Below are 72,089 nucleotides of genomic sequence, written 5' to 3' on the forward strand. Positions count from 1 at the left end.
TTTGCAAAATCATTTTTAATGGATAACAATGCTAATTATTTAAATGGGCCTTTTAATTTTTTAATGGGTCAATTTATTTTAAGTTAGTTTGGGTCTTATTTAATTTTTTTTTGGATTTAAAACATACCTAATATATTACAATAAACTATAATAGGAAGGGACTTTTTTTTTGGTCTATTTTCAATGGATAACAATGTTAATTTTTTGAATGGGCCTTTAAATTTTTTAATGGATCAATTTATTTTAAGTTAGTTTGGACCTTATTTAATTTTTTTTTAAACTTAAAACATACCTAATATATTATACTAAACCACAATAGAATGGGCTTCTTTTTTAAGTCTATTTTGAGGGGCTCTATGCCATGGCCTTGTTGGCCATGGCCAGGGCCGGCACTGAGTACTCCATATCTTCTTTCTTCTTTTTATCTTTTTTGTAATAATTTTTGTACACCAGTTGGCTAGCTTAAAGAAAGAAATATAGCAATCAAGATACCCTCCTTATGCCTGTTTAACTCCAAGAGATGCATGGTAAGTGTTAAACTCATAAAATCTTAGTTACATGAAATTCTTAAAACTAGTGACTTAAATCAATTGGCAGCACAATCTCAGTTACATAAATGGTTTTCGGTTACGACTCATAATAACACCTCAACCAAATAATTAGGAAAATGGTTTTCAAGGTATTACTTGTAAGTTCATTGTGAACCCACTGAACCAATAAAAATTTGGGAAAAAAAGAAAAGAAAAAATAAAAAAAGGAAATAGTCGTGCAAGTCAAGTGTGACAGTATATATTACATTATTATCTATACATCATGAAAAATTAAGTAAACAATATACAATTTATCATCAATATCAATCATCATTTCACTCGTGTTGTTAACATTCCTACACATAATTTTTGTACTAGAGCATTAACCCAACAGCCCATCTCACAAGAAGCGCCTGCCCGGGGCTCTTGCTCAATTTCTTTGCTATTCTCTCAACCGTTAAGACCATGACCACTCTCTCGTGAGCCCAACAGCAAGTATGCTCAAATATTCAAACCAGAATTACTATGGAAACAAAAATACAATTAATTTGTTAAATGGAAAACAGTAAAACAAATTTATCAAATAAACAAGCTAATTGAACAAAGCAGATTAAGATGCAAAGCATATGAAAGATGAGTACTACCTTATAGTTTTCCTTGTGAACATTGAAACCCATAAGTTTTGCAAATTCCTGCATTATTAATTAACAGATAGCTTCAAACATAACTCACTAACATTGTTTCATTTTTCGCACCTGATGAAAACAATGATGGACATGAGAAACCAGCATTGTGGATCTGGAAAATAGTTAGGCCATTCATAATGTTCTTAAAAAATTTCAAAGCATCAGAAACAGGAAGCAGCGTTCCTGAAAACTACCCTCCTATGCAAGCTATGAACTTCAGCACATCAAAATGGAGTTGCAATGTACAAACAAATATCCTCGTTATACAGCGGCAAATGAATTGGAAACTGTTCTATATTTCAATACAGATTGACAATGAAGTAGCATCCCTTCTAGGTGATAGAAGTACATCAAAAGCTAGAGGAGGCCATTCAAGTAGCATTGTACAAACGAAAAATCTTAAAATATTATAGTTAAGGCTCTTCAAATTCAGATGTTAAAATCAATTACTTGAACAAGTACAGAGAGAGCCTGATCGTTTGTCATGATCTCAACGAGAGAGTTCTGCTTGTTAGCGCATGACTATTCAATATAGGGTATACACACCAATTCATTCAATGGCAATAAGAAGCTACAGTTCTACATTCTAGATATTTCTTGTGAACGCAATCAATTTTTAGGAGGAACAATAGAAACAATTCAAGGTCAGAAATGAACTATATGAAAATTCTAGATGTGTGCCAAGATTTGTTTGTAGCCTTGCACCTTTTTCGCATACAACTATGTAAGAGGAGCTAATTTCAGTCCGCTAAATTAATTAGGCCCAATAGCCCAAGATTAGTGGGCCCGAATTTATCGCAAGTCTAATATTAGTGGGCCCGGATTTATCGCCATCAAACGGGCTGAATCGCTCTAGGCCTTGAAAGGGTTCGAATCCACGAACTCAGAGACTTACTCGGACCCGGACTCGAAAGGGTATTGAGCTATCCTAGAGATCCGAGGCACTCGGACTCGAAAGGATTCGGATCCACAAATCTAGAGATCTGCAGCACTTGGCTTCGAATAGATTCAAACGCAATCTAGAAGCCGCTCCGTTAATGAGTCCCAGAACACTTGCGGGCTCGGAGCTTTCCGGGGTCTACGCATCAGAACCATGGGCGTAATGGAGTTCGAACAAAGGACCTGATCCCGAGGACGGTGAGTGGAGATAAATTCACTCTTCGGTTAAACTAGCCTATACCTGGGTCGAGGTGGCACGACCCCGGGGGGTCCATGAGACTCGGCAATATTTTGCGGCAGGACGTCCTCTGGGACTACCCCTGACCCTTTTGGGATGATTGGGGATCATTGGTTAGGTGTGGCTAAGAAGAAGGGTTCGCCGAGACGTTGATATCTTCTTCGGGGTTTTCCTCATCCTCGGAGAGTTCACCTCCTCGGACAAAGTGGTTAGAGAGAATATTCCCCATGTGCCGTGCACATGGGCTTCATCCTACATCATGAGGTGCCTATAAATAGCACCCACCCATAGCTTTACAAGGGATGGATTTTGGAGAGTTAACTCTTGGGAAAGAACTAATTTCCCATCTCCATTATCAACCTTGAGAGTGAAAGTGGGAGATCCATGGGAGAGCCTTGCCATTATTCTCTCTCTAGCCATTTTGCCTTCTTCTTCACCCAATCTCTTATCTCCATCATCTCCTTTACTTTTGTGTTCTTGAGTTGAGACCATTGAAGAATCTAAGCCTCTCACATTTCTTCTAGAGAATTCGAAGTTGTTCTTCAAGGATCTTCGAATTTTCCAACTCCTTTCTTGAACCCTTTCCGACATTTTGGCGACTCCGCTGGGGAGGCGGATTGGTTAATGGTCTCAACGAGATCTGGAATCCGCACAACTCCAACAAGGATGGCGGGAGAAGATGAAGTTCACCAACAAGGATCCTCTAATGGTGGTGATGACAGGACCATGGCTCCAGATCAACCACTTTTGCTTGAAGCCATTCAAGGACTTCAAAACACTCAGCAGGAGATTCTTACCACTCTTCAAAATCTTACTCACACCATGTTGGTGATGAGTTCTAATCTTGCATCGGCGCCAAACGGAAATCAAACTGGTGGTGGAGTTATTCCCGCTGGAGCGCAAAATCAAATCCAAGGAGAATAGGCCCTAATCAACCTATGGCTCATGGCAACACGGCCACAGTAACACATGCTCAAACCGCAGTAGGCGGCAGCAGTTTGCCCATGCCCGGGCTCCATGGCGTGCCAAGCCAAGATCCAGTGGTGACTAGGGGAGTTTCTGGTGTAATGAATGGCGCTCCGGCGACTGTTGGTGTCCAGGAAAACATGAGGAGCATGATGGCGCAAAAGGGAGCTCTGCCCGTACCTAATCTTGTTACGCCACCAGTAAATGTTACTCAAGTACCAGCCGGGCCTCCTTTGGTGCCAACAACAAATCTGCAAGCATAACCCGGTATAGCGGCGCCGTGCGGTGGACTCTACGGGCCTCAATTCAATATCCCATCACCAACTGGCTTGTCAATAGGCGCTAATGGCCAGTATCGTCAAATGTCCTCACCAATGATGAATCCGCAGTACCAGAATGGCCAAGTCGCCCCTAGCTCAGTCTTCGGGTCCATAAGCCAAGTTCCGGGAATACCACCATCAAACTCTCTCCCTCAACAGTTTCTCACTCTCGCCGGCGTGCAGGCCATGTTCGATCTCGAACGAGGCAAGAGGACTTTACCCTCTTTGCCTGATCCAGATGTCAAGCCGCCTTACCCTATTGAGATGCTGAGCTATCCATACCCTGAGGGGTATACAGTGCCGAAATTCATCAAGTTCGATGGCAAACAAGGAAATGCTCGAGAACATGTTGTGCGATTCATCGAGACTCTGGGTATTCATGGTTCAAACCACGTCCTCCGGCTGAGAGAATTCTCTAAGTCCCTCACCGACCGAGCATATAGTTGGTATGTTAATTTGGCCCCAAACTTTGTCCGAAGTTGGAAGGAAATGGTTAACAAATTCCACTCTAAGTTCTTTCAAGTGGCGGAGAAGGTGACCACACTTACATTGTGTAAAGAAAAGCAGCAGGAAAGTGAAGACATCCTTGACTACGTCAAAAGGTTTCAGGACAAGGCCGTGGATTGCCATGAAGCAGTGGAGGGGAGTTATCTGGTTCAAATCTGTCTAGAAGGGGCATTGAGCAGGTACAAAATGTTTCTAGTTAATCACAAGCTACCCACCTTCTCGGCATTAATAGAAGCAGGTCGGAACATTAGCATTCCTCAGGCTCAGGAGTCCAGATTTAAGGCCAGTTACAAGACTAGCTTCAAATCATCTCGTGGACCTATTGTTGCTGCTGCCTCTGCTTCAGATACCCGAAATTCACAAGGAGGAGGTCATAGAGGCCAGAAGAGGAAGCAATATAATGGTGAAAAGGGGAATGTTTCTTATCCATGTGGAATCGAGGAGGTAAAAGCTTTAGTTAAGGAATGGGTGGCTGACGGAGAGCTAAAATTGCCTTATGTTGAAGAAATGCCATCAAAAAAGGACCGTGAGAGCCGTGGATTCTGTGTCTACCATCGTACATTGAAACATCCGACAGAGAAGTGTTGGACTCTCAGGAAAATCTTCAGAGATAAAGTCGAGGCAGACGAATTAAGGTTCAAAAAGCAAGGGACTCAAGACATCCGAGAACAACCATATCCTCAACACCGAGACAATGGCAAGAATGTTGCTATGATAGCTTATGAAGGCCTGATGATCGAGGCTATCGCCAATCTAGATGACGATGATTGTTATTTGGACGACATCCTCGAGCTAGAGGGTGAGCAAGTTTACTATAGAAGTGCTCTCGATCCAGAGGGCAGAACATTTATGACTCATGGCGAAGATCCCTTTGATCCAGAAGGAGGAGAAGAGTACTATGGAAGAGGAGGACACCATGTTTATGTGGTATCTTATTTTGAAGAGACCGAGGAGATGGTTAACTACGAGCCTCCAAGAGTGGAAAAAGATCCGGATCACTATGCCAAAACCTTGCAAGACTGTGTAAAGTTCAAGCAGTTCTTTGACCAGCTTGGACTTTCCAGGGAGACAAGAACAGAAATCACCAAGTCTATCATTAATATAGCCGAGGCACACCACGAGGAATGCATGTCGACTGAGGGATCTATCCCAAGGGAGGCAAAAGAGCAATCTAGTGCCATTACTTTCTCTGAGGCTGATCGGAAGTATCATTTTTCTCACAATCGCCCGCTTTATGTGGCTGCTTTTATTAACGGGGTTGAGTTCAAAAGGGCCTTTCTAGATAGTGGAGCCTCTATCAACATTATGACTCGCGCTACTCTAGAAAAGGCCGGAATCTCTGAAGAACGCATTGTGAAGCAGCCGATAGTCATCACTGGCTTCGGTGGAGAAAGGAGAGTTACTATCGGATGCGTAACAGTTGATTTAGCCGTCAGAGAGATTCGCTCGGCCACCAAGTTCCATATTATCGATTCTGAGGCAAATTATCACATCATTCTAGGGAGGACCTGGATGCATAGATATGGGGCTGTACCATCAAGTTATCATCAGTGTGTTAAGGCTAAAAGAGGAAAGAAGACGGTGACAATTCAGGCTACAGAAAGGCCTTTCGAGATCCATGAAGCTCATTATTCTGATACCATTTACTTCACTGAACTGGCTGTCGAAGAAGTTCCCACCACCTCTAAGCCTCGGGGGGTCAAAATTCCTCGTTGGGAGGATATCAAAAATGACAAGGAGCCGATGGTAGAATCAAGTAAACGGGCGATGTCTAGACCAGAAAGCCCGCCTATTCCTCGGAAGGTGATGAAAGTCCGAGAAAGAGGCAAGATGGTGTACTATTTATGAAGGTGCGGGGAGTCGGTTTCTTCAGTCACCGACTCCGAGTCAAAAGAAGAGCCTCTTGACAATGATATAGTAATAAAGCATGAAGTAGCTCCAGAATGCATGCAAGATGGACCGAAGCCTCAGCCCGAACAACTTATTGAAATAGATCTGAGTGATGGACAAGATGCACCGAGGCCGATATTCATAAGTTTGAGCCTTAGCCCAGAGAAGCGGGAACAGTTGTTAAAGTTGATAAGCCGATACTCAGATGTGTTTGCTTGGTCATATAAGGAAATGCTCGGACTAGATCCTGACCTAGTCTCCCACTATCTTGATGTGTTCCCAAACTCCAAGCCAATTAAGCAAGTTGCTCGAAAATATCATCCAGATCTCGAAGAGAAGATTAAGGAGGAGATTGAAAAACTTCAACAGGCTGGTTTCATCCGGCCAATACAGTACCCCACGTGGTTAGCAAATATCGTGCCAGTAAAGAAGAAGAATGGCCAAATCAAAGTATGTGTAGACTTTCGAGATTTGAACAAATCTTGCCCGAAGGATGAATTCCCTCTTCCTCACATCGACACCCTCGTGGATGCCACCTCGGGACACCAGATGTTCTCATTCATGGATGGATTCAGTGGATATAATCAGATTAAGATGGCTGAAGAGGACATAGAAAAGACTGCTTTTAGAACACCTCTCGGAAACTTCTTCTATACAGTCATGCCTTTCGAACTCAAGAATGCCAGTGCAACTTACCAAAGGGCTATGACTGCAATCTTTCATGACATGATCCATCACGAGGTGGAAGATTATGTTGATGATCTAGTGGTGAAATCCAAGAAAGAAGAAGACCTTGAGAAGGTATTCAAGAGGTGCCAGAAATTCAAAATGAGGATGAATCCTCTCAAATGTGCTTTCGGGGTGACGGCCGGGAAGTTCCTCGGGTTTCTTGTACATAGGCATGGTATCGAGGCAGATGAAGACAAGGTCAAGTCTATCAAAGCAATGCCTCCCCCACATTCTCAGAAGGAGTTAAAAAAGTTCCTTGGAAATGTGTCTTATATTCAGAGATTTATCCCAGCACTGGCAGAGATCTCTGCACCCTTCGGCTCTTTATTAAAAGGAGATGCCAAGTTCGAGTGGAACCAAGAGCACCAAAAGGCCTTCGAGAGAATCAAGGCGGCCTTGACCTCCCCTCAGACCATGATAGCCCCGCAGCCCGGGGTGCCTCTAATGTTGTACCTAACTTCAACCCCCAAGTCCATAGGGGCATTATTGGTCCAAGATATAGACGGAACAGAACGCCCGGTGTATTACATCAACCGGAAGATTCGAGGAGTAGAAGTCCGATATACTCCGGTAGAGAGACATTGTTTAGCTTTGGTATTCACCGCCCAAAAACTCAGACATTACTTCTTAGCACATCAGATTCAGATTGTTACTAGAAGTGATCCAATCCGATACCTCCTCAGCAAGCCTGCTCTAACCGGGAAGGTGGCAAGATGGTTGTTAGCACTGGGTGAATTCGAGATCACATGTATAGCTTCCAAGGCAATCAAAAGCCAAGCCTTAGCTGATCTCCTTGCTCAATTTCCAAGTGGTGACTATGAACCAGTGAATGAAGAATTAAGAGGAGAGGTGCATGCAGCTATGGCTTCTGAGGAAAGCTTCTGGACATTGAGCTTTGACGGAGCAGCAGCTGGAGGGAAAGGAGGAACCGGGATAGTCCTTACAAGCAAAAGTGGGGAAAAGTTATATTTGTCTTATAAACTGGATTTCCATTGTTCGAATAATGAAGCCGAGTATGAGGCTCTTATTTTGGACTTGATAGCAGCTGAGAAGCACAATATCAAGAAGATTCGAATTCGGGGGGACTCAAAGCTGATAGTGAAGCAAGTTTCAGGACAGTTCGTCTTGAAGGAGCCTGCCTTGGCCATGTATCGAACAACAGTCCAAAGGCTTCTTGACAAATTTCAGAAGGTTGAAATAGAGCATGTGCCTCGCTTCGACAACAAGTTTTCAGATGCCCTCACAACATTAGGAGCAAGAGTTGACATTCCAGAGGAGGAGGCGACCATTGTTATCAAGAAGAGAATAGAACCTTTAATAATACTTGAAGACAAAGACCTTTCGGAGGATTGGAGAGGAGAAGTTCTTAAACAACTCAGAAGCAAAGTTGGAAAACTGACTATGGCCAAGCTTGCCCAATTCATAATAATTCAAGGTGAACTTTACTTCCGAGGAGGTACTGGATTCCTAGCCCGGTGTGTTGGCCAACAAGAAGCAAGCTTCCGACTACAACAAATTCATGAAAAATCCTGTGGGGATGGAGATATTAGTCTGTACAGAAGGATGCAAAGACAAGGCTATTATTGGCCCGAGATGGAGAAGGCCTCGAATCAACTATAGAAAGAATGCCCCAAGTGTCAGTCATACATCCGGGAGGATGAGAGTTGCTTTGAAATTGATACCCCTGATTGGAGACAAGTCTACATTGACTATCTCAAAGAGGGGACACTACCTGAGAGCCCGAGGGACATTGCGCACCTCAAGAGAAGAGCAAGGCGGTACTTTCTTGATCAGAACAAGCTTTACAGAAGAAGCATTGAGGGCACTCCCCTGAGGTGTCTTTCCAAAGAAGAATCAGATCTAGTCCTCGGAAGAGCCCACGAAATTGAGCATCAAGGAGGGGCTCGACTGTTCGAACAACTTATACACCTTGGGTATTATTGGCCTACCATGGAGTCAGATGCGTCCCATCACGTGAAGATGTGCCAGACTTGTCAGAAACACGGAAATTTGATCCATGCTCCAGCTGTAGACCTGCATAGTATCCGAACGCCATGGCCGTTCCATACCTGGGCTTTTGATAGGGCCCATCTCCACACCTTCTAAGGGGTACAAGTGGATTCTCGCAGCCACAGAATTGAGTACAAAGTGGGTCGAAGCAATTCCTCTGAAGAACGCTACGGGGCCTGCAGTCGCGAACTTCATCAAGGAGAATATCATTTGCCGGTTTGGGGTACCAAACACCATCCTTTCGGATAACGGCACTCCCTTCATAAACAAATATGTGAAGAGCCTCTTAGAGACTTACCAAGTGAAGCATCACAAATCCACACCATATTATCCAAAAGGGAACGGGCAAGCAGAGGCCACAAACAAGACACTGATAAGGATTCTAAGCAAGATGATGGATGAATTTGGGGGGACTTGGTCCGAACAGTTGATAGTAGCCCTATGAGCGTATTGCACTTCAAAGAGAAAGCCGACTCAAGCAACTCCTTACTCCCTTGTGTATGGGTCCGAGGCAGTGTTACCTATAGAGTTGGAAACACCATCTGCTCGGATGGCTCTCGCCTCGGGGATGGTATTGGAGCCTCAAACCACCGGATTGGAAGCATTAGAGAAAAAGCATGACAGAGCTGCAAAAGTCATGGAAAGGTATCATGAGTCCATCGCCCGAGCCTATAACCAGACTTTGGTACCAAGAAAGTTTGAAGAAGGTGATCCAGTATCGAAGATTGTAGACCCAATCATGCGAGGATAACATTTGCCCAAGTTTTCTCCAAAATGGGAAGGGCCCTACAGGGTGGTTCAGGCGAGCTCAAGCGTGTACTACAAGCTTGTAAGGGTTGAGGATAGCTTCCGAACTGGCCCGCTCAATGCAAAGTTTATCAAGCATTACTACCCATAGTTAGACTCATCTATGTTGAAGTTCGTTTTCATTTTCTTACTTTGTCTAAAAGTTGTATTTCCCTTACGTTATGAAGAAGCTGGCTTTCTCTATGGTGTATGTTTTATCCCATCACTTGCAGCGAATCTATTATATTTTTGTCAAGAAAGTTGAAGAACTAATGACAATATTTCAGCTTTTATAAACATGTGCGTATGATTGTTCTTTCCATTGTATCATTTGAAATAAATATTTTATCAAGTAGAATGAGAAAACAATGCGAAAATATCCAAACAGCAAAAATTTTGTCATGTCATTTCATTGCATTGTCCTAGATAAAACATTTTTATCGAAAGGGGCAAGAAAATAATAATAATAAAAAATCAATCTCTCCTAAAGACACCCTCGAAGAAGCTGCTCGTCACATCTACATCTGAAGGACAAACAGTAGAGTGTGCCTCTAAAGTCTCCAAGGCCCCGAGCATAACCCGACTCAAGTTCACGAAGAGTTGCCTTTGTCTCATCTATAGAGGTCCGGTAAGAGGCAAGCACAGACATAAGTTCCACCCGATGACTGGCGTTCGAAGCTATATCCAGGCGCTTCCGAAGCCATGATAAGTCCACTTGGTGACGCTCCATGTCTGAGATCCCCTGATACGCCGTCTCGACTACTTTTCCATTAAGGTCACACAACCGTTGCCTGTCCAAGCTATATAAGATAGTGGCAAAAGACTCGAGAAGAGCAATCTGAATGAGTGGATACTGGCAAGCAAATGAAGCAAAGGTCTCCGGGTAACTCGAATGCACAAGCTGTAGAACTGAAGCAAACTCAGGAGCTACCCAATAATGGAGAAATGATACTTTGCCAGAAGCCGAAGGAGGAATTGGGGCCGGAAAGCTGCTAGTCTCAGGAATCTCCCCAATGTCTATCGGGTTAGATGAACCACCCGGAGGGGTAACTCCCGGCAGAGGTTCCGAGCCTGAGAATGCGGAGCGATAAGGAGAAAGACCAAAAGCATCACTATCAATGTGGAAATCACTGAGATTCAAATCCAAAATATTTGAAGGCACTGGCGAGGAAGAACCTCTAGCAGTCGTCTCAAAGGCAGGTGTCCCCCCTTGAGAAGGGGAACCATGAGGAGTCACAAAGAGAGTCGGAGCAGAGTCTGAGGCAGGTGAAGGCAGGACCCCGGTAGCGGCTAACACTGAAGAAAAGGTAAGGAAGTCTTATTAGGGGTAGGGAACGGTAAAGCCATCGGAGTAAAGATTTCTCAGAGATAGAAGTAAATGACAAACTTCAGAAAGAAAGATTACCAGATGGAGAATCAATATGCAAAGCCGGAGCAACTGAAGGACTCCTAGCATCAACAAAGTCACTTGGCCGTATAGAGACCACCTGATCGATCTCAATGTCTGATGAAGCCTGAACAGTAGCAGTCATCCCTGAAGAAGGAAGGAGGGCCGGAGGATGAGAATCACCATAAGTGTCAGAGCGAGTCTCAGAGATTTCTAGCACATCCACCTCCACACCATTCCCAGAGGCGCACCTCATCTCTACATTGCTTCTAGAAGCATGGCCTGCGGCATCAATTTCTATGGCATCAATCCCTCCAGCAATCTCAACATCAAAACGGTGAGCCCCAATAACCTCATCACCAAGATAGCGCTCCTCCTCAGCTACGGTAGGGCGGTGACGACGCATGCGTGGAATAAGGTCACAAAAATGATCGGAGGACTCAGCCTCATCATCGTCACCGATAACTGCTATACGAGGGATGCGTATCTTCACAAGTCTTGCAGACAAGGGGAGGGTGTCGTCCAAGTCTGAGTCCGGCCTGGGGGAGGCAGCATGGCCAGGAGCCACGGTACTGAGAACATCAACAACCGCAGGGCCCTACACAACATGGGCAAATAAAAGTTTTCATTTTAGAAGGTATGGTCGCAAGAAGGAAAGTAACTTCAAATCAAAAATTTCGAGTACCTCATGAAGCCTTTTAGAAAGACGATGAGCAGAAGGACTGGCATCAGAAGCCCTCTTGTAAGCCATCTTCTTAAGGCGGGTCATCTGAGGACCAGAGGCCCTATTCAAAGGGACGGGCTCTGGAGAAGTAACTGCCAAGCTAGAAGCAGACGCCTGAGCCGAAGGGTCAGTTGGAGCAGATGAAGTGAAGAAACTCTCGTACATGTGATCCGATTTCCGGCTCTCAAGCAGCCGAAGAGAAGAGTCCTTCTTATAGATCAACGGAGGCAAACATACGGTCGGTCTGCTCTGGATAAATGCAATAAACGCATCGATATTCTTCTGCCAATATCGCCTGAAAGAGGGGGTGAAACCCCCTACTCGGCTCAAGCCTGGCATCGTCAAAGAGCCGGATATAGGAAGCACGGTGTGTACAAGTCCACGACTGAAGTGCCCATAGCTCTCTGAAAATGATAACAAAGGAGGTGCTGACCCAGGGGCACATTGGTCAAACCCGAACTGACATGCTACACGGTCAGGTCTATAAACGGCACTATCAACGCCTTCCTCATGCCATACCGGTAATGAACTCGGACGGATCATGATCAGCATATCAAAAAAGGGTGCAGGGATGTTCTTCGGCAAAGGAAAGGACACCGAGCGGGAGGAACCATGATAGATAAGCGGTGTGGCCACACCCACCGGTGGGCATACATACGGTTGTGCCACAAAGCTCCGAGGATCATCCACCAAAGTATTCAAGGATAAGGTGGAAATGGTACGTGACCAACGTGTAATCAACGGTTGGCAAGACTTCGCTTTCTCAAATGTCCGAGACCCATCAGTACTGAGCACGGGATGCCATCTTTATCCACTATCTCCCGAAGAACCTCTGCCTCGAATACAGACGGAGCAGGGGCAAATTTGGGGAACCTCTCGAAGAAGAAACAAAGCAGGAACTGGCTGTGAATGAAGGAGACAGGCTCATATCGACCCACGGAACGAACCATATCTCGATGTAGTAGATCCAGCCGATAGTAGAGATTTCCAAGAAATAGTGGAGCCAAAGGGATCCAATCTCCTCTGAAGAGCCTGACTGCCAAGGGGAAGACGAAAGAATTAAGGGAATCCAGAGGTGTGCTCGGAAGAATGAAGAATGAAAGGAAACAAGCCAGAAATCCCAAGAAATAGAGCCTGGAGCCATACATCGGACCAGCCTCATACTCCCGAGAGTCAGGGTCAGCATCTCTGGCCAAGGGCTGAAGATCCTTGAAGAAGTAGCGGATCCATGCAGTATAGGAGGCACGGTCCGTCCTTACTCGACTAGTCCTCCTCGCTGAACCATCAAAAACGGAACTCCATCGGCCACAAGCTTGAAGATTTAGCTTCAGAGATTGGATCAAAGAGTCATCCTCGGGGGGTGTCCGCTCAGGGTCGAAGGCATCAGGGCCGGTCACTTCCAGACGCAGCAACATGAACACATCCTCGAAGGTGGGCCCCATCTTGTGCTGGCCAAGTATAAAGGTGTGTGTCTCGGTGCTCCACCGAAGAGCCATGGTTTCAAGGCTAGCATTGTTGCAACAGATGGATAGGGATCGAGATATTTTCACCGGGATAAATAACCGGGCCTCCTAAAGCCGCTGACAGAGGCTCCTGTCTGAGAGGACATCATCAACCCACTCCTGCCAACCGAAAGAAGGGTTTGAGAAGGCCTTGAACTGAGGATAACAGTATGGAAAGTCCCCTCGCTCAATCCGAAAGCGTAGCACCGAGGGAGGAGAAATGAGGGCCTCATGTCCAGAGTCAGTATCCTTAGTGAGACATAATGGAGCCCCCTTCGGAGATAGAAGAGAAGTGGTGGAGGTAGCTGCCCGCCAGAAGGGGTCCTTCCGACCAAAATAAGGAGATTTCCTCCACTCAGATGCCAGAGGTACATCCCTCTCTTTCATGAGAGCTGGTTCAGATGACCCCGGGACAACGGGTTTCTTTCGAGAAGACATATGGCTGAAATAACAGGTATAAATAGCAAAGAGTTGACCGTTTTAAAATTTAGAATATTGTTACATGCAACATGATGGGTTTATCAACAAATTCAACTTCGGACGTCATCAACAATTCATTTTCTCGGATATTCTTCAAACTCAACAAATTTTAATACCAATGGGTGCATCATCAACATACAGATTTTCGGTTTCTATCATCAATAAGAGGTGTAATGTCATAGGTCGCTTTGTGATGAAGTTCAATCGGGTCAATTTCTCAAAGTCACTATGTTCCATATTAAAGGTTCAATTTATACGGGGCTCAAAATTTGGACAGAGTGAAGTTCAATAGCAAATTTCAAGCCCGAGATCCGAAGTATATTGCATTGCTCATCAGTAGCAAGATTTAATGGATTGTCGTGCAAGCTACAAGAATGTTCCTCCCAAGTCAATATTATTTGCTCAATTCAAGTGGCAAATATTCTATTACGACGGCAAAATTCAGCAGCAATGGTTCAAGTTATGCAATAGCCCAGAATTTCTTTGGCAAATTTCAAGTCAGAAAAATCGTTTAAATAAATCCCACAGCCTATTTCAAAAATTGCAAAGCCTAAACAAATTCAAGCTTCATATTGGAATTTCAAATCACCAATTTTATTTTTATTTTATCTACCAGAGCATGGATGTATCAGAGCATGGATCAGAGCATGGATTCATTTTATTTAATATAGCAGTGCATGGATTTATATATTTATTTATTTTTTTGAGCACAAAGATCCATCAATAAGAAGGAAGGTGGATTCTTTCATTTATTTATTTTATACAAGAGCTGCCACCACACAAAAAATATGTATATATAAATAAATAAATAAAAACAATTAAAAGAGTTACTTACAGATTCACGCCAATGGAGGAAGAGCACGGCTGGAAGTAGTGGCAAGACCACAAATGTGAGCCAGATACACCTGAGGCTGACACCGAGCTGAGCAGTGCTAGGCAGGCCCACACACACGTCGCGTTGGAAGGGCAACGTGCGTAGTCAGCGTTGGACAGTTGAGGATGAAGGCAGTGTTGAAAATGTAGCTGAGTCGGCGCCGATCAAGATCAACAAGATTGAGCTAGGCCGAGCAAAACCACACACGTTGCGTTGAGAGGGCGAACGTGTGTGGTCTGCGTTGGAACCGTTGAAGTCAATAGTGATCGGAGGTGGAGCAGAGAGAGGCTGACAGCGACACTCGAAGGGTTGAGACAACAATCGATACGCAAACAGAGGTGGATTTCAGCAGTTGTAAGAGCAAAACCAAGGTCCGGCGTGCCTGAATGTCCGAGCTCACTAGGCTGAAGTGAAGCACCGATGGCGAGTAACAGCCTGGATTGCACGTCTGCGGCAGTCGTGACACTGAAACAGGACAGTGGCTGTGTCACGGCGTTGGGGTAGATTGGCGGCGTTGCTTGAAGCCACGAGGGAGTTCAGTGCAAATGGCAGCAGCTCTGCTTTGTTCATGAAGAAGAAAAGCTATGTTGGTCTCATTCAAGAGGAGTCAAAGCTAAAATATATATATATATATATATATATTCTTGCCCAGAGATTTTTTAGCAGCAAAGTAAAAAAAAAAACTGAAGCATCAATAGCCATTAAAGCAAGCATCATCAACCAACAGATTCAAAGCTTTAAAACAAATAAAAAAAAGGAGGAAGAGAACCAGCGACGGTGTTCGAGAAAGGCCACGGACAGACCCACGCCGCGTTGAGGGGGCGGTGTGGTCGTCACTAGTCGGTTACGGTTGACAGGTGCAACGGCGGTGTAGGAACTACGCGTAAGAAAGATGAGCCACGTGAGTTGAAATGGTCATGCACAGGGCAGCACCATGGTGGGTTCGTGCAGAAGCCAATGGTCCGTAGGGTGGTGGCCACTTCAGTAGGAACCGAGCTTCGGAGTGTCTGGATCTCTAGGCCGAAATGAAGCACCTACGGTGAGACAGAGTTGGCGATGGCATAGAATAGCAGCATCCGGGGTTGCGATGTCCGCAGTAGTCAGAACTGGAGCAAGTTAGCAGCTCGGTCATGGCGTCTGTGGCAGTCGAAGCTGGGTCTTCAGTAGTGACGATGGCGGCAATGGGGCCTGGAGTCACGATGAAGGTCAGTACGCAAGCAGAGCCATGTGGTTTGTTGAAGAAGAAGAGCACAGCGGTGGCCTCTGGCAGTCCAAAAACGTAGCCTTCTTGGAGAGGAAGAAAGATTGGTCTCTCGATATAGAGAGAGAGAGAGAGTAGGTTGAAATAGGTATGGCGGCTGTGCAAATAGTTGGTGATGTTTAGGGTTTAGAGCCTTTCCTTAAATAGAAAAAAATGAGAGGTGTGATGCTGTATGATGCTAGAATATTCCCTCAAGATTTTTGTTAATTGTGTATATCCATATAACAAACACATAATGGCCTGGTGACTCACCAACTTGCCAAACAAGAAAAGTGTGTGGTATTATCCGTTCTTTATACTTTATTATTTGGTTAAATTAAAATATATGCATGAATATGTGTATTTTTCTCAGATTTTATAAAAATGTATATTTCTGTAAAAAAAAAAAAAAGTACAAAAAAATAAATTTTTACTTGTCATTTTTTTTCTGTAAATTGAAGTGCGTCATCAACTTTATCCATAGGCTCTGTCGTGACAACATGTTTTTTTTTGGGGAACGTGACGCGAAGCAGGGCCGAAAAATGACAATATGCGTGCCCGAAAAATTTTTAAAAAAAAATTCCTCATACACGCAAGGGGCAAATGTAAGAGAAGCTAATTTCAGTCCGCTAAATTAATTAGGCCCAATAGCCCAAGATTAGTGGGCCCGAATTTATCGCAAGTCTAATATTAGTGGGCCCGGATTTATCGCCATCAAACGGGCTGAATCGCTCTAGGCCTTGAAAGGGTTCGGATCCACGAACTTAGAGACTTACTCGGACCCGGACTCGAAAGGGTATTGAGCTATCCTAGAGATCCGAGGCACTCGGACTCGAAAGGATTCGGATCCACGAATCTAGAGATCCGCAGCACTTGGCTTCGAATAGATTCAAACGCAATCTAGAAGCCACTCCGTTAATGAGTCCCAAAACACTTGCGGGCTCGGAGCTTTCCGGGGTCTACGCATCAAAACCATGGGCGTAATGGAGTTCGAACAAAGGACCCGATCCCGAGGACGGTGAGTGGAGATAAATTCACTCTTCGGTTAAACTAGCCTATACCCGGGTCGAGGTGGCACGACCCCGGGGGGTCCATGAGACTCGGCAATATTTTGCGGCAGAACGTCCTCTGGGACTACCCCTGACCCTTTTGGGATGATTGGGGATCATTGGTTAGGTGTGGCTAAGAAGAAGGGTTCGCCGAGAGGTTGATCTCTTCTTCGGGGTTTTCCTCATCCTCGGAGAGGTCACCTCCTCGGATAAAGTGGTTAGAGAGAATATTCCCCATGTGCCTTGCACATGGGCTCCATCCTACATCATGAGGTGCCTATAAATAGCACCCACCCATAGCTTTACAAGTGATGGATTTTGGAGAGTTAACTCTTGGGAAAGAACTAATTTCCCATCTCCATTATCAACCTTGAGAGTGAAAGTGGGAGGTCCATGGGAGAGCCTTGCCATTATTCTCTCTCTAACCATTTTGCCTTCTTTTTCACCCAATCTCTTATCTCCATCATTTCCTTTACTTTTGTGTTCTTGAGTTGAGACCATTGAAGAATTTAAGTCTCTCACATTTCTTCTAAAGAATTCGAAATTGTTCTTCAAGGATCTTCGAAAATCTTCAAATTTTTCAACTTCTTTCTTGAACCCTTTCCTACAAACTATAAAGCCACAAATGATCGTAACACTGTAGACTGACCTGCAGCAGAGAGTCTGTTCACTAGGATGTGGCATACCTGACAGAAAGGGCTTCCATGGAGTCCTCCAAAATGGCTGCCAAGTGCCGACTAACGATTTGCTTAAAGAAGCAAAATTTTTCACAATTGCCAATCAAATTCAAGGAGTAAAAATTCAAAAGAAAGGTTATAAAGTAACTAGTTCGAAATTTAAAACCTTTGAACCATCCACCATTATTGCAGCGGGGTACGAGAGCCATCTACAAAAATGAAAGAAAAAGCTCTTAACACTATAAATATATTTTCTAGGGAAAACAGGCCTGCCTTCATTCTTTAGATTTTTTATAGAAACATTAGAAGTGCATGAAAAAACGCAAATCACGTGGTACAAAGGGGAGAGTTTTGAGCCACTTCCCATCAACATGAATCCCACCACGATAGTTTGCCAAATCTGTCACCAATAATCCAAAAACAATTCTAACACTGGCTAATCCAAAAATTATCATACAAAAAAAAAAAAAAAAGAAAAAGGAAAAAAAAAGAAAAGAAAGGCTTATCTAGAACATACCAAACCATCAAGGACTTTAAAAAATTTATATCTATACTATATATTAAGCAAAATGGGGTTTTTAATCCCAAACCTTGTGGGAGCTCCAATCTCTCAATCTAAATTTTAAAAATTTTTGATTTAAAAAAAAAAAAACTCAGCATTTATAGATTTGGTCAAAATCCTTTGATCCTCATTTATTAACTTTTTTTTAATTCACATGCCTACATTTATTGATTTGGTCAAAATCTTTAATTAGCATTTAAAACCCTCTCATACAAATAATTATAGATACAGCCCGTGCATAGTTACTGCAGTAGCCTTTTTAATTTCTCCTGTACACTATGGTTGGTGATAAGATTGTTAAATTATTTTTATAAAAATTTTTAAAAAACATAATTTATGTATTAAAAAAAATTAAAACAAATATAAATATCTATAATTATCCTGTACATAGTACAGGTGATAAGCTATCTATACTATATATTAAGCAAAAGAGTGTTTTTAACCCCAAGACTTGTGGGAGCATCAATATCTCAATCTGAATTTTCTAAATTTTTTATTTTTTATTTAAAAAAAAAACTCAGCATTTATTGATTTGGTCAAAATCCCCTGATCAACATTTATTAACTTTTTTCAATCCACATGTCTTTCCACATGCCTGTATTTATTGATTTGGTCAAATTTTTCTGATCAGCATTTAAAATCCCCTTATACAAATAATTATAGATACAATCCGTGTATAGTTACTGCAGTACCCTTTTCACTTCTCACATACACTATGACTAGTGATAAGATTGTTAAATTATTTTTATAAAAAATCTTAAAAAACATAATTTATATATTAAAAAAATCTAAAATAAATATAAATATCAATAATTATTCCGTGCATAGCACGGGCGATAGGCTAGTTATATATTAAGTAAAAGAGGGTTTTCAACCCCAAGCCTTGTGGGAGCTCCAATCTCCCAATCTAAATTTCTTGATTTTTTTATTTAAAAAAAAAAACTTAGCATTTATTAACTTCTCCCAACCCCTAAGTCTTACCTTCATAATAACACTTTAATGCATTAAGAACAAGCATAAAAAAAAATCTTTAAAATCCAATACATATGAATTTTTTGAAAAGTCTCAACACATATGATTATTAGCCCTCATAATAACACTTTAATGCATTAAGAACAAGTATAAAAAAAAAAATCTTGAAAAGTCCAACACATATGATTATTATCAAAATATTAAACTTTAATATCTATACTATATATTAAGCAAAAGGGGGGTTTTTAACCCAAAACCTTGTGGGAGCTCCAATCTCCCAATCTAAATTTTCTGATTTTTTATTTTTTTAAAAAAAAAACCTTAGTATTTATTAACTTCTCCTAACTCCCAAATCTTACCCTCATAATAACATTTTAGTGCATTAAGAGAACTCCAATCTCCCAACCTAAATTTCTTGATTTTTTTATTTAAAAAAAAAAAACTTAGCATTTATTAATTTCTCCCAACCCCCAAGTCTTACCCTCATAATAACACTTTAATGCATTAAGAACAAGCATAAAAAAAAATCTTTGAAATCCAATACATATGAATTTCTTGAAAAGTCTCAACACATATGATTATTAGCCTTCATAATAACACTTTAATGCATTAAGAATAAGTATAAAAAAAAAAATCTTGAAAAGTCAAACACATGATTATTATCAAAATATTAAACTTTAATATCTATACTATATATTAAGCGAAAGGGGGGGTTTTTAACCCCAAGCCTTGTGGGAGCTCCAATCTCCCAAGCTAAATTTTTTGATTTTTTATTTTTTTTTTAAAAAAATCTTAGTATTTATTAACTTCTCCCAACTCCCAAATCTTACCCTCAAAATAACACTTTAGTGCATTAAGAGAGTTCTAATCTCCCAATCTAAATTTCTTGATTTTTTTTTTTAAAAAAAAACTTAGCATTTATTAACTTCTCCCAACCCCCAAGTCTTACCCTCATAATAACACTTTAATGCATTAAGAATAAGCATAAAAAAAAATCTTTGAAATCCAATACATATGAATTCCTTGAAAAGTCTCAACACATATGATTATTAGCCCTCATAATAACACTTTAATGCATTAAGAACAAATATAAAAAAAATATCTTGAAAAGTCCAACACATATGATTATTATCAAAATATTAAACTTTAATATCTATATCTATACTATATATTAAGGAAAAGGGGGTTTTAAACCTCAAGCCTTGTGAGAGCTCAAATCTCCCAATCTAAATTTCTTGATTTTTTGATTTAAAATAAAATTTTTAGCATTTATTAACTTCTCCCAACCCCCAAATCTTACCCTCATAATAACACTTTAATGCATTAAGAACAAAAATAAAAAAAAATTCTTTGAAATCCAACACATATAAATTTCTTGAAAAGTTTCAACACATATGATTATTATCCCTCATAGTAACACTTTAATGCATTAAGAACAAGCATAAAAATTTTTTTTTTGAAAAGTCCAACACATATGATTATTATCAAAATATTAAACTTTAATATAATATAATAATAATTAAAAAAAGACATTTAATTCCTCGAAAAGTCCAACACATATGATTATTATAAAAATATTAAACTTTAATATAATATAAAAAAGGAAAAAAAGAAGACATTTAAAAAAAAAACATTTAAAAATCACAATTCACAAATATAGATAATTGTAAACACAACCCGAAACCTTGTGGGAGCTTCAATATCTCAATTTGAATTTTCTAATTTTTTTTATTTTTTTTTTAAAAAAACTAAGCATTTATTGATTTGGTCAAAATTCTCTGATCAACATTTGTTAACTTATTTTAATCCACATGTCTTTCTACATGCCTGCATTTATTGATTTGGTCAAAATCTACTGATCAGCATTTAAAATCCTCTCAAACAAATAATTATAGATACAATCCGTATATAGTTACTGCAGTACCCTTTTCAACTTTTCCTATACATTATGGCTAGTGATAAGATTGTTAAATTATTTTTATAAAAAATCTTAAAAAACATAATTTATATATTAAAAAAAATCTAAAACAAATATAAATATCTATAATTATCCCGTGCATAGCACGGGTGATAGGTTAGTATGAATTCTTGAAAAGTCCCAACACATATGATTATTATCCTTCATAATAACACTTTAATGCATTAAGAACAAACATAAATTTTTTTTTGAAGAGTCCAACACATCTATCTATACTATATATTAAGCAAAATGGGGTTTTAAACCCTAAGCCTTGTGGGAGCTCCAATCTCCCAATCTAAATTTCTTGATTTTTTTATTTTAATTTTTTTTTAGCATTTATTAACTTCTCCCAACCCCCAAGTCTTACCCTCATAATAACACTTTAATGCATTAAGAACAAGTATAAAAAAAATTCTTTGAAATCCAACACATATAAATTCCTTGAAAAGTTTCAACACATATGATTATTATCCCTCATAATAACGCTTTAATGCATTAAGAACAAGCATAAAAGAAATTTCTTGAAAAGTTCAATACATATGATTATTATCAAAATATTAAACTTTAATATAATATAATAATAAAAAAATTTAATTCCTTGAAAAGTCTAACACATATGATTATTATTATCAAAATATTGAACTTTAATATAATATAAAAAAAAAAAAAGAAGGCATTCAAAAAAAAAAGAAAAAAAAGAAGACATTTAAAAATCATAATTTACATAAATAGATAATTGTAAACACAATTCGTGCATAGCACGGGTGATATGCTAGTTATATATTAAGCAAAAGGGGGATTTTTAACCCCAAGCCTTGTGGAATCTCTAATCTCCCAATCTAAATTTCTTGATTTTTTGATTTTAAAAAAAAATCTTAGCATTTATTAACTTCTCCCAACTCCCAAATCTTACCCTCATAATAACACTTTAGTGCATTAAGAACAAGCACAAAAAAAATTCTTTGAAATCCAACACATATGAATTCTTTGAAAAGTTCCAACATATATGATTATTATCCCTCAGAATAACACTTTAATACATTAAGAACAAGTATAAATTTTTTTTTTGAAAAGTCCAACACATATGAAATCCAATACATATGAATTCCTTAAAAAGTCCCAACACATATGATTATTATCCCTCATAATAACACTTTAATGCATTAAGAACAAGTATAAAAAAAAAATTTGAAAAGTTCAACACATATGATTATTATCAAAATATTAAATTTTAATATAATATAATAAAAAAAAGAAGATATTTAATTCATTGAAAAGTCCAATACATATAATTATTATCAAAATATTAAACTTTAATATAATATAAAAAGGAAAAAAAAAGACATTTAAATAAATAAATAAAAAAACATTTAAAAATCGCAATTCACATATATAGATAATTATCTATACTATATATTAAGCAAAAGGGGGTTTTAACCCCCAAGGCTTGTGGGAGCTCCAATATCCCAATCCTAATTTTCTAATTTTTTGATTTAAAAAAAAAACCTCAGCATTTATTAATTTCTCCCAATCTCCATGCCTTTTGGGAGATTTGGTCAAAACCCCCTCATAATTAAATTTTAATGCATTAAAAACTAGCATAAACCAAATTCCTTGAAAATTTTAACACATCTATCTATCTATATTATATTATCTATATCTATATCTATCTATCTATCTATATCTATACTATATATTAAGCAAAAAGGGATTTTTAACCCCAAGGCCCGTGGGAGTTTTAATATCCGAATCTGAATTTTTTATATTTTTTATTAAAAAAAGAAAAACTCAACATTTATTGATTTGGTCAAAATCTCCTGATCAACATTTATTAACTTTTTTCAATCCACATGTTTTTCCACATGCCTGCATTTATTGATACAATCCCCTTATCAGCATTTGAAATCCCCTCATACAAATAATTATAGATACAATCCGCGTATAGTTACTGCAGTACCCTTTTTAACTTCTCTCATAAACTATGCTTAGTGATAAGATTGTTAAATTATTTTTATAAAAAATCTTAAAAAACATAATTTATATATTAAAAAAAATCTAATACAAATATAAATATTTATAATTATCTATACTATATATTAAGCAAAAGGGGATTTTTAACCCCAAGGCCTGTGGGAACTCTAATCTCCTAATCTTAATTTTCTAATTTTTTGATTTAAAAAAAAAAAACCTCAACATTTATTGACTTCTCCCAACCCAACCTCAGCATTTATTGACATCTCCTAACCCACAATCCCTTTTGACTTCTTTTATAATTATTGCAACACCCTTTTCAATTTCTCCTATACACTATGGTTACACACAAAAATAAATAAAAAAAGATAAGAATTTAGCTATAAATCTCAAAACGATATAACATCTAAATTTGAATTATGATTTAATAATATAATTATGTATTTTTTTTATGTATATCTATCAAAATTTTAAATCACTTAATAGGAAAAATTAATCAATTTTTCAAAATTATTGATTTTTAATTTAAAAAATAGATTAAAAAAAACTATTGACTGATTTATTTATTTAATAACAAAAATATTTCATAATCTCTCCCTCCTAATCTCTCTCACAAATTTTCAAAAAAAAAAAAATAATAAAACTTGCATTCTTTTTCTCTTCCCCAAAAAATCAGATAATATTTTTTTATTAAAGTTGTAGATATTTACCTATATTTTATATATTATATTATAACATAACAAAAAAAAACTAAAAAACTAATTTTTTTTTTTAAAAGTTTATCTAAATAAACTTTAAATCAATAAAACTCACATGTCTATCACATATCTAACTCACATCATAACTTACCTAAATAATAATAATTAAAAATAAATGGAAACCATAGATAAATTAAATTTAAAAAAAAAAGATACCCACAACTCCATCTTAAATAAATTGAAAAAAAAATACAACACATGATTATTATCCCTCATAATAACATTTTAATAAATTAAGAACAAGCATGAAAAAAATTCATTGAAAAGTCCAACACATATGATTAGTATCAAAATATGAAATTTTAATATAGTATAAAAAAAGAAAAAAGAAAAAAAGACAGTGGTGAAACGCAACCCGTGCATAGCACGGTTGATATGCTAGTTCCGTGTTAAGCAAAAGAGGGCTTTTAACCCCCAAAGCTTGTGGGAGTTTCAATATTTCAATCTGAATTTTCAAAATTTTTTATTTTTTATTTAAAAAAAAAAACTCAGCATTTATTGATTTGGTCAAAATCCCCTGATCAGCATTTATTAACTTTTTTCAATCCACATGTCTTTCCACATGTCTGCATTTATTGATTTGGTCAAAATCTCCTGATCAGCATTTAAAATCCCAAAAATGCTAGAGGCCCCAAATATTCTACCAAAAGTTTTACCAAATGTCTCACATGGGTGTGGGACCCACATGGGACCCACATTGTGTAGGTCCCACACCCATGTGAGACATTTGGTAAAACTTTTGGTAGAATATTTGGGGTCTCTAGCATTACTCTTAAAATCCCCTCATACAAATAATTATAGATACAATTCGTGTATAGTTACTGCAGTATCCTTTTCAACTTCTCACGTATATTATGGTTAGTGATCAAATTGTTAAATTATTTTTATAAAAAATATTAAAAAACATAATTTATATATTAAAAAAAATCTAAAACAAATATAAATATCTATAATTATCCCGTGCATAGCACGAGTGATGAGCTAGTAAATATATTAAGAAAAAGGGGATTTCTAAAACCCAAGTCTTGTGGGAGCTCCAATTTCTCAATCTTAATTTTCTAAATTTTGGATTTAAAAAAAAAAAAAAAAACTCAACATTTATTGATTTGGTCAAAATCCCTTGAGCAACATTTATTAACTTTTTCCAATCCACATGCTTGCATTGATTGATTTGGTCAAAATCTTTGATTAGCATTAAAAATCTCCTCATATAAATAATTATAGATACAGCCCGTGCATAGTTACTGTAGTAGCCTTTTTAATTTCTCCTGTACACTATGGTTAGTTAGTGATAAAATTGTTAAATTATTTTTTATAAAAAATCTTAAAAAACATAATTTATATATTAAAACAAATTAAAAAAAATATAAATATGTATAATTATTCCGTGTATAATACGGATGATAGGCTAATTAATAACAATGCACAAGGAGGAAATGTTCACAGTACTTAAGTCAAATCATTTGAAAATAATAAAATCTACAATTTTTAGTAACATAAATTGATATATATTCCCACACAAACAAATATGAACACTGATACATGCATATATATATATATATATATATATATAGGTCTCGTTTGGAAACACTCTCTTTTAGTTAAAAAGTCAACAAAATTGTTAAATTAGTCAAAAAGTTAATAATTCATACTCCCTCCGTCCCAAAATATTAGTCCCTTATTCTATTTTTTATTGTCCCAAAATATTAGTCCCTTTTTATAAATCAAGTACAAAAATAATATAAATTTCCTATTTTATCCTTCTTTTAAACTAATAAACAATTTAAAAAGTACAATTATGACATTGATATTCCCAAAAAATGTACTATCAAAAGAGTAATTTTGGAAAACCAACTTTTTTCAAATGCAATAAGTGTACTACCAAAAAAAGTTGAATTTTCCAAAAGGGGCCAATATTTTGAGACGGAGAGAGTACTAAAAAGTCAAAAATTCTCTTTTCTCTCTACTTTTTATACATCTTTTCATAAAAACTAAAAACTCCTCCCAAACATACCAAATTTTTTAAACTCATATTTTAGTCAAATAACAAAAAAATTACTAAATTAGTCTATTCACAAACGAGATCATATATATATATATATATATATATAAATCATCACCTCAGTTTCTCATTGGTGAACATGAGTAATCAACAAAGTCAACCACTTCAGATTTCGGAGATGCCTCAGAAGATGAGCTTCAGGTCTTGCAGATCTAAATCTTTGGATTGGAGATCAAGTCCATCATCTCATTCGAATCAATCTCGTGTAAATCTGAATCATGGACAAGATTTCAGCAACTACAAAGGACAGACTATGTCCGATCATGGTGGATTCGGCAGTGTTGTTTAGGTCACTGGTGTCAGATCTGAACCATGATGGAAATGCATACGGAGTAAACATGCATTGTGGTTTGTGAATTATTGAAACATGGTCGACTGACTACATGGACCTGTTCAAAAAGGGAAAGCAGGCCACAGCTCACAAATCAGTGAGTAACATCAAATTCCTAGACTAACAAACAGTCAATGAAACAATAGGGCACATTGGGTGAATGAAACAAGTAAAAACAACACAAAGAGAAATATAAAACAAGTGTGGTGTGGGGACTGGGGAGTACTTAAGCAGCAGGAAAAAATGCAATTACCTTGCATTGAAGAGGCCTCAAAAGCCTGGATTCATGGTTGCTGTCCAGCTCTTTTTCTCAGCTAGCCTGAGTTGCAAAATCACCCTCCCAAGTCCACCACTGATATTGCCAATGGGCCTGGGTATGGCTTGGTTGCTGCCGCAGCAGCTTACGTTATCGAGATCTTTAACCAATAATCTGATAACAGTCTAACCCAAATTAAATTATCTTATGAACAATCTAAAAAGGGGCTTATGGCATCACCAATAGAAATTGAGCACAAGACTTATGGTTAGAAATTGAGCTATTATAATGATTTAAAGTTTAGATGGTACAGAGGGATCTCAGTTCTCCCCCTCCTGTCCAGTATCTAGATTTGACAAAACAATATATCTCCATGATACAAAAAATATTGGACAAGGAACTCACAAATCACAAATGCATCAAAATAAAAAATAATACACTATTTTTGGAAAAGGAAAGAACAAACAGTTATCATGCAATACAAAATCAAAGTCACAGTTGTGATTTTGAAAATCCAGCTATTTGATTAGCTCTCTCCCTAATAACTCTCTTTGCAGAGACCAAAGAACAACGTCTAAACAGAGAAAATAAAAAACTCAAAAAGAGAAAAATGGTGCAAACCTTTATCACCCCCTTCTCAGTTCTTTAGAACAGAGAGTAGCAATTTCCAGAGTCGGTGGACTGATATTGCCAATCAAAAACGGAATCGCTTGGTGGACTGAGATCACCAATCAAAACCCTGACGAAATTGTTAGGTTTACTGAGATCAAGCATACAACTGTGACAAAACCGTGAATAACACTCACCCCTAATTCGGGTCCCCTAAATTTTTTTAAAATTTGGAGCCTTAGCCACCGCTTTGTGGCATTGCATAAAGGGCTGGCTTTGAATATGTAGCATGAACACAAGTAATTTAGAGGTAACTATTACAAAATTGATGACAGCAAAGAAAAACTCCATTAAAAGAAGCTACCATAGAATAGAGCAGAAAAAAGTCCATTTTGGACTTTCATGCAATGTTTACAGATTTTTTTTTTAAAATTGGAAACTGGCACATCATTCAAGTTCGCCTATCTTTGACTTGCTATATTTTACTCTTTTACACAGCATGTATATACAAGTCTCAGTTTGGAAGACATGACTGATTTAAGACAGGCTCCACCCTTGCTCTTCTTAACTGCAACCTCTTCAAGAGTTCACTGATTGCTGAGACATCGTCATTGTCCTCCTCAAGTTCTCGCCCACTGAGGCTTAAAAACAAGGAAGACAAGAGAACAGAAAATTTTCAGCATATTTGAAACAATGAAGAAGCAATTTTGACACACATTACATGTGCCAGTGCTATAACAAGATAGCAGTAAAGAATAAGAATAAGAAACAACGGGAAAAGAGAATCTGGAAAGAGAAGGAAAGAAGAGCAGAGACAGGCAACTGTAATATCTTGAAGTTTGAAAGACATCAATACAAAAGAAAAAGAGATTCAAAGATTCTTTTTTGTTTAAAAAGTTTGAAGATTATCGGAATAGTAAAGTTTGAAAATTCCATGTCTCCAAATACGAGGAGGTTCGAATTGTTCAACAAATAACAGATGCAAATCAGCCTCAAACTTTATTAACTTGTGCCTCTGAAATGCATTAAGCCACTGCTAACATATCAAATCGCAAACAAAGGGACTGAAATGTAATCAAAACAACATTTAAACAATAGAGACATTTAAGCACAACAAAAAGTAAAGTTGCGATAGAAATGATGATGTGACACACTATCTGACCTCATATCCAATGCAATAAAAAGCTGATTCAGATCATCCAGCTTGCTTCTAGCTTCAGGCAAAAGATTTCCATCATCATCGCAAGTGTTGTTTGGAAAGGAATCTATTGCAGCAGATAATAATTGAAAATATTTCTGCACCTCCACCTGAAAGGAAGTATAGTATAGAATAAAGGAGTAGAAAAGTTACAAAATTTTCACAAACTACATCAGCAATTGATAATTTATGAAACAGTTTAGCATTATTACCTTAATTTTTGGGGCAGTGGACATGAGACTCATTATATTTCCACCTTTTTCATTCTCCAAATCCAAAGCATGAAATGTTTTCCAAAAGTGACCATAACTATTGTCTGAAAATGTAGTGGAATCCATCTCTCCAACAACACCAACACAAACTGAATTACTACACGATTTTCCTTCCTCAGGAAACAATTCCCTTACTACATCCTCCCCACATTTGTTTGCACTAAGGTCTACAAAATATGCATCCGAGCACGAAAATTTTGAAAAATTCTCTCCAACACCCACTACAACCAGAGGGTTGTCAATCTTTTTTAGTGCTTCAGCAAGTGCATCAACAAAGTAGCATTCGTTCCTAAGAATGGCATCACAAAATGCACATGGCAATTGAGAATTAATATCCCTCTTACCCAGCAGAGTAAAAAGCTTATCAAAATGCTTTCCAGAGTTTACACAAAGTATGCATAGCAGAACAATCAATCTCAAAACAAGGAGAGGATAGTAGTCCTCCAAATCCAAATAGTTTGTCGTTGATCTGATCCACTCCATTGTATCATACTTGTTGAGAATCATCTCATGAACAACATTTGCCATTAAATCATAGATATGTCCCAAATCCAATGAAAACTTCAAATCGTTAACTAAATTGGCATTTGGATTGATAGTCCATTCCTGGAAAATTAGCCATTCAACAGCTGAAGCTTTTGTAGTGAAGAAATGCAATCCCTGGAAGTAGGATACCATAAAAAGGAGCCGCTCAACAAGATACAAGAAACAAGCAGGTGACATATAACCCTGATCTGACACTGGGTTGGCTAAACAAGCATCTTCAAGAGCTTCATAGAACTTGTTAACCAGTGATACCTCTCTTAAAGCAACATCTGCCATTTCAGAACCCAGTGCAACTTCTGATCGAGCGAGAATGAGTTCCTCAACAAATGCCATCCATTTAGAATTCCCGCCAAAACATGTTACAATCTTTGAATATGATTCAATAAATAACTTCCCAGACCCAAGTATCATCATAGCCACCATTCCCATTTGCCCATATGTCAGCCTACTGCTTGTGCTGATGTTTCCAAAGATAGCTTCATTTATCAAACTCATGGACAAGTTGGTTCCTCTGAGCAGAACGATATTCAGTGTCAATGATTTGCGAGAGTCTAGAGGAAATACATGTCCAAAATAGTTCTGAACAGATAATGTAAGGAACTTATCAACAATCTCACTATTGTACCTGCAGTCCTGAAACTTGTATTCCTTGAGAAACTTCACAACCTCAAAGACATGTAAAAGTGACATGCTTTGGTTAAACACGGAAAAAGTATTATTGAATGAATAATCATAAAGTGCCTTGAGAGTTTCCAACACAGTCAGACCAACTGAAAATAACTCTGATCTCCAATAACTCAATGCGGCAGAGACAAACTCGCGAACACCAATAGAAATCGTGTTTCCATTCCTCTCAATAGATCTGTAATTAATTTCTTGCAGCCATAGGGCTTCAGAATTCAGCAATTGGTAGATTGTACCTCGATTACCATTTAGCTTCCTTGCTCCCATGTAATTCAAGCAAAAGTCTTCATAACTCATATTCTCACTAACACCATGCCGTCCAATGCTCAAAAGACAGTCAATTAAGTCGACAATCTTCTTGTTCCAAAAGTTCCAAAAGTAAACTAATGTTTCAATAGAAATCTTGTTATGAGAAATCATCTCTTCTGAATGTTTTCTCTTATCTTTAACCAATACATTACTCCAATCATATATTGAGGTATCTGAATTGAGATGAGCATCCAAAATTTTCCAAACAGACAAAATTTCACCTCTGAGACTTTTATGTCTATGGGAAGCAATCAAATATTCTCTCAGTTCAGACATGCTACTCTCCCTGTTTGATAAAATGTTTGCTTCTACAGATACAAATTCATGAAATAGATCATCGGAGTGATTCTGAGCACATGACTTTGCTCTTGTCAGAAGCTCTTCCTTCTGCCTGAATTGCATCAAGGGCCAACCTCTGCTTCTAGAAGACCAAAGAGAGAACGGTAAAACATTCCAGAGAAAAAGCTTAGATGCTTCTTTGAAATGTCCAGCTTTCTCAAGCAAATCAGCCTGACGTACAAGATCTCCTTTCTGCGCTGCCATGTTGGCAGCTTCCAAGTAGTTACCATATTCTTCTTCCAACAACAAAAGCTCATCAAAACAACTCAAATCCTTCAAAAATGTGCGCATCAAGTCAATTGAATGAAAATCTTTGACATATTTCATCATGGTCTTTTTATCTTTAAGCCAATGATAATAATGTGCACATCGGTCAAGCAAATTTTGCTCAACATTCTCGATTTCATAACTTGTTTTAGCTCTATCCACATCTGTGGGTGCATCTTCTTTCCAGCAACGAATGAACTGCAAACCCATGCTGGGGAGTTCATCAATGGTCTTTCCACTAAATAAAATCTTAGCCTCCCTACAAACAAACTCATAGAAGAGATTAGAGTGCTTCACTGCAATTGACTTGGCTTTTCCTAAGAGCTGTTCCTTCCGAGTAAACCATCGCTTAATAGTACCACTAAGCTTGCTTTCAAGTCGATGCATCGAATTGACAAAAACATACCAAAGCAAGAGCATTGATGCTTCTCTGAATTTCCCAGCCTTCTCAAGCATATCAGCTTCAAGGGGATCATCTCCAATCAGCCTTGCTAAATTAGCAGCTTCCAAAAAGTTTCCCCATTCTTTTTCCAACAATAGAAGCTCATTGAGGCAATTTAAATTCTTCAAGAACGTGCGCATCAAGTCCACAGAAAAAAAAGATTTAACAAAATTCATCATTAACCAGTTATTTTTGAGCTCATAATAATGTAGAGCAGCCCCCTGAAGAAAATCTTGACCAATTTTGTCAATTTTTTGATCTGCATGTTGTTTCCAGCGACGAATGTAGTGCAAGCCAATGTCAAATAACCTCCCAGCAGAGCAGGCAGACAAACATTGCTCATATAAGTTGGCCTTTGCATATGCTTCAGCTGCAAGCTTATACTGTCGTGCCAGTGAGAAGCAAAATCCAGCATTCTCCAGCTTAGATTCCCCACATTTTTCCGAATAAATTATGCCTGTATCAATAACATTTAAATGAATTCCAAAGTTTTATCAACTCCAAATAAGACACAAAGCTAGAACAATTTGGATTATTAGAAACTAGAACTTGAAGAAAACGCAAGCACTTCGAATGTAATAATATAATCATGTTAAATATTATTGCGCTCATCCAGCACTAATTTTCAGCAAGTGCCCAAAACTAAGTAATTTGTGGCAGACAACAGCTGATCTGCATATTTGGAAACATCAACACCTACATGATTACATCTGTTAGAAAGACCCATCAAATGCAGGTCTCATATCTCTCATATGCATGTTAAAATGTTAGTCTCTAATTGTACCAAAGTTCACAACATGTGAAAGCCACATAAAACAATGCCAGACCCATGGTAGTTGAGCCAAATAGTAAACACGGCACACATTTTTATCTCAAAATTAAGTTTATCCAACAAAAACTTGTATCGAATATTAAACTCTCAATCAATGAATACAAAAAAATTACTATCTTATCTTGAAAAAATAAAATATATGTTAAATTGCAGCAAAACCAGAATGAAAGAGTTGAAAGCTAGAGAACTATTGTAGCAATATGGTTCAAGAGTTTAAAAATTAAAACAAACAAATAAAAAAATAAGAATTGAAAATCCAACCTGCTTTTTCAAACTCATTTAACTCAAAATAACATTGGGCAGCCAATTCGAACTTGTCAATAGAGTCCAATATTTCAGCTGCCTTCTTCAGAGCAATGCGAGGTGCTTTGGGGTCTGAAAAATGCATATGTTCAGAAGTAGCACGAAGTGCAGCAGCTTTGGCATAACTTTCCCAGTATGTGTCTCCTGCTCTTTCAAAGCACATCATTGCCATCTCATAGTTATGCTCGTAAAAGAGCTGCATTTAGGGGAGAAAAAAATTTAGTAAGAAATCAACATGTTTAAGAATAAAAGGTAATGAGGAAGTTCTCAAGAATGACCATCGTTACATATATGAACACAGCATGAATTTGACATTCCACACCAAAAAATTGGGAGGAAAATGTAAAGGGAAAAAAAAAAAATTATATCAACACATTGAGAGAACATTGCAATGATATATACATAAACGTTTAATTTATAATTACCAAAATTCATGAAAGAAATAAAAATAGACATTTATAGGGATGTGTGCAATAATAAAATACTTATTGCGAAATATTGTAAGTGTTTTGAAAGTATCAGAAAAGTAAACTCTAGGTATCTTATATGAATCTAACATTGTTTAGATATTTCATGAATTTGACATTGTGACTATGGAAGTCAAAGGGACATCATTCACGCTCGGAGATTTTACGCAGCACAATAATATCATGGAAGATGTTGATGATGATGATGATAGTAATAATAACAGAAGGTTCAATCTCAAAATAATAAATGTACAAGCAGCATGAATATATAGCAATAATAACAAAGGTCATGAATAGATGGAAAACAAGCCTTGATGCCGCGGGACTTCCATTCCTCTTGGCTGCTAACAATTTGCATTTCCTTCACAGATTCATAATCCAGTTTTCTTACTTTAACAAGGTTCAGCTTCATCCAATAGTTAAAAACTGAATCAGAGAGCCCTTCATCCTCACAGATCCACAACCTCTGCCTTGTGCGAGTGATAGCCACATATAATTGCTTCAGTTCAGAGCACAAGGCAGTGTGTTTCTCCAGGTTGAACCCCTGAAAGTTTTGGGGAGATGTGGAAATCTTCAGATCTTTTTTCTCCATATACTCGTATATCACTTCCCAGTGATTTCTCATTGGGGATGAGCTAAAAAAATTATACAGCAGTACATCCTGCAACATGATATGAAATGATTTTTTAACTTAAATAGATCATATTCAGATCAGACTTTAAAAAACAGAATTATACAAAGTTAAAAAATAATAAATAAATAAAAAATGAAACTTTTTTTCTTGACTTACAGTAACTGTTGAGGAGGAAGTCCTTGTAATCAATCCAAAAATCAATGAAACAGATAAATTAGAAAGTTCATTTACCTGAAACTCTAGGCCCTTGCACTCCATGATTGTTAGAACAAGAGCTTGTTTTCCAACGTAATCAGAAATTTCCCTCCTCGAACTATCATCCCGAACTAAAACAACCTGCTCTGCCCCAAAGCCGGCAAAATCCTTTCCACTGTTTTGGAATATAGTTAAGATTGCATTTTCATTATGATTGGGCACAATAATAGTGGGGGCTTCACCATATATAAGACTACTTTCAGGAGTTAAAACATCAATTGACTGAGGAAAAAAATAGTAAAGAAGATCAATCACACTCTGTGCTAACTTGAGAACGCCATCATGGGTGCGGAAGTTGTGGGTCAAATAAAACATGTCTGAGATTTGACCTTTCCCTTTTCTTCCATCAGTTTCATCCCTTTTCAATCCCAAAAACTCCACATAAAACAGACACCGTATATCCTCAAACCGAAAATCAATACCTTTTGCTATTGTTTGGGCAGAATCACCCGAAAAGACAAAACCCTCACTAAAATTTCGGCATACATACTTGAAAAGAGCAATTTGCTTCATTGAGAGGTCCTGCACCTCATCAACAAATACAAAATGTATCTCATCACCTGCATACCTCTCATTTCTTAGTCGATGATGAAGATCAATGACTAAGTCAGCAAAATCAAATTCTCCATTAACCGCCTTTTTCTTCTCATATGCTAAGAAGATATCATATATTATCTCCCTTTTCTGCCTGCTTATACTGGACCCAACACGACACTCAGATAATGAAACATAATCCTGCCGACTGAGCTTCCCATCACATACCTCCCCAGCTATCAACCCACCTTTTATCACAGACATTATCTCAGTGAAAACTATACTGGGATCCAGTTTTTTAGTTAGCAGGATGTTAAAATGAGACCAGTAAGATGAGCTAAATCTCTCAAACGTAACCTCCTTTGTCCTGATAAAAATTTGGAATGCCAGTGATCTTGAATTTCCAGATTTACCATGAGCGAGTTGTCTTGCATCATGGAATCTTTCAAAGTACGAAGTACCAACTGTTCCATCAAGCATCATCAAAAACTTGGAAAATGTTATGATAAGTGGGTATGACTCTGGTAAAATATCAACAAACGAATCAGGAATATCTGCAAATTGTAATGCATCATCAATGTCATTATCCATACGGACCGAACTGCTTTTCGCTGAAGATTTATTCCCACATACAAAGCTGTACATTTAGAAACAGAAACAGTGTAAAACAAGATAGCTTTGCAACACCTAATGTAAAAATGTATATGCTAAAAAAATTTACATATAAAAAATACCATGAAGATAAGGCGTAAATGATCATAGAAACTAAACATTACTTTTAAAGAATTTATCTAAAACAAGAGAAATTAGTTTGCATAAATTTCTTTGTATAATTTTCTCATGCTTTTGTCAATTTTGCCTTAGAAACTTGGAATTATGACATGTACTTGATTATGGAGAAATCATATTAGATCAGTCATGTCCACATGCCTATCCACTTATCCGTAGATTTTTTTATAGGTTGCTCGATTTCTGAGCCATCATAATTGTATAGACATCGACTCACCTAGTTGAGCAACAAGTAAATGAAACTTGACAAGCAAAGGGCCATAAACTTCCTCCACAACTCACTGGGACCAAAGATACTGAAAGATTTAGAGGGACAATTTTCTATTTTGCTTGGCACAATTTTTTTTACCCTTTTGTTCCTGGTCAATAAAACAATATGTTCTTTCCAAATATGGTAAATTTCAACATTTTGTGAATATTTTTCTTCTCATTTTTCTTCTGGCCTGTTTGTAAAAGTTAGGTGGAGTACCTTAATTTTCTTCACACGTCTAGTTCTTAATCATTTCACTGGCTCAAGAATCCATTAGAAAAAGGACATCATTAAGTTTTGACCCTCAATAATTGAGGGTTCTGGGAGGGCTAGAATGGTTATAGAATTAGTTTTCAGAAAAGAGACAAATTTCATGCCCTCAGACGTCAACCTGCATTCTCCTACTTCAATACTGGTCTAGTTGTAATGCAACATTTTGGATCCTTGAGTAAGCTGTTTATTTTAATTCATATAGTTTGCGAGGGGATCTGGTATGTTGTGCTCAAGCTAAAGACAAGGCCCTAGATTTAAAGATAGCCACATGGGAAGTAGCCTATCAGCATCTAGAATAGATGATGGCTTAAATGATAACAGTTGCAATAATTAGAGGGTCAAAAGCAAGCTAACTACTGGAACTTTAAGCAACAAATAAGTTTTGTTCAGTGCACTTGTGCGGACAGACCTAATATCAGAAACTGCAAGCTACATGTTCAAGGCTCTTTGGCAAATGAAAAAAACAACAATATTAAGAGGGGGTTTGGGAGGATATAAATAAGTATACTTTTTTGACTTTTTACAAAAAAACGTAAAATATGGGTTGTGTTTGAAGTGATGTGGTAGAGAAGTGATGTGGTAGAGAAGTGATGTGACCCTCAAATAAGATGATTGTGACCCAAATAGGATAGTGTGCTAAAATTGCATGTGCTATTTTAGCACATGCCAAACACCCCCTAAATTAATGCAAATTTTCAAAATTCCTTGAGAAACATTTATGTGTATGTTTTGAAAATCTGAAATATAGCATACTGCTAAATTAAAGTAAGAAAACTAGGGCGTTTTAGAAAACCATAAAGAAATTCTGTTTAGTGGACTTCGAATAATGTACATATATGTATTCCATTTCACATGTACTATCAGAGCCATCTACATGAAAACTTCAGCTATAAAAATAAATAAATAAAAAGAATTGAACACAATGATAATATATAGATCTAGCACTAAAGCAACAAAAATAGAACCAACCAGCAGTACCTTTTCAACTGAGAAACATGTTGTTTTACAGCAAAGCACAATTTTGGACTCACTGTGACAAAAATCTGGTGCAAGATATCTCTTTTAGCCTCCTGAATCTGACCAGTCTCACTACTATCCTCCTGGTGCCTCCAGCTATCATCAGTGGATAGATTACTCTGAACTTCATGATAACCCTCAGATGCTAAATGATACAGTTGCTCATTCTGAAATAATTTCATGGTCAAAACAGTGGTCTTCCCAGTGCCTGACCTTCCAAGTATAAAGGTGCTTCTGTTGAAATGAATTATCTCTTTCTCTTGGTTTGTTAATTCCAAAGGAAGACTCAGTTCTTTACCATTGCAGCCAGATAGCAGGTGGCTGACCGCCCCAATCGACAACGAGTAGAATTTCATCAGTAACAAACTCTCACTCACCTTTGCATCCTCAACATAGTCTTTGCCAACCAAAGAAGCATCATTTATTAAAGCTTTCCCATTTTTGGTCTCACTGAGATTCTTATATTGAATAAGACCAGAAGAGAGTGTCCATGTCATGGGAACTTCAAAATCCCTAAACTCCAAAAAAAAAAAAAAAGGAAAGAAAGAAAGATGATAGCAATTACGACGACAATGATAGAATATTAGAAAGACAAAATTGATATCCATTTTGTAGAGCATGACCTTAATTATGTTCCATAGGTTGGTAATTTAAACTTTAAAAATTTAGAAGTCAACACAAAAAAAGATTTAGATACACTAGGGAGGGTACACGAGAATTTACTTACCCATCATGGCATTTGACCTTGCAACGATTGAGATAATCATCTGTGTACATCCCAAATATGCCATCCAAACGTTTAACCAATTTTGGAAATTCCTCCAATGGCAATACATCCCAAACCTTTAAGACTTGGGTGTACAATGATTCCTTAACAACATCAATTGAGCAAACAATGTATAGTTCCCTGACCTTGAATTTATTCAACATCTGTGACAAGCCTTCACAATTGATGTCTAAATTTCTCCTCCTTGGTCGCCAGCCAGTAGAGAGCTTAGTTATTAAAAGAACAACTAAATTCTTCGTCTCTGGTGACTTTAGCTTGACAAATGATTTCCTAAAGTTGTCACTGAAGAGAATCTGAGGACAAAATGGTTTATCAATATATATATATAGAAAAGGGACAAAAAAAAAAAAAAAAAAAAATGAAAGAAAATTACTAAGACATGAAAGGTAGCTCTATATACCTTCCACCTGGCACCCTTGAACAGCATGCTATTCCCATTAAGGAAATCATCCAGTTCATCGAGCTCTTTTTTGACTTCTAAGATGACTTTTTCAAAATCCTTATGTTCATCAGCATTAAAAAAACACTGGCGAACCTTGGCATCAGAGATAAGTTCATCCCACACAGATCCACTATTACTCAGCATTGTTTCATTGCCCAAAATCCAAAGACAATGCCTAAATAAGGATTAATAAAAAAAAGAAGTTAACTACATAGTTCAAGAACTTTAAAGTATACTAAATAGTAAATCTAATATTATCAATAACCCATATGAAACCATACCTAGCCCTTGTCAAAGCAACATTAATTCTTCGAGGACTGGAGATGAAACCAATATTTGATCCTCTACCAGAGGATCTTACAGTTGATATTACTACAACATCTTCCTCCCCACCCTGACACCCATCTATAGATTTCACATTCACAACAAAGTTATCATGCTTCTCATATTTCCGGCCCAACCTCTGTTGAATTTCAGCAATTTGAGCAGAATAGGGGGATACTATACCAACGCTAAGCTTCTTCTTTGAAGCAGTGCATGCTGTACCAAAAAATAAAAATATGGAATAAGAAAGGAAAAATAATACGATCATTTGGATAGAGCTAAAACTAAAGAGGTACATCAAAAGAGATCTAAATAGGACTTTTAAATATTATTTCATTTGCCTAATCATTGATTGATTTTCAAGTGTTCAACTTAAATAACTTCTTATTGTTTGGAAAGAGGTAACATTCAAAACAACACAAAAAAAGTAAACGCAAAGCTTAACAAAAGAGATTGCCTCATTTAGTAAATTTAACTAGTCAATGATTTGATGTTTATACATTATATACAAGGATTTGTTGGATGACATTATTAGATGAACACTGATGATGTGTCGTTAGATGAACACTTAACGAATAAAATACCATCAACATGCATACCTTCAGAAAGCAAATGCAATATTTTCAAAACAACTGCCACTTCTACCATGTTTTTCCGACTGCGCTGATCATCAAGCATCTCTCTACCGCAAGAGATGTTTATGAAAGAAAAAGGGCCAAACATTGGCCCTGGAAGGAAGCATTTTGTATACTTTTGGCTCTTCACATTTGCAGAATCCATGACCTTATTTTGGTAAAATTTGGAATTAGGGAAACAGCTTATTGATGGATGCATTCGGTATTGGATATTTAGAAGTTGCTTTGAATGACCCGAGAGGGTCAACCTCTCAAACAAACTTCTTCCAAAACCTGCTTCCTGGGAAACCTATAAAACAAGATAATGCATGTGTGACAAACATATTTAGAAAATAAAAGAAAATAATACTTAGAACAACCGCCATAATTTAGCCCTTATACTTAAATCCCTAATATATATCAAAAGGCCAAGTGGCAAATCACTTACATTACTACGAAGCATTGCCGGCAACTGGCATTCATCGCCAAAGAGAATGATATGCTTTATTCCAGGGAGTGTTAGGGGTATAATTGAATCACATTCTTTTATTTGGGCCGCCTCATCAATTACCAACAAGCGCAGTGGCTCCATTTCAGCTGAATGCAGCTTGTATGAATTTGAAACGGTGCACAAAACTAATGAAGCCTTTTGAAAACAAAAATTCACTACTGACTCTTTGTTCATATCACTTGGAAGTTTAAGTTCATTGAGTGAACAATGTATAGTTCTTAGAGCAGAAATGCATTTCCTTCTAAAGTATAAAAAGCTGCACTCAAAAGCATCAATGGATTCTGACTCAGTAAAAAGCTCCTTCAGTTTTTCAAAACTTGTATCTTTCTGGTCCAACATTTTCTCCAATGAATCAAGTGAATTAATAAGTGATACCATGCTGTGGAAATTAAATTCCTGAATGAAATTTAAGGGCAAATGAGTGCAGAGAGCAGACACACATCTTCTGAGTGGAATAGCAGAAGATCCAAATTGGTCTCTCAAAAACTGAAGAAATGATTTACTCATCACATTCCTATCTTCGCTTCCTTCGCAGCATTTCTCATTGATTGATTGATCAACACAGAAAGCTTCATACTGAGAAACACAACCTTCAAGAAAATCAATCATTGAAGTGAAGCAATCCTTCCAACCAGCTACTGATCCAAAGCACTCAGCAAGCTTTTCAACACGATAATCCAAATACACTTCCTGGAGATCCGGAGTAAGTTTCAATTTTTCCTTGTTACCAAATAACAAAATATCTCCCAAAGGGAAAAACAAACCATCCTTTCCACAACCTGTCTCTAGTGACTCTCTCATTACTTTCAGAGTACGAGAGGCCACTTCTGTGATTGCGACATTTGTTGGTGCACATATAAGAGTCCTACATTTCAAACGAATGAGGGTACACAGCAACATGCTGAGAGTTCTAGTTTTTCCAGTCCCAGGTGGCCCCCAAATGAGTTCTGAATTAGACTTGTGGTCACACTGCATTTTCCGTACAGAACTGACTACTGCCTTGTATTGGGACTCATTCAACTCAGATGACAAACATAACAATTTTTCTTCCAAAATCTGGTTCCTTTCTATGGGACACTGATTACAAATTTCTTCAACCTGTCAAAACCAAAATAAATAAATTCAATTGAGGTGCGAAAAATTCAATTGGGGGGTTCAATGAAGCTCTTCAAAGTTCTTACCAGAGTCTCAGTGCACAAAAGTCTCTTGATAACCTCCACATTTCCTGCCTTATGCAATGCAGTCCATATTCTTTTGCTAGTTGTTATATTCATCAAGAAAATCATATAGGCCTTGCAATTCCTCCCATCATTGATATTAATAAGGTCCTTGGATGCTTTAACATTGAAATGGGTAGCAGCTGCAATGTCATTTCTTTTGTTATCCCCCCCAGATATTTTAGTGATGGTGCCAAAAGCCCATTCACTTCCTGACCGTTGCAAATCAGAAACAGATTCAGGCTTGGCTTGTGTGAAAACAAATATGTCACTGGGAAGAGCTCTGTAAGGCTCCTTCCCATGACGACTTGATCCTCCATTTCTCCAAAAACCAACCTCAACATCATATAATAATGATGCTGTAGGATATGGTTTGTATTCATTTAGAGAGATGATTTGGGCAAAAGGTGCACTGGATATAGCCTCCATAGTCGAAGATAATTCTGCCCGTATTTCTTCCAACAATGGGGAAACAAATGATCCCAGATAGTTCTGGACAGACTCAAATGATTGTGGAATCTTTTCCACCTAAAAACAATGACAATGACAATGAAATTATTCAAACCGACAAAATTTTCAAGCGAAGAATATACTACGACAATTATGTGTCCATTGCCAAAGTCTTGTAAAAGAAAAGCAAAGCTAAAAAAAAAAACAAACTACTAAGAAGAGTAGAAAGATTCCCTGCAGTTATTTCCAGGCACTAATAACTCTTTATTACTGCAACTTATAAATAAAAATATGCAGTCGTGTATGTATAGAAGCAACCAAACTAGACAATAATAAGTACACATTACATTAAGGAATATAAAAAGGATTTATGCAAATCCTGTGTCAAAACTCATAACTGTGGAGAAAAGGAACAATCCATTGTGCATCAAATTCTAAGGTCATGCACCACATCTCTCTCCCTCTCTCTCTGAAATCAAGAAAACAACATGAAGGGGAATTGTTTGAAGGCTGGTGTAGGCTTTTCACAATTGAGGTATAGAAGGCAGAAGACAGGAGATAGCTGATGGGGCTGGCACCCTCAATGAATTGGTAAGGTATCTGTGGAAAGAAATCTGACAATGATAAAACCTCAAATTAAAAAACTTATTTTTATCCAAAATTTATTGACTGTGGGTTACGGTACCCAACAGACCACACACAATGCCATTTAGTATTTAATATACAACAATTCAAGGCTTCAGATAACAAAGAAAAATATTTTACTTTTTGAAAAATTAATAACAAACAACATTTTTCAAAAGAAATTCTGACAATGATTTTTTGCCAATTTTTCTCAGCTAAATACAAATAATCATAACGTACCAAAATAAATGTAAAACCATTAAACAATGTTAGAAACACTAATTTGTGTAATAACAAAAATACAAAACATACATGTAGAACTCACTTAACATTTGAAGTATCTAGTTAGTGTTTCTAATGTTATTGAATTTATGCTTTCCTTCTCGAAGATGAAAAAGGACGAAGAAAACGTGCACAAAGAACATGAAAAAAGTAAATTAAAATAACCATTGTTATATACATTGACTAATAAAAACATTGAGCAAATAAAAACAAGCCATAAATCAAATTTAAAAAATGATGATCACATAGTAATGATGATACCTGGCTTTTGAAAAGATCTTCATTGAAAATGTCTTCGAGGGACCAAGAAAATACTAAATCAAGCAAGTCCTTTTCTTTATCCATCTTTCTCTTTCTCTGTCTTTTACTGTTCCTTCTACTTGAGTATCAAAAAGAATCAACCAAGTAATTAACAATGAACCGACTTCAGATGTTGAAGACAGAGAGAAATAGTAAATATATATAGGAGAGAGAGAGAGAGAGAGAGAGAGACTCAATGGGAAGTGCACCAGTTTTCTTGTACTAAGGAGTGTGAGGGTCTTCTCATATTCCTCCCTCCCTCCCTCTCTACCTTCCTGACTTCTCTTAATTTTCAAAGGTGACTAACCAACGGCATGCACCTTATCATATATCCACCTAATTTTATCACAAAATTTTATAATATTGATTACAAAATGTATAACTTTATTATAAATTAGCATAACAAAATACTAGCATATCACCCGTGTTACGCACGGATTGTGTTTACAATTATCTATATATGTAAATTGTGATTTTTAAATGTTTTTTTTTATTATTTTTTAAATGTCTTAGTTTTTTCCTTTTTTTATATTATATTAAAGTTTAATATTTTGATAATAATCACATGTATTGAACTTTTCAAGAAATTAAATGTCTTTTTTTTTTATTATATTATATTAAAGTTTAATATTTTGATAATAATCATATGTGTTGAACTTTTCAAGAAATTTTTTTTATACTTGTTCTTAATGCATTAAAGTGTTCTTATGAGGGATAATAATCACATGTGTTGGGATTTTTCAAGAAATTCATATGTGTTGGATTTCAAAGAATTTTTTTTTATGCTTGTTCTTAATGTATTAAAGCGTTATTATGATGGTAACACTTGGAAGTTGAGAGAAGTTAATAAATGCTAAGATTTTTTTTAAAAAAAAAATCAAAAAATCAAGAAATTTAGATTACGAGATTGGAGCTCTCACAAGACTTGGGGTTAAAAACCCTTTTTTGCTTAATATATAGTATTGATTTAAAATTTTGTGGTTGATATAACAAAAATTTATAGCATAGTTACAACATTTTTTTGTTATACCGATTTATGATGGAATTACCTATTTTGTAATTAATATTACAAAATTTTATGATAAAATTATGTCAATTTGTAGTAGGGTGTGCAGGGAGTGCACACATAATTTTTTTTTAAATAAATACACTTATTTAGGTCATATCAACTTTTTATTTTTTATACATTTTATCATAAAAAAATTTAAAAATATACTATGTAAGGAAGCCCCAAACAACTACTCAGGTGTTCATTCCTTCCATATTTCCATTCCATAGGGTGCCACTAATGCCACAGGAGCATTGCGTTATACGGCTGAAATAAATAAATAATTAATTTTTTTTTACAAGAAAAATGCTATGCGCAATATAAAAAGAAGAAGAAAAAAAAGGAAAGGTATTTACAAAATAAAGTATATAATGGAGATTCCAATGAGAAATATCATTTTACTTCTTAAATTATTATTTAAAAATTAATTCAACTCTTATTTTTTTTAAATAATATCAATTTTATATTTAAATTATTCGATTTTATATTAATTTTATCCCATTGTCAATTGCCATCTATAATCAAATAAAAATTATTGACATGACACAGAAATTTCGTTTGAAATTTCATTTTATTACCCAAACTATCCCAAAATAGACTCCCAAAACATGTTCAATCTTTTTTTTTAGCGATTTTTCCAGAGATTTTTAGTAGTCTAATTAATATTTTGGGAGATAATTTGAGAGGTAAAGTGAAATTTCAAATGAAATTTGAGTGCCACATCATCAATAATTTTTGCTTGATTAATAGATGATAATTGATGGTGGGATAAAATTGATGCAGAATCGAATAGTTTAAATATAAAATTGATATTATTAAAATAATATAGTTAAATTGATTTTTTAGTGATAGTTTAAATGGCAAAATGATATTTTATCACTTGCAAAATGAATGTGATTCATATTTTTATTTTTATTTTTGTTTACTTTTGAATATATATTGAATAAATGGCGTTAATGTTTGGCAAAAGCAAATTTTGTAAATATTATTTAAATTATTGTATATGAGTAAATTATGAAACACACATACTTCTACAAGAAAGTTGTATCTGTACCATACGTTGAAATTAAGATGCACATTTCTTTTGCAACAAGTTTTATTGTTTTTCATTTATTTATATAATTTTCTTTCAAAAAAATATGTCATTTTTTGTGTAGAATTAAAATGTAATTGTTAGAAAGGAAATTCTATGATACACTTGTTTTTGGGTGTGTACCACATGATGCCCCAATTACGACCCATTATGGTGTTAGTTATAACTTACTGGTTTTAATTATGATTTGGTTATAAATTAGTTATAGACATTGTGGTGTTAATTATGACCCGTGATATTATTTATGACATTATTTTTGTTATTATGCAAAACATCTTTAGTTATACCCTATGGTGTTTGATTATAACTCAATTTATTTATTTATTTTTTTAAGTTATGACTCTAAAATGGTTCAATTATGATATTTGTGATTATCAACCTCATAAATGTCATAAACTTGCATATGGTAGTTTTACTATAAATATGTATGTAAATTATTATTCTACAATCAAATGGAATTATTCATTTTGTTTTTTGGATTAATTACCTTTTTAATGCTCAACGAAAATGATTTGTATAATTTTGGTCTCTAATGTTTAAATTATATAGATTAAGTTCATAATGTATAAAAAGTGTATTAATTTAATCTCCTAACCTAACTCTGTTGGTAGATATTGTTAAAATTAGGAGTAAATGTGGAAACTCAATTAAAAATTTACGTTTTTAGTCTTCAAAATATGCAACCTATATCATTTTGTTCTTTATTATTTAAATTATGTGAATTTAATCTGTAATATATAAAATGTATTTCAATCTTGCCTCCCAACTTAATGTCATCTCTTTCTGCCTAAATCATGGGTAAAATGTGGAAATCAGAAGTGCAAGTTACAAAAAGACAAAAATAAATAAATATAAAAAAAAATAAAATTGTTAGAGTTTTAGTGGGATTGGGGTAGGAAGTTGGTGGTAGGAAATAATGTTTTGAAAATTGAATTGGTGAGCAAATTAGAAAAGTGATTGTGTAGACGGGTCATTAGTTTAACTGTGAGTGAACTGGAATTGAATTGTGACGTCATAATTATGTCATAAATATATTAAAATTTATAAGTATAAAAAATATAGATATTAAAATTACAAAAAATAATAAATAATAAACAAATACAAAAAAATGACTTTCGTAAAATTTATTTTATGTTTTTTATACATTGATTTTTAGTAAAAATAATTAAGATAATACTGAATATTCAGTACATATACTTGTTACATTGTTAACAATTGTGTTGATGACTTAGTAGTTTAAGTGTTTGCTTTTTTTTATGTATATGGTTCTGTAGACACCCCATTTTTGACCGTCCTCAAGACTTGGACGTCACCGTTTGAACACTCAGTGATCATCCTTGTTTGTGTTCGTCTTGAGTTCCCGGAGGCCTTGGCTGCGCGCCTTGCCTCAGAATCTCTCGGCTCGACTGCTTTGTGTCTGGTTTTGCACCAAGAGCTTGTGGATGCGTTCCTGAGGAAAGGGGGGAGCCTGTCGACCAATCTCCTGCCCACCGGCCACCTTGATTTTCAATCGGCCAAATGTGATGGCCGGCTGGCTGATTTGACTGCCGGTCGACCACTTTGATGGCCGGCCGGCCAAGTGTGGTTTTCAACAGATATCTCTGTAGACAGCTGGCAGCTGTCATTCCAGGCCATACCCCAGCCCATGCCTGGACGTGGGAGTTCTGAGGAGCTGCAGATTGATATTTCTATATCAATCAAGCTCTCTCAAAAGGAGAAAGAGAAAGGAGAAGGGAGATACAATTTGAAAGAAGAAAAACATTTCCTCTCTCTAAAATTCTCAACTCTCTCCCTATCTCTCTCTTCCAAACCCTTCAAATCCTAAGGTTCTTGCCCCCCCTTTACACTACCACTCATAGCCGACAACCTCCACACTCCATTCCAGCAACTTGAGGCTGATTTCTAGAGGCTAGAAGCTCATTCCCTTGGACCAAACGCTGCTGTGTTGTTGTTCTACAAGGGCAAGCTCCTATGTTCCCCTTTTTTGTACTATTTTACTCTATATTTTAGCTCCTTTTGCTTAATTTTTGGGCTCCGACCCGAACTAGAAATAGTCATATTTTGAGCTCATCTTTATGTTTGATCAAGGGTTTTTCTCTGTTTGAAGCCACCTGCTACCCCTTTCCCTTTATCTCTCTTTTAGGACTATTTCTTGCATGATATGTTAGCCCTGTTTGTAAGTATTTTTGGGCTTTGGGCTAAACTGTAAAGTGTCTTATTTTGAGCCCCTCTTAAACTTTGTTGAAGGGCTCTTCACTGTTTGAGGCCAGATTCTGTCCCTTGTCTCTATTCTCTCTTTTAGGGCCATCTTTGCATGATAGTTTAGCCCTATTTGTGTTTGTTTTTGAGATTTGTTATAAACTGGAAAAGGTTTTTTTTTGAGGCCCTCTTGATGTTCGATTAAGGGAATTTTATTGTTTGAGGTCATCTCCTTCCTTGCATGCCTTATTTCTTCATGTTTTGAGCCATACATGTGAGCATTTGCATTGGCCTTGTTTTGGCCTTCTAGCCACTGAAATCCAGTGGATTTTCAGTGGTTGGAACACTGTTTTGAGAGCCAAGATTAGAGGGGGTTGACCCCCTCTATCATTCTATTGTTTGATGGCCTTTTTGGCCTTCCAAAGAGACCCTACCTTGCATACTTCGAAGTCACTTTCCAGGGTCAATTTGGTGAGTTTTGGGACTATCATATTTGATTTTCAAAGTTGATTTGGCTATGCTAAGTGTCCATCTTGTATGTGCTTAAGAATCCATTGCATAGCCCTCTAAAGGAGCTCATCATTTGTGCATGTGTTGGCTTCATTTCAGTGGTTGTTTGAGCCTATTTTCACATGTTTTGTTCACTAATTTTTGCTGGTTTGGTGAGATTCCATATGCTTCACACACTTGCCATGTAAACCATGTTTGCTAGTCAAGATTGCATGCTATTTCGTCCACCATGCTAGCATCTTTTGGCCATGTTTTGAACTGAAATGTTCATGTTTTGGGACTGCCTTGGCTCTATCTTCATGCTTCATGATCAAATAATGCATGCTTTGTATAGCTATAAGTCATTCCATGTGCCTAGTTTCGAGTTGCGGGTTTCATCTCATTCATCGGGTGCCATTTTTTCATGTTTTGGGACTGTTTAGCATCACACTTCATTGTTGGAATTTTCATGTTCATATGCCATGTTTCATCATTTTCCATGCTTAGTTAGAGTTGCATGTTGTATCTTAGGATCGGTCCATGCATTGGACATATTTGTGTGCATTTCGGTTGCCTCATTTCCATCTTATTGCCCACTGATGTGAGTGTGGCTGAGGCCCACTCACATTGGTATAAGTCCATCCTTCATTGTGTATGCCATGTTTCAATGCGTTGTGCATGTTATATTATTAGCATTGTGTGTGCCATGTAGTTGCATTGCATGTTCGTAAGTTTGCTTGCATGCTTAGGTCGCATGTGCATCGTTGTGCATTGCCTCGCCTCTTGATCAACCATGATTGAGGTTGGGTCCCTTGTATGTTTTGTGTGTATTGCATTTGACATTGAAATGCATACTTGACTCTTCGGCCATCATGCATCGAAATGCGCAATTGGTGGCCCGAGGGTCGAGGGCCATGCTCCCTTGAGTCCATTGCATGATAGGGAGTGTGTCCATGCTCACATTTGTTTGAAAATTCCATGCCACACACTGCTTGCCCTCTGCTACTGCCAGTTGCAAGTTTCAGCAGGAAGAATTGGCCGGCCGGCCGGCAGTGTTGGGTGCCGACCGGCAAAACATGTTTGGCCGATAGCTTATTCAGTGGCCGGTGATCATCCCCTCCGGCCGGTAGCGTTTCTACTTGGTCGGTGATACCCCCCCCAGCATCCAAAGAGCATATCCTTGGACTTTGGCAGTCCTCGGAGGAGCAAGGCAGTGTAAACAGAGGCAACAGTGGCATGGTACGGATTTTCGGGCAAGACGAGTCAAGCATGCATCATTCACGCATCCCGAGGCAGGGGCTGTGGCCACTTTAATCCTGCGTTTAATTTGTTAATTAATTAGAAAATTCTGTGATAATTAATTTAGCATTATTTATTTGGATTGTAATATTTATTCGGGCCCTCCGAGCGAGGGCAATTGTGTAATAAGTGTGCGTGAGTGTGTGTATGTCTTCCAACCCCATGTCTTTCTTCCCTTTTATTTACCCGCTTATGATGGTAGACTAGGGCATATTTAAATTAGCATACCTTATGCTATGTATGCGTACATTCTTACATTTGTCTTGCATGCACCAGGCTCGGCACATTATGCTAACTGCATTGTATTTCAATTCCAAATTGAATACGTGTTAGTTGTAGTATTTCACATGCCATGTTTAGAACAACCGAGCCCATTTTTAGTTGCATTTCGCATGTGTTGCATTAGCCATCTTAAACTAGGATCATGCATATGATTACTAACTAGTTTCTGTTTTGGCTTGGAGTACTCGGTAAGCATTTATGCTTTAGCATACCGCATGCGTGTGAGTGTTGCCATAACAGCATGATTACCATGAGGCTAGCTGCTTATGTGATATAACTGCTTGAATGCCTGTGGATGGAGGTTGAATTATCTAAATTGGAATAATGCATTAAAACTGTGAGTTTTAAGCCCACTAGATAGTGGCAAAACCATCTTTTCTAAAAGCCCACTCGAGGGTGGCAAAACCTGCATTTTAGCCTACTTGCGAGTAGCAAACCATCTTCAAAACGAACATGCAATGTTTTGTTCCAATTTAGGCGATTTGGTCTATACTTGTTTGCTGCGCGCATAACATAGTAATTCTAGGCTAATAAATGGAATAAGAACACATAATGTTTTCAAAATTGGATATCATGGTTAGTAGAGGTCGATTTTCGGATCGGACGAGAGGGGGTGCTCATAGCTGACCTTCCCCAATCGTACCCAAGTTCCTGAGCCGAGGCAACTTTGGTGATGACGGACACGTGGCCTTTGGCACCGAATCAGGGTTTCCTAAATTCCCCCAAAATAAAATATTTAGGTAGCGACTCTGTATCTGGCAAAGCAGTCCATGTTTGGCACTTCTTTCAAAAAAATCTGTTTCTCAAAACGATTTGCCGGATTTGGACTCTTTGGTTCAGATTAAGAACCGTGACAATCTGAGAGTCCTGAACTGTAGTGAACCCAAAACGAACAGAACAGGGGGGGGGGGGATTCCCTCCCGGGGCGTTCGGGGACATCTACAGTTTCTGGCGACTCTGCTGGGGATTTAGAGAGCTTGACTCGAACTCATGATATCCTGTTTTGATTTCAATTATGTGTCTCTTTGCATTGCATGTGCATTGGTGTGCCTAGGACACTGTGTTTGCCATTTGCCATTCCTGAACGGTTTGCCGGAGGCTTGACTTTGTCAAAGCATGCCATAAGGCTGACCGGTTATGGGCTCTGACAGTATGGGAACACAAACCCCGGTTTTACCGGGGCACCCTGGTTTTACCGAGGCACCCTTTTGACCATTCGACCTAGTACATATTCAGAATCCGTAGTGACCATTCCAAACTAGGATAGGTTGCTTACCTGATAGGTTGTTTGAAACCGCTGCGTGCGTAGTGAAACCCTAGCTCCTGACAAAATAGGACAGGAAAACCCTACCCCAACATAGGGGTGTTTTGGCTCTTACTTGCCTGCTATGTGCTGTCAGAGTATGTCTCTACAGGTTGTGTGTATCAGTTTGCAAGTCTGAGTATTAGGCCTGCGGGCATCAGTATTTGGGAATCAGTTTTACCTGAGGGAATCAGTTCACCGGCAGAATTTTGGGCAGAATTCAGTAGAGAGCACACTTATTCAACTATGCTCATATCTGTTCAGGTGAAATCAGGCTGAGATGTTGCATGTTTTCTCTTTTGCTAGGGGGTAGTCTTGGAACCATAGCTTTAGAAGGCTCCGATATTCCCCAAGGCTCATCGGAGTTGTGCTGATAGACTTTGTCAGGTCAGAGATTCAGTTCAAAGGCAATCAATGTTCCTTTGCCAGAGGTAGGGTAAAAGGGCCGGTCAGGCACAAATCACCAGTTCAGCAGTTACCAGATCGGTGACCCTTATCCACCCTACCAGTGAATGGTCAGACTGAGGCCTCAGTTTTTATCAGTTTTTAGTCACCTCACTAGTCAGTCAGCCGGAACAGCAGAACATGGCAGGGATGGAGGAAATGATGCGTCAACTCCAAGAGAGCATGAAAACCATGCAGCAGGATGCTGCTCGTCAAGCAGAATTTGCCAAACAGCAGGCTGAGATCATGGCTCAACAGGCAGACTTAATTGCCCGGCTGCAGCAGCAAACCGGAGCATCTGCTTCGCAGGAAGTTCCTCCCCCACCATTCCAACCCCTGGGGAGATAACTAATGTTCAGAATGATACGGACATTCCCACGGGACCACCTCCACCCCCGATCCTACCCCAAATCCAACCCCAGTTATCCAAAACACCCACCAACCTACCAGAATCTCCCTTTGAGTTCGAGACTGATCCCACAACATTAAAATTGAGCAAGCTCAAAAAGCTGTTCAAGAGATCCCAAGGAGTCAAGACCATCCCTGACATTGAAGATGGATATACCGACGCAGCTGTGACGCTGCCTGACAGATTCAATGCCGTGCATCGATCGATTTGATGGGTCCGGGGACCCCATGGTGCACCTGAGATTGTTTTCAGACATCTTGAGGCCGATGGGCCTCACCAGGCTGCAGAAACTTTCATTATTCGGCCGGACCCTGTCGGGTGTGGCCGCTATCTGGTATGCAAAATTAGAAGATGATGTCAAACGGAACTAGGATGAGATGGCCGAGGCCTTCGTTGCGCAGTACTCCTATAACACGCAAATCGAGGTCATAACCCGTGATCTTGAGACAACAAGGCAAGAGCCTAAGGAGAGTTTTTCTGATTTCGTAGCCCGCTGGAGGGCCAAGACCTCGATGATGACCCTTAGGCCCACTGACAAAGATCAAATTCGGATGATTGTGCGCAATCTCCAGCCCAAGCTTATGCAGAAAATGATTGTTCTCCCCTTCCCCACCTTTTCAGACTTACATGAGATGGGAGTACAGATCGAGGACGCTATGAAGCAGGGCCTTCTTGACCAGGAGAAGGAGCAGCCCAGGAGGGTGTTTTCCCGCAGTTCGAATGCGACCACCAGTGGTGATGCAGCTGCAAGATCTTCTGATGTGGGCATGGTTACCACCACCGCGTCAAAAACAGCTACCCCATCCACCGGTGCGTCCGGAAGTAGCTCACAAAAAATCAAATATCCGCCTCGAGTCAAGAGGGTTTTTACTCTACTTTATATGCCTTTGTCAAAGGCTCTAGAGGCCTTACTCCGAAAGGGATATCTGAAACCATTGGAACAACGGCCTTTACCCGATCCTCTCCTTCCAAAGCATGACCAGACTAAGTACTGTGCGTACCATCAACAAACCGGTCATGACACTGACAGTTGCTTTCGTCTTCGCCACGATGTACAAGATCTGTTTGATAACAAGGTCATCGCCGCACCAGCTCAGCAAAGTCTATCGGCACTTGATTAGTGAACTTGTGGGGGATAATGTGATGTGATCAAGGGATGAACCACCTGCGGGCGGCACTCAGTTTACTCCAGATGTGGCGTGTGGCACGCACTATTTTGAGCATTTGTGAATACTAGTTTTTGTAGCTTCTGACTTGGGTGTTGAGTTAGTTTTGTGGTTTTGTTTTGAGTCTGTCTCTTTGTTTTGAGTCGGTCTTTTTGATTAAGGGTCTGTCTTGTTGTATCGAGTCAGTCCCGTTTTGTTAGAGTCGGGTGATTCCGGGGGAGTTACTTCGGATATCACTATTTTGTTTTGTGTTTGTCCTTTTGTTTTCTTTTGAGTCTGTTTCTGCCGGGGAGCCAGTTGTGCCAACAGATTTGAATGAAACAGTAGTGATTTTCACACTCTTGTGTTTGCTTCTGCCTTGCGCCAGTCGTACCAGAAAGTTTGAATAGAGTGGCAGTACTTTGCACCTGCTCTTTTGTGCCTTGAAATTGTTGCATTGACCTAAGTTTTTCAAAACTTTTTCATACACTGTGGTGAAAACGAAGAGGAAGGAATTCCTCGGGTTTTGCGAAGTTTGATCAATTAAGAGAAAGAGAAGCACGCTAAGCCTTTAATGAATGAAATCATGCTTGTTAATGTGAGTACTGAGAAGGATCCTGGCTTGATCCAGATTGGTTCAACATTGTTTTCAGCGCGAGCGACTAGTCGCTTTCTTAAAAGATTTCAAAAAATGTTTTGCGCGGTCCTACGAAGACTTGTGTGGAATCACTCTTGAGATTGTGCAGCTTAGGATCGCTCTCAGCCTCGAGACTTGATCCCTCTTAATTTCAAAACCTTGAACTTGGATTCAGAATGTTCCAAGGCCAATCATGATGTGTGGCCAGATTTGAAGCAGCCCGCGAACTAGGGGCAAGAAGAGTCAGACTAAGAAGCTTGTGAAGCTAGATCAGGAGCACCCCTCAAACTGAGGGCAAAAATGTTAGATGTGCTCGAAGAAGTCAAAGACGAAGATCAGCAAGAATGCCAAACCCCAGAAGGGAGGAAAGAAGAAGATGTTGCTGAAGGACAACCGAGTTCCTATCCACAACACTAGGGGCAAATTCACCCTCCATTGGATGGACTTCTACATCGTCAGCGAACAACAGCCATTCTCCTGGATTCAGATTACTTCATGATCTCAAAACCATTTGACATGGACAAAGCTGCACCTTTACCCTTGAGAGGCTTGCTGGGCCGAAAACCCGGAAGGGCGACCCAGGCAAAAGTTAGAGCAAGAAAAAGAAGAAAAAGAACAAAAAAGAAGAAAAAAGAAAAATGCAAAGAATGAAGAAAAGAAAAAAAGAAAAATGAAGAAAATAAAAAGAAAAGATAAAAAAAAAAAGAAGAACTGAGCTCGCAAGGTTGAAAACTCGCAAAGGGCGGCCTTGGCAAAAGTTAGAGCGTAAAAGGAGAGGTTAAATACACGAGTGTACCTTAACCCCGAACTACGTAAGGCTTGATTCCCGTCTTTGGGATACGTAGGCAACTTCATTGTGAAGTCCAGCCGTAAAACACTTCAAATCCGACTGTGTCCATGTGATGGTTCTGGTCATCTTTGTTTTCTCTGTATCCGAGAATTCGGTTGTGATCATCACCCTGAGGGTTGATTGCAATGCGCTGCAGTGCCATTCAGACAAGGGGCAACTTTCCGTTGCCATACCACGCGCTGTGGGGCAACTTTCCGTTGCCATTCAATGCGCTGTGGCGCCGTTCAAACAAGGGGCAATTTTCCGTTGCCATGCAGTTCCCTTCAAGTAAGGGGCAATTTTCCTTCGAATCTGAGGTTGTGCATCTCGAGAGTGGGTTCTATGCTCGTTGACCAATGGCCGTTTGCAAAAACAGTTTTTGAGAATTTTTACTAAGGTTGACTGAGTTTCTCTCGAAAACTATTCCATTTTTCCAAAACTGGACCTTTTTCTTGGACCCAAAAAAGGAAAATTTTCAGTGCTCATAACCTAAATTGCATGATTTCAAATCAGAAAATCGAACAAGCATGTTAATCTAACTCTCATGTCAGTCAAAATTGTTTTAGTCGAAAACCAAAACAAAAAAATTGGTCAAAATGATAAACTAGGGGCACAGTTGAGTTAGGCTTCCTGTCTTTTCCCCGTTGCCAATGCCTTTGCTAGAAAGGGCACCATACTTGCCAAGAAGGGCACTCTCCCTGCCAGAAAGGGCACAACTGAAACTATCAACAAAAGAGCTGAAAGCTCTCTCATCCTCCAAGCAACGAGGTATCAAGCCAAGTACGAAGCACGAACTGGAATGGATCAAGATATCCCACTCCCTCATCTGGACAGATCTAACCACGTCCAAACTCCCCGGCAGAGCATCGACAGCCGATGTCAGCTGCAGATTCGCTACACGCTTAGTTGCAGCACAACCCCTCTGTGGGAGGAACTCACTAGCTGCGCGCAGAAAAAGAAGAATCTAGCTGAGTGCTAGGGGCAAGAGCCCACAACTTTTTGTTTATCCATCAACCACCCTGGGGAGGGATAAAAATGAGAGAATAAAGAATAGAGAGATGTACGATGAGAGAAAAGTGAGAAAAGGGTTTTGTGAGAAAAATCGAGCTTGAAGGCCGAGTGATGTGAGAATCACAAATGAGAAAGGGTGGGAAACAATACCCAGAGAAACAGGCTCCCTGTGCGCGTCTGAGTGTCATGTCTTTTTGTTTTACCTCGATTCTTGTCTTGAGTCGTTTTTTTGAGTGTCTGTATTTGTGTTTAGGTTGTTTACCTTTTGTTTTCTGTTGTTGAAGTCGTAGTGCATTGTGTTCAGCCATAGGCACAATACCCGGTCGAGAACTCATTTATCAATTTCAAAATAAAATCGTTTTGCGCTCCGAGTGCCGTGCCGTTCTCCACATCTGTGCAAAACAAGATTCGTTCTTTCATAAAACCGCAGGGTTCAACCCTGGTCATGTCAGAACAGTAAAACTAGGACCTATCTGAAGCTATATGGGTTCCAGACTGCAAAGCAAAAGAAAAGAGGAAATGTTGAGCATCTGAGTTTGTTTCAACTTCAGTAAGTTCTGAGACTACATTCCGTGTGTACCTCTTCAGGTCTTGCCAATGCTCCGAAGTATGAGTGTGCCTCTACCTCAAGCTCAAGATCAAGTCTGCTTCAAGTCAGAATGGCGATCAAAAGTGCTCTCCCTGAGTACCATTCCCTACCAGAGGCATCTTGGCTGTATTCGCAATGAGTTTCTAGGAGACCAACTGCGACGGTAGAAACTAGAGTTCGAATGGCTGTTGCCTAGAACGCAAAGGTTCGGGATTTTCGAGACTAAAGTCTGGTTTAAATACCCAAGGGTGTATCTCCGACTTGAAATCTGTAGGAAGCCCCATAGGTTGAGATAGCGTGTATGCACCTCAATTCTGGATACTGAACTAACCTAGTCTGTCACCCCGTTGGAGAATAAGGAAAGTTGTGAGTATGATCAGGAAGAAAGGCGGCATCCAAAGTGTTCTACGTGAAGAACCCTTGTCAGTATTTCAGAGCCTTTGTACTGTAAGTTGAAGGTAAGTGTTCGAAGAGCATGAAGGGAGATCCCCGTCAGAGTAGAGTAGTTCATCGCCACTCACCCCATGAGGTGCTTTTTAAAGCGCTGCTACGCTTGTTTATTGCGTTCCTTAAGCATTATGCATTGTAATGCATTGTACCTATCAAGTTTCTTTCTCATTCATGCACGATATTGTATGTACGGTTCATTCAAAGAAGTTCCGTTTGAGATCATTTATTTAGTGTATCAATCACACTCCATTCAGTTAGTGTATCAATCACACTTCATTTATTTAGTGTATCAATCACACCTCATTCACCCTTAGTGTATCTATCACACTTTCTTACTTCACTTTTGTGTATCTATTACACTCTCACTCAGTGTATCAATCACATTGCACTCATTTTGTATATCTATCACACACATTCTCGTTTTCTGTATCACACTTTCAGTGTATCAATCATACTTCATTGATTTAGTATATCAATCATACTTTGTTCACTGAGTCCATCTATCACACTTCGTGTTCACATTTAGTATATCTATCATACTCTGTTCACTAAGTGCATCTATCACACTTTGTGTTCACCTTTAGTATATCAATCATACTTTGTTCACTGAGTGCATCTATCACACTTCGTGTTCACATTTAGTATATCTATCATACTCTGTTCACTAAGTGCATCTATCACACTTTGTGTTCACCTTTAGTATATCTATCATACATGTTCACTAAGTGCATCTATCACACTTCATGTTCACATTTAGTATATTTATCATACTCTGTTCACTAAGTGCATCTATTACACTTTGTGTTCACATTTAGTATATCTATCACACTTTGTGTTCACCTTTAGTATATCTATCATACTCTGTTCACTAAGTGCATCTATCACACTTTGTGTTCACCTTTAGTATATCAATCATACTTTGTTCACTAAGTGCATCTATCACACTTTGTGTTCACCTTTAGTATATCAATCATACTTTGTTCACTAAGTGCATCTATCACACTTCATGTTCACCTTTAGTATATCAATCATACTTTGTTCACTAAGTGCATCTAGTACACTTTGCGCTCACCTTTGTGTATCTATCACACGCTCACCTAGTGTATCCATCACACTTTGCTTCATATAGTGTATCCATCACACTCGCTTCAGTTTGTGTATCTATCATACGCTTACCTAATGCATTTATTACACTTTGTTCACCTTGTGTATCTATCACACTATACTTACTTTGAGTATCTATCACACTATGCTCACTTAGTGTATCTATCGCACATGCTTACTCACTTTGTATATCTATCGCACATGCTTACTCACTTTGTATATCTATCGCACATGTTCGTGAAGATTTCACAATTTTCAAACCGGTTTCGCGTAGCGTATAAGTCCAATTATCAAAGTCTTCCTGCATATCATTTGCATCCTGCCCTTGAACTACGTTGGTTTGATTCCTTGCAAAGGGATATGTAGGCAGCCTGCGGGCACAACCATTTATTTATCGGTATTTTGTTTGTTTGTCCAAGTCTTCGGCCTTGTCAAAAATGGGCCGTCTCTAGGCTTTGACATTCACTCCCGTCATCTTATGACTTCCGAGTTCTGTCAAAGAGGGGCAACTGTAGACACCCTATTTTTGACCGTCCTCAAGACTTGGATGTCACCGTTTGAACACTCAGTGATCATCCTTGTTTGTGTTCGTCTTGAGTTCCCGGAGGCCTCGGCTGCGCACCTTGCCTCAGAATCTCTCGGCTCGACTGCTTTGTGTCTGGTTTTGCACCAAGAGCTTGTGGATGTGCTCCTGAGGAAAGGGGGGAGCATGACGACCAAGTCTCTTGCCCACCGGCCACCTTGATTTTCATTCGGCCAAATGTGATGGCCGGCCGGCTGATTTGACTGCCGGTCGACCACTTTGATGGCCGACCGGCCAAGTGTGGTTTTCAACAGATATCTCTGTAGACAGCTGGCAGCTGTCATTCCAGGCCATACCCCAGCCCATGCCTGGACGTGGGAGTTCTGAGGAGCTGCAGATTGATATTTCTATATCAATCAAGCTCTCTCAAAAGGAGAAAGAGGAAGGAGAAGGGAGATACAATTTGAAAGAAGAAAAACATTTCCTCTCTCTAAAATTCTCAACTCTCTCCCTATCTCTCTCTTCCAAACCCTTCAAATCCTAAGGTTCTTGCCCCCCCTTTACACTACCACTCATAGCCGACAACCTCCACACTCCATTCCAACAACTTGAGGCTGATTTCCAGAGGCTAGAAGCTCATTCCCTTGGACCAAAAGCTGCTGTGTTGTTGTTCTACAAGGGTAAGCTCCTATGTTCCCCTTTTTTGTACTATTTTACTCTATATTTTAGCTCCTTTTGCTTAATTTTTGGGCTCCGACCCGAACTAGAAACAGTCATATTTTGAGCTCATCTTCATGTTTGATCAAGGGTTTTTCTCTGTTTGAAGCCACCTGCTACCCCTTTCCCTTTATCTCTCTTTTAGGACTATTTCTTGCATGATATGTTAGCCCTGTTTGTAAGCATTTTTGGGCTTTGGGCTAAACTGTAAAGTGCCTTATTTTGAGCCCCTCTTAAACTTTGTTGAAGGGCTCTTCACTGTTTGAGGCCAGATTCTGTCCCTTGTCTCTATTCTCTCTTTTAGGGCAATTTTTGCATGATAGTTTAGCCCTATTTGTGTTTGTTTTTGAGATTTGTTATAAACTGGAAAAGTTTTGTTTTGAGTCCCTCTTGATGTTTGATTAAGGGCATTTTCTTGTTTGAGGTCATCTCCTTCCTTGCATGCCTTATTTCTTCATGTTTTGAGCCATACATGTGAGCATTTGCATTGGCATTGTTTTGGCCTTCTAGCCACTGAAATCTAGTGGATTTTCAGTGGCTGGAACACTGTTTTGAGAGCCAAGATTAGAGGGGGGTGACCCCCTCTCTCCTTCTCTTGTTTGATGGCCTTTTTGGCCTTCCAAAGAGACCCTACCTTGCATGCTTCAAAGTCACTTTCCAGGGTCAATTTGGTGAGTTTTGGGACTATCATATTTGATTTTCAAAGTTGATTTGGCTATGCTAAGTGCCCATCTTGTATGTGTTTAAGAATCCCTTGCATAGTCCTCTAAAGGAGCTCATCATTTGTGCATGTGTTGGCTTCATTTTAGTGGTTATTTTGGCCTATTTTCACATGTTTTGTTCACTGATTTTTTCTAGTTTGGTGAGATTCCATATGCTTCACACACTTGCCATGTAAACCATGTTTGCTAGTCAAGATTGCATGCTATTTCGTCCACCATGCTAGCATCTTTTGGCCATGCTTTGAACTGGAAATGTTCATGTTTTGGGACTGCCTTGGCTCTGTCTTCATGCTTCATGATCAAATAATGCATGCTTTGTATAGCTATAAGTCATTCCATGTGCCTAGTTTCGAGTTGCAGGTTTCATCTCATGCATCGGGTGCCATTTTTTCATGTTTTGGGGCTGTTTAGCATCACACTTCAGTGCTGGAATTTGCATGTTTATATGCATGTTTCATCATTTTCTATGCTTAGTTAGAGTTGCATGTTGTATCTTAGGATCGGTCCATGTATTGGACATATTTGTGTGCATTTCGGTTGCCTCATTTCCATCTTATTGGCCACTGATGTGAGTGTGGTTGAGGCCCACTCACATTGGTATAAGTCCATCCTGCATTGTGTATGCCATGTTTCAATGCGTTGTGCATGCTATATTATTAGCATTGTGTGTGCCATGTAGTTGCATTGCATGTTCGTATGTTTGCTTGCATGCTTAGGTCACATGTGCATCGTTGTGCATTGCCTCGCCTCTTGATCAACCATGATTGAGGTTGGGTCCCTTGTATGTTTTGTGTGTATTGCATTTGACATTGAAATGCATACTTGACTCTTCGGCCATCATGCATCGAAATGTGCAATTGGTGGCCCAAGGGTCGATGGCCATGCTCCCTTGAGTCCATTGCATGATAGGGAGTGTGTCCATGCTCACATTTGTTTGAAAATTCCATGCCATACACTGCTTGCCCTTTGCTACTGCCAGCCGCAAGTTTCAGCAGGAAGAATTGGCCGGCCGGCAGTGTTGGGTGCCGACCGGCAAAACATGTTTGGCCGATAGCTTATTCAGTGGCCGGTGATCATCCCCTCCGGCCGGTAGCGTTTCTACTTGGTCTGTGATACCCCTCCAGCATCCAAAGAGCATATACTTGGACTTTGGCAGTCCTCGGAGGAGCAAGGCAGTGTAAACAGAGGCAACAGTGGCATGGTACGAATTTTCGGACAAGACGAGTCAAGCATGCATCATTCACGCATCCCAAGGCAAGGGCTGTGGCCACTTTAATCTTGCGTTTAATTTGTTAATTAATTAGAAATTCTGTAATAATTAATTTAGCATTATTTATTCGGACTGTAATATTTATTCGGGCCCTCCGAGCGAGGGCAATTGTGTAATAAGTGTGCGTGAGTGTGTGTATGTCTTCCAACCCCATGTCTTTTTTCCCTTTTATTTACCCGCTTATGATGGTAGACTAGGGCATATTTAAATTAGCATACCTTATGCTATGCATGCGTACATTCATACATTTGTCTTGCATGCACCAGACTCGGCACATCATGCTAACTGCATTGTGTTTCAATTCCAAATTGAATACGTGTTAGTTGTAGCATTTCACATGCCATGTTTAGAACAGCCGAGCCCATTTGTAGTTGCATTTCGCATGTGTTGCATTAGCCATCTTAAACTAGGATCATGCATATGATTACTAACTAGTTTCTGTTTTGGCTTGGAGTACTCGGTAAGCATTTATGCTTTAGCATACCGCATGCGTGTGAGTGTTGCCATAACAGCATGATTACCATGAGGCTAACTACTTATGTGATATAACTGCTTGAATGCCTATGGATGAAGGTTGAATTACCTAAATTAGAATAATGCATTAAAATTGTGAGTTTTAAGCCCACTAGATAGTGGCAAAACCATCTTTTCTAAAAGCCCACTCGAGGGTGGCAAAACCTGCATTTTAGCCTACTTGCGAGTAGCAAACCATCTTCAAAACGAACATGCAATGTTTTGTTCAATTTAGGCGATTTGGTCTATACTTGTTTGCTGCGCGCATAACATAGTAATTCTAGGCTAATAAATGGAATAAGAACACATAACGTTTTCAAAACTGGATATCATGGTTAGTAAAGGTCGATCTTCGGATCGGACGAGAGGGGGTACTCATAGCTGACCTTCCCCAATCGTACCCAAGTTCCTGAGCCGAGGCAACTTTGGTGATGACGGACACGTGGCCTTTGGCACCGAGTCAGGGTTTCCTAAATTCCCCCAAAATAAAATATTTATGTGGCGACTCTGTATCTGGCAAAGCAGTCCATGTTTGGCACTTCTTTCAAAAAAATCTGTTTCTCAAAACGATTTGCCAGATTTGGACTCTTTGGTTTAGATTAAGAACCGTGACAATCTGAGAGTCCTGAACTGTAGTGAACCCAAAACGAACAGAACGGGGGGATTCCCTCTCGGGGCGTTCGGGGACGTCTACAGGTTCCATATTCAACCCTTCTCCATAACATATTTTTAAAAGAAATTTAAATTCTTCAAATCTACCTGGTTCTTATGTCAACCCGTGACCAGTGCATACGTTATTCCGGTTGAATCGGCAGTTCTTTCGATTTTCAAATTCTAAGTCGGTTTTGAGCTTAATTCAAATTTGGAGGGTCATCTGAATTAGAACTAGGTCCGGTCACTGATCCGACCAGCCAGTTTGACCTGGGTTTTCAAACATTGGTTGGAAAGAAGATAACATAAGAGCCACTGAGGGTGTTTTTGGCTCATACTTTATTAAATATAAATAGTTTAAATAAATTAAGAAAAAGTTAATTATTTAAAAGTTAATGGAGGGTATTTTGACTTTTGATTTTTAATTATCGACTTGTTATCTATAATATATTGCATCGATTTGGTTTGAATTTGTGTTTTTAAAATACCAAAATTGCCTTTTAATTGTTATTGCCATTTACAATTGGACTAAAGTAAAGAGTAAGATTCTTCAAGGGGAAATTGAGGTTTTTTTGTTTTTTTTTTTTAAAGTAAGTTTATAGTGAGAAAGGAACTATACTTTAAGAGGTGAACGTGTAATTTACCCTAACAAAAAACAGGTATGACATTTTTAGAGGGGACAAGAATAATCATAAGAATTATGTGGGTTCAAGCATTGTTGCGTGGCACGGTTATGGATTATCATGTCAAATTTTTATCAAACACTCCATTAGTGTTTTATGTTGTGTAAAGCTTATCAGGAGATGCAATCTTATTGATATAGAAGTCTTAAACAACCGGAGATTGTTTGGAATAGAACTTCTGAAACATTCAAACTACTTATTAGGTAAGTCACTGAATATTATAAATAGACAACACCCCATGGGTTGAGCTATGTGATTTCTCTCTATGAATTTGTCCATTAAATATTTTGATAATATTGGAGGACTGACTTGGGCATTAGAGGGCCATTGTTAAGGCTGGATGTGTTTTGTCTTGTAGATGGCGATCGCGTGGTGGTATTGATCATCTTCTTCGTTAGATTCTTCATCAACAAATACGGTATTTTTTTTATGTTCACACAATTGGCAGCGTCTATAGGAAGCAACATAATTCAATGAAGAAGATTACATTATTCTCGATGTTTTGTTTTGCAATTAGTTTATCGAATTGCAAGATCTTGAATAAAAAGGAAAAGGAATATTTGCGAAGGTCGGTTTGTTTGATGACTGTAGCTTGCTTTTCATTCTCCTTTTGGATACGATAGCCCTACAGTTTGGACTCCCGTGATTCTGAATCTGATTTCACAAGTGCAATATGAAATAGATAAACACAAATGAGTCCAAATCTAGTAATTCTTTTGGAAAATCGATTTTGAATCAAAAATGTCAAAATTGACTACATTGCTAGATTTCAGAGTCGTCACCTAAATATTTTTGGGAAACTTAAGAAACCCATGACTCATGCCAAAGGCCACTTATCTGTCATCACCAAAGTGTCTTAGCTCGGAAACTTAGGAACGAGAGGAGAAGGTCATGAATCGAGCACCCCACTCACCCGATCAAAGATCAGCCTTTATTAATCATGATGTGATTCTTATTTACATTATATCCTCTTGTTGCCGATTATTTAGGCTATATTACTATGTGTTACATACAAGTATAGACAAATTTGTAAAAGCTGAAACATTTGATTTTATGTTTGTTTTGAAAATGCTTTGAATATGTACTACTTGAAAAAGCGATCTCATATGTACATTTAAGCAAATCATCCTAACTTAAGTAATTAGCCGTCATCCACAGACATTCAAAAGAGGTATATCAATTAAACACTTAACCTCATGGAAAACATGCTTGATATGACAACAATCACACACATGCAATATGCTAAAGCAATAAGTGCTCACCTCGTACTCCAAGGCAAGCCAAAAGAAACAAAAGAGTTAGAAAAAAATATATGATCCTAATGATACAAGATGGCTAATGCAACACATGCAAAAAGGCAGCTAGTAGGTCTGATTGTTTAATATGTCATGTAAATCACTTTGATAGCATGCGGTGAAGCACGTATTCAAGGAAGTAATAAATGACAATGCCGTTAGAATGATGAACCGAACCTTAGGCATGCAAGACAAATGGATGCAAATCATGGAAAATGCTAAGAGAAATATGATGTTCTATGCTATCCATTATAAGCGAGTAAATAAAAGGGAGAAAAAAATAGGGGTTGGAAGACATACACATTATTACATATTTGCCCTCACGCAGGAGGGTCTGAATGAATGTCCTAGCTAATTATTACGAACTACCTAGCTATTACAAACCAAATGAAATTAATTAAGTACACTAGTTATTTATTTACAAATTAAGATTAACTAGTTATTACAACTAACTATTAGATTTAAGCTAATTAAGCACAATACGAAACTAAGTTAATTAACTATTATGGGCCTCGAGAAACGAAAGATGACTCATGCATGCACGCGGATTTCCACCTGAAAATGCTCTATGTTTTGCTACCAGGATGCTTCTGTTACATAGTCAGAAAATTGAACTGTTTTTTTTTTTTTTTTGCCTTAGCCTTTGCTCTGTTCTGTAGGGAAAAGGACACTGCCTGGCTGAAAAAGGTGGCTGGCTGACCAAAAGAAGTGGTCAGCCGTACAGTAAAGTGGCTGGCCGGCCACAATTGTTTGGTACTGCCCTACTGTAACAGACAAGCAACAAAACACAAACAGAGTATTTTCAGGGGATGTTTGTCCACCCTACCTCTCCTTATCATGAAATAAATTAAAGGAGGGGTAGGCTTGATTCGCAAGCCATCAATCGATACAAATTCATTGTATGATAACTTATGAATCAAGGGATACAATTTTGATAAATGACAAGAAAAGACTCATGAACCTCCTCTCTATTATGAATTTGATCAAGGGAAATGGTTGACCTTGAATCTTGAGCCATTTTCATCACTAACAAGTATGAAATGATTCAAGACTCAATGGGTTCAACTAACGTTCGATTGAACCCCAAACTTGATTTTATTATCTTGTTCCATTTTAGCCCAATTTTATTACCTCTTTTAATTACCTTTCGATTCCTTAGTCATTTTAGTCCAAAAATAATAGTCAAGTCCACTAAATGGAGAAGAGTGTCAAACAAAGAGTTATTTTGGGCATGAGAGAGATGCCATGCTGTTGGTAATGAACCTCTGAAGAGATTAAACCATTAAGTACAAGGATCTCTATCTCAAGCTTAAACAATACTCATTTGAAACAACTCTTAAAGCGAAGAAAAGAAGGAGGTTGTAAATGTGATTAGAAGTGAACACAAGTATGGAAAGTACTAAATAAATGCTATCAACTCAAAAAGGTTGGTGTCTAATGCTTAAAACACTAAACCTATAAGGACCACTACACTAAAAGCATGCTATACAAAGCATAAATAGAATTATCAACCTAAAATAGTAAAAAATAATCAAAAATAGCATTGAAATTCACATGGAAAAGTTTGAAAAAGCTAACTACAATTATGGAGAAATAGAACTAGTAAACAAGCACAATGAGGGGTGGGTAACCCATCTTTTTTTGGGACTTCAAAACCACATTTCTAGCATCTGAAAACCTCTGAAATTCAGTGGTAAAAAGCTAAAAAAAAGCTGATGGAAAGATGGGAAACACAAAGGCAAGAGTTTGGCATTTAAGGTACAAAAAAGGGTAGTCCACCCCTCTACCTTGGGTAGCTTTTAACCACAAGTTTCAATATATAAAAAACAGTTGAAAAATGATCCAGAAATAACAAGTAAAGATGGTAAATAAATAAGGAAAAGAAGCTAGGAATTATACCTCTTGAAGAGGAGTAACATCTTGAGTTATATACCACCAATTTCTCACCCTCAAGAGCTAATATTTAAGCTCAACAACCTCAGCAAAAAGCCCTACAAATTTAGTTTAGGAAGTCTAGGTAAGGTGTGTATAGGTTGCAAGGAAGAGAGATATATTTTTTCCAATAATTTTTCTTCTCCAAAATTTTCTAACCTAATTTTATGAGAGGGGGTCAAGTATATATAGAAAATTATGTTAGGCACTCGAAAATATTAGTATAGAAACAGCTGGTGCAGTGCATGCACCTGTGGAGACAGCTAGCACAGTTGGCAAAAATATCTGGTTTTACTGACACAAGTGGCTGGCCGGCCACTAAGGGGGTGACCGTACACTTACTTCTGGCCGGCTGGCCACCAAGTGGCCTGCAGGCCTCTAGGTGGTCAGGCTTCGTCAGGCTTTGAAAAATTGCTGTTTTGGTCCAAAAATGGTGCAAGGTTTGTAGGCTTTTGAGGCTCAAAATCGAGGCTTTCTGCTGAAGAAATCGAGCGTTTGACGAGCATATAAATTCATCATCGGGTGAGTGAATGTCAAAGCCCAGAGACGACCTATTTTAACAAGGCCGTAAGACTTGGGCAAGCAATCAAAACATAAATTAAATTGGTTGAACCCAAGGTTTGCTTACGTATCCCTTTGCAAGGAATCAAATCAGCGTAGTTCAGGGGCAGAATGCGAAGTAATGAACGATTGATGCAATGCAACAACTAAGAATCCAAACATGCATACTGCTCCAAAATTATGAAAACCAGATTCAAAGCAATGCAACAAGTGAAATCAACAAGCAAGAGCAATCTTAATTATGCTTCTGCGCACAAGAAACAATCCCAACTACACCCTCGTGCAGAGAGGTTAACAAGAGATGAACCCAAACTACATTTCCATGTAGAAAGTCGAGAAACAAACCAAATTACACTACTGCGTGATGTGGTTACAAGAAACAATCCTAACTACACTTCTGTGCAGAAAGGAACAAAACAACCCTAACTATACTACCGCATAGAGGAGTACAAGAATGAACCAAGCTACACTTTCGCGTAGCGAAGAAGAGCAACCAAACTACACTACTGTGCAGCACAGTGATCCTAACTACACTTCTGTGTAGAGAGGAGAACAACAACAACCCAAAATACACTACCGTGTAGAGAGGTAATCCTAACTACACTTTCGCGTAGCGAGGAACAAAACAAACCAAGCCACACTACTATGTAGTGAAATAATCCTAACCACACTTCTGTGTAGTGAGGAACAAAACAAACCAAGCCACACAATCGCGTGGCGAGATAATCCTAACTACATTTGCACGTAAAGAGGACAAAAGCAAACTAAGCCACACTACCGCACGGCGAGATAATCCAAACTACACTTTCGCGTAGAGAGGACAAAAGCAAACCAAGCCACACCACCGCGTGGCGAGAAACAAGAACACCTAAGTTACACTACTGTGTAGTGAGGTGATCCTAACTACACTTCCCTGTAGAGAGGATAATAGCAAACCAAGCCACCCTACCGCGTGGCGAGGTAAAGGACAAACCAAGCCATACTACCGCGTGGCGAGGTAAAAGGGAGGGAACCCAAATCATACTCTCATGACAAGGGTGGATGCTACAACGCACATGAATACGACACAATTCGACATAATTGAAAATTAGTATGATGACAACGCATATTCCATGCAACATAAGATGTAATACAAGTTCTATGCAAACAGAATGCAATGCACACATGCAACGTAAGAGGTATATGAGAACATATTCTATGAAAAAGATATGTGAATCGAAGAGACAGACAAAAGCAATGTTTGCCAATGACTTCTAACTTACCGCTTGGAGCTTCTGCAAAATGCTCAAAAAGGACACAACTTGCTCACATTTAAAACCAGGGCACATTCATGCATCGGAGACACAACGGGATTCGGAACCATGCAACCAGAACCCAAGTTCGAGATCTTCGAAAACCAAATCCACTTCAAGTACCTAAATCTTTCTTCCCAGACCCAAAATAGGACCTTTCATACATTGATTGGGCAAGAGGGGAGCCAAAACCAGCCCTGCGCCACAAATGGGGCCGGCAAGCCACAAATGAGTGTGCGGCCGGCTAAGAAGTGGACGGCCGACCACTTGTGAGGATTTCGGGGGCAATTTTGTCCTTTTCCCTTGGGTAGCCTTTAAATCATCACTAAACCTCATTTGGCACACACCCACACCACTGAAATCCTTCCCTCTCTCTTTCTAGATTTGTTATTTGTACAAGTTTTCCAACGCCCCACGCAAACTTTATTTGTAAAACCTCTTTGGTCCTCTACACTTTGAACCGATCAGATTTTGTTTTCATTGATTTTTTTGAGTTTTTATCACTTTGGGCTCATTTCCCTCAGGTTTTTCTTGGGTTTTGCAAACTTTTCTGAGTTTTGACTTTTTCTTATATTTTCTCTCTTTTAGGGTTGACTTTTTCAAGTTTTTCTTTTCCCCCCCCTCATTTTCACCATTTTCACCCACTTTCCAGATGGTAGACGATGTCCCACATGGTGGTGCTCCTCTTGAGGTGCCTGTGCTTCCACTTATAGCCAAGGTAGAGGAGCCAGTAATTGCCGAGGCATGCGAGGTGACGGAGGATATCGTCGCTGATTTTGAGGTCGAGGCAGAGGCAGTCTTTCCACCAGGGCTCGGGCCTGAGCTATTGCAACTGAGGATGAGGCCATTTGATCTAGCTGCTTACCACCCACAGACGCACGCGATGGCCCCCGATAGCATGTTGCGGTTTGATGATTTTGTCGGTGGCGTGTCAGAGGATGTTTTGCTGAGGGAGCGGACCTCTTACCTTTTCCACAGCGCTTCTGAGGTACAAACTTTGCTTCTATGCACTTTATCTGTTTAGCCATTTCATCACTGTCTTTCATTTGACTGCCTTTCATTTGACTCACTATTTCCTTGTCACAGGAGGACTCTCGCTCCTGGCGAGGTTACGAGACGGTGATGGCCAGGGACTGGTATCATGAGCTACCCCTTTGGGTCCTCAACCTTGTCGATTAAGCGGGCTTTGGCTTAGGATTATTCTGCACTAGGCTTTCACGCCATATGGCCAACCGGGCCTTACTTGGAGCGTCGGTGGAGAGGTGGTGGGACACCACCAACTCTTTCTACCTCTCTTCCACCGGGGAGATGACGATGACTCCCTATGATTTCTTGATGATCACCAGTTTGGGAGTAGGAGGAGATCTGATTCCGTTTGATATGGATATAGACCAATGGGAGGCGGCCTGGATCTACCTGCTTAGAGCAAGCTCGTTGCTATGCAGGTCAGCTGTGGTTAGATACAGCTGGTTCTTCGAGCATTTCCACCTTTTTTGCGAACAGGTGGAATATCGTGGGCTTGCATCGGTTGAGCGCCCTTATGACCTTGCCCCGGGTTCGGTTTTATGACTGGGGTAGAGCCAGCCTTGCCACCCTCTACGGCTACATGAGCTCCGGTTCCTGTATGAAGGAGAACAAGGTCGAAGGCTATTGGAGAGCTTGTGAGGTACATACTGCATTTTTAGTTTCTGTTTCCTTCTTATGCTTTCTGCTTTGCATTTTCTACTTTTATATCTGTCTATGCATTGCACTTTCTGCTTTGCACTTTCTATTTAACACTGGTCACACATTATGCCTTATGCTGTGCACTTTCAATTAATATCTGTTCGTACATATTGATTCACAATTGGTCTTTCGTTGTAGCTCTGGGCTTATGCTTATTTCCCGACCCTCGCTCCAGTACTTGTAGAGGAGATAGCACCGACCGTGCCCTACTCCTGGCGGTATAATGATAGGTGTCGGTGCCGGCATCGCAATGACATGACATTCGCTTACTTCCGCCGATACTTCGACACGATGGTGGTGCATGAGGTAATCCCAAAACTTATAGTTCTACTTTATTTGACTCACATTCTGGATAACTGACGGCAACTAACAACTTATAAATTCTCCATTTATAGATCATGTGGCATCCATGGGTGATGATGCTGGCCGGAGTCAGGGACCGGTACACCGGGACTTGGGCTACCTCCTAGTACTGGATCTTGATGGAGGGCCCCTTCTGCCGGGCTTGGTTTCTGGGTGAGGGTTTCATACGCCAGACCATGTTTCTATTTGTTCCAATTATTCTTGCGCCACCTCCGGCATCTATGAGGTCAGTTGATAACCTCTCAATTGAGGCTATTACCCAGTCCATGGCGAGACAGGATGCGGACTACTTTCGGCGAGACGGAAACTACATAGCCTTCATCAGGACTTACCTCATGCCACCCCTGATTGGTGTTTGCGTTAGCGATGATGCAGGTGCCCCTTTTGCTGGAGGGGCTGCCCAAGAAGCCAAGGTTGATATTGGGGAGGCCCCGCCTATTGTACATGCAACTTATTGGCCAGCGATTCCTACCACGATTCCTTGCTGGCGGCCGAGTGAGATAGCCTATCAGATCTCAATAGAGCCACCGGAAATGGGCACGGGTATGTCAGAGCCCCGGGCGCACCTCAGGTATGGACCATACTTGACAACTTGCATCCCGCATTTTCCCTTTCAGATACTGATTATTCAAATTCACTTGCAGGCGCCCACAGAGTACATAGAGGGCCTTCTTCAACTGGTTGCTTCTCTATTTCACATGGGGCAGAGGAGAGAGACGTTGCTCGCTCTTCATGGTATCCAGGTATCTTCCCTGCGTCTCGCACATTGCATTGCTTCCTAGATTGCACTGAAATGCCATACTCCCATTATTATACGAAACAAACACTGATACACTGCACTGACATGCATTCTGATACTGCTTCATACTACACCGATGCACTATACCTTGCACACTGCACTTATGCACTTCATTAACACACTGCATTGATACACTACACTTATACGCTGCATTGACATACTGCACTAACACATTACACTTATGCTGAATCTGTTTTCTATTTCACATTTATACCGTATCATACATTCTGCAATATACTGTATCTGATACTATGATGCTTGTTTTCCAGATCCCATCTGCACCGAGGGCACCAGCGGTAGCGGGAGCACACACCCCCTCTAGCGGTAGGGAGAAGAGTTAGACATGGCCCAACACGCGGCCAAGATAAGCTTCGAGGTCGAGATAGGGGCAGAGGTGCTTGGGTTTAGAGCAACGAGTCCTAGACAGAGGAGACCTCCCCTTCCTCGGAGTCAGTTTTGAGTGGCGATGATGTTGAGACTAGTGGCACTGAGGACGTAGTGAGTCGAAGCTCTGAGTTTGAGAGCGAGGATGCTGAGGCTGGCTTTGAGTCAGAGAGTGGAGATAGCGATGCCAGCTCTGTGTTGGAGTCTGATTCTGATAGCAGTGTTGATGGAGACAGTGCTCCTGAGTCCCCTCTGAGGAAAAGGACGAAGAGGGCCTCTTGAGCTTGATGCAACTGGCGCAGAATTTTGTATTCTTTTGCTTAGTTTCTTTTATTTAGGTAGCTTAGCACATGTATACCTTTAGATAAGTTTTACTTTTGTTTTTCGAAGAGACTTGTATTCTCTTTTTTGTAAAAACTATGATCAGGGTAAAACCCTGCAGTTTTATAAAAAGTGCTTTGTTTTTGCATCATGAACACCACACTTACATAGAATGAAAATGAAATTGAATTTGAAACCAAACTGCTTGTATTGGAATGATGTTCTCAATCGGGTGATGAGCTGACCAATCGATCAAAATACAAGATACAACTTGATAAACAAAAAATAAAGTAAACACAACCTAAACACAACTATTGACATTTGCTAAAACCAAAAGACTCAAAACAAGACCCCAAAATGAAAAGACCAGGACACAACCACACTGCCCAACTGCCAGGCCACCAATAGTGGACGGCCGGCCACTAAAGGGGATGGTCGGCCAGTAAATGTGGCCGGCCAGCTAGTTGTGGTAGTTCATCAGTTGGCTGATAGCTGGCATCCACTCACAGCCTTATCTTCTACAGAAGGTCTTCCTCTACAAATTCTTTGACAAAACCTTATTTTTGTTGTTGTTTCTTCCACAAATGGAGATATTCCTTGTCGAGAAGCTCGAAGATTAGATAGCTACTTTGGACGGCACAAAAAAGGTGAATTTCAGAGGTTTCGGCATAAATGTGTTTTTTTCGTTGAGCCGTACTTCACTTTGTTTTTCGTTCTTTCATGCCGCGGTCTAATGTTGGGACCCAATTACACGTGTATTTCGTTTCGGTGCATAGGAAATGTGTCTGACTTTCGAAGAGTTTCAAACATTGATGGAGTCCCAGGGTAATGAGGAGATCATGCTTTAACCTCATTTTGGCCATGCCCAGGCTTTAGGACGGATGTGTGGGCTCACTTTGCACGAAGCTCAATCTTTAGCTCACGATAGGGAGCTGGATATACCTGGCTTGATTCATCGATTTTCTGACATTGGCAACAAAGGTGACCTTCTTTAGCAAGGTTACTGGCAATATGCCTTCTATTTACGTGTGCTCACACACTTTCTTCTTGCCCGTAGTTGTGGCAGAGCTAGCATTAGGTTAATTGAAGTGACCCAATGTCTGAAAGAGGGTAAGACCTGCATTGGCTTGGCATTGGCCATGACCCTAATGGGTTTAGACGCTTTTCATCGGCAAAAGACTACTTGATTTGTGGGAAGCCCACTACTTCTTCAGGTATGGTTCCCTACCCTTCTTATGTATACTCACATCACTCGGCACTTATGCTCTATTTTTGTCTATGCCCCTTTCTTTACTTTTCTCTCTGCGTACACCTCTCTATTCTTTTATCTCTCTCTTATTTTTCATCCCTTCAAGAGTGTGGTTAATGGACACATTGAAAGTGGTGGACCCTTGTCTCGCATATTCAGCCAGAGTCTACTTCTTTCACCAGCAACTAGTGGACTTCCCTTCAGAGGGGTTGTGGTGTGATTAGATGTGCAGCAGATCTGCAACTGACATTGCTTGGCGTTGCCCCTAGCTTGAGTTGACGGAGATCAGTTGCTGCATGTCCTGATAATCGGGTGTAGAGTTAATTGGCCTTATACATTGCGTGTTCTATTTCATTCTCCGATTCAGACGTCAGTTTGGACATGATCAGATTCATCCAAATGAAGGTGTGGAATACATGGCTTCCTTTTCGGTTCATGCCTCACACTTGTTCCGGTATCTTGCTGCTTGGAGGATGAGAGAGCTTCTGGCCCCTGCCCGTTGTTTCAATTATGCCCTTTTTGGCGAGTGCTCGACTTGGCTTAAGGATGAGGCACAGATTGGGCCATCTTTGGCTGTAGAGGCTTCTGAAAACACGAGTAGAGGACGCAAGAACACCTGACTCATCTATGCCCCTAGTTTATTACTTTGACTTTTCTTTTTCAAGTTTTATGATGTAAAAGCAACTTTGATTTAATCAGAAAGTTGGAGAATGTACTTGGTATTGAAATCAAAGAAATTGAAGTTGTGAGCACTGGAAATTTTCATTTTGGTCCCAAATTG

The 72,089-nt window shown here is 38.8% G+C and overlaps 2 protein-coding genes and 1 long non-coding RNA gene across 3 annotated transcripts; all 3 read right to left on the bottom strand.

Annotated features, from left to right (window-relative positions):
* Positions 1-761: 761 nt before the first annotated feature.
* LOC145790112 (uncharacterized) lies at positions 762-1,936 on the bottom strand. The gene is made up of 2 exons (XR_014328752.1): positions 1,175-1,936; positions 762-1,053 (listed from the first exon to the last, which is right to left on the bottom strand). It is a non-coding gene; the product is annotated as an uncharacterized LOC145790112 (long non-coding RNA).
* Positions 1,937-27,357: 25,421 nt separating this feature from the next.
* Positions 27,358-37,770, bottom strand: LOC145791425 (uncharacterized). The gene is made up of 7 exons (XM_082871780.1): positions 36,388-37,770; positions 33,465-34,734; positions 32,985-33,335; positions 32,166-32,403; positions 28,426-31,529; positions 28,178-28,323; positions 27,358-27,656 (listed from the first exon to the last, which is right to left on the bottom strand). Exons 1-7 carry the CDS (start codon positions 37,044-37,046, stop codon positions 27,530-27,532), a joined length of 5,895 nt encoding a protein of 1,964 aa, XP_082727906.1. The 5' UTR covers positions 37,047-37,770; the 3' UTR covers positions 27,358-27,529.
* On the bottom strand, positions 37,150-42,022 carry LOC114303236 (helicase sen1-like). Its single transcript, XM_082871781.1, has 7 exons — positions 41,939-42,022; positions 40,286-40,849; positions 39,042-40,202; positions 38,579-38,903; positions 37,937-38,195; positions 37,614-37,830; positions 37,150-37,506 (listed from the first exon to the last, which is right to left on the bottom strand). The coding sequence occupies exons 1-7, from the start codon at positions 42,020-42,022 to the stop codon at positions 37,150-37,152; spliced, it is 2,967 nt and encodes a 988-aa protein (XP_082727907.1).
* Positions 42,023-72,089: the final 30,067 nt, after the last annotated feature.

This window comes from Camellia sinensis, chromosome 5 (genome assembly GCF_055761805.1).
Source record: "Camellia sinensis isolate YWXY chromosome 5, ASM5576180v1, whole genome shotgun sequence".
Lineage (NCBI taxonomy): Eukaryota > Viridiplantae > Streptophyta > Magnoliopsida > Ericales > Theaceae > Camellia > Camellia sinensis.

Coding starts and splice junctions, on each gene's coding strand:
- LOC114303236 (XM_082871781.1), bottom strand. CDS start 42,022: ATGGATAAAGAAAAGGACTTGCTTGATTTAGTATTTTCTTGGTCCCTC. Junction 40,850..41,938: donor AAGATCTTTTCAAAAGCCAG/GTATCATCATTA, acceptor CATTGTTTTTAG/GTGGAAAAGATTCCACAATC. Junction 38,196..38,578: donor ATTGCATTTGCTTTCTGAAG/GTATGCATGTTG, acceptor TTTTTGGTACAG/CATGCACTGCTTCAAAGAAG.
- LOC145791425 (XM_082871780.1), bottom strand. CDS start 37,046: ATGCTCTACAAAATGGATATCAATTTTGTCTTTCTAATATTCTATCAT. Junction 34,735..36,387: donor CATGTTTCTCAGTTGAAAAG/GTACTGCTGGTT, acceptor CTAAATGTACAG/CTTTGTATGTGGGAATAAAT. Junction 27,657..28,177: donor TTTATTGCATTGGATATGAG/GTCAGATAGTGT, acceptor CTTGTTTTTAAG/CCTCAGTGGGCGAGAACTTG.